Here is a 72,089-nt window from a genome sequence, read left to right as displayed (position 1 = left end):
CAGTTTAAATGCTTAAATATTGTAATGGTTAATTTCATGTGTCAACTTGACTGGGCTACAGTATGCCCAGATAGGTGATAAGTGCTATTTCTAGGTATGTCCAAAAATGTGTTTCCAGAAGGGGATTGGCAGTTGAAGCAGTAGACTAAGTAAGGTTTATCACCCTTAGCAATGCAGGCGGCCATCATCCCATCTATCCAGGGCCCAAGCAGAGCGAAAAGGCAGAGGAAGGATGCATTTGCTTTTTCTTCTACACCCGGGATGTCCATCTTCTCCTGCCATTAGATATCGGAACTCCTGGTTTTCAGGCCTTTGGAATTAGACTGAATTATACAGTTCTGAATTATACAACTGGCTTCCAGGTTCTTCAGTTTGCAGGGGGCAGATTGTGGGATCTCTTGGCCTTCATAACTGCAGGAGCCAATTCATATAAAAACTTAAACTGTATGACATATAATTATATCTATATTTATATAATATATAAATATTTAGGTTGGAGATATATGTGTGCATATATATATGTACATATGTATGTGTACATATATGTATGTATACATGTATGTATATATACACATATATACACATACACACATACATATATACATATATCTCCAATCTGTTTTTTCTGTTTCGCTGGAGAATTCTGACTAATGTATGACCTAGGGAAACACATCAGCCAAACTATACTATCAGACTGGCTAGTTTCCACATTTGACCTGAAGGGATGATACATACAATGTTTGCATTTGTGGGTACAACATGGATCAAAAGGGATTAAATGTAGGGAAGACAAGTTAGAATGCTACTATAAAAAGAACTGATGACAATCTAAATTGCTGCAGTTTAGAAGGGAAAGAATTCATAGGAGAAACATGACAAAAACTATGTAAGTATGTATAATTCTGAGTTGTCAGACTTCTCCATATGCTAAATTGAAGTATACATAATTACTGAAACAAAAAAAATCAAAGGTTTTCCTTTTTTTAAAAAGTAATTTCCTTGTGCTACCCAAACGTACTCAAAAGGCTAAATAAATAAAATCAAGTGTGACCTTATCATAAAGTTATTTACATCATTTATCTTAAAGATGGTCTCCATTGGGAGAAAAAAAAAGATTGAATCCATAATATTTTAATCTATTGCTGTTGGTGTGCATAAGTCACACATTTCTTTATCTAGTGTTTGCATATTGATTGCAGCTTGACCTTAACAATTTATCATTTAGTTTTGTACCATCACCCTCCATGATAGATGTTACAGCTGAGGGTCTAGCAGCAATTTCATTATGGACCACACATTTCAGGGTTTCATAAATAAGCAGTCAAAATCTATTGCAGAGTATGAGATGTTTTAGTTTGCATATCCATATTATCATTTTAGTTCCATATTGTGGCTTCCATCCATCATTTGTAGGATCATTTTTCATTTTCAGAGGGATTTCCTATAGGAATCCATTTTAATGACCATCAAGTGTGGAGGAAACTTACAACAAGAAGGGAGAGGTATTAAATCCATTCCTTTTCACCGATATAAATAAATAAATGAATTAATGAATAATACAAATTCTACTCTGATATACCTAAAGTTTACATGCGCTTATAGAATTAATGAGTATATAAGCTGCCTTTTTATTTTTTATTTATTTATTTATTTTTAAAGATTTTATTTATTTATTTGACAGAGAGAAATCACAAGTAGATGGAGAGGCAGGCAGAGAGAGAGAGAGAGGGAAGCAGGCTCTCCGCTGAGCAGAGAGCCCGATGCGGGACTCAATCCCAGGACTCTGAGATCATGACCTGAGCCGAAGGCAGTGGCTTAACCCACTGAGCCACCCAGGCGCCCCTAAGCTGACTTTTTAAAAGAGTCACACTGTAAATGTATGCTTAGTGAATAAATGACAAGTAGATTAAATATCATGGAAGGTATATATTTTAAGAATATGCCAATGTCCTCAATCAGCTTATCATCTAAGAGTGGAGATAAAGATAGAAAAAATAAATCTGGAATGGGATTTAATACTTTTTCCTTCTCTTTGTATATTAAATGTCAAATGAGTAGTACTGCAAGAGTTTTGAGAAAGAGAATATATTTGTTAGTGCCTATACAAATGTTTAGCTAGCCAAATGGTTAGTTCAGAGAGGGGTAGCTTGGTCTCAGGCAATCTTTAAGTGTTTATTTGTTTCCTTTGTTTAAGTAGTCTCCAGCCCAACGTGGGACTTGAACTCATGACCCTGAGATCAAGAGTCATATGCTCTACCAATTGAGCCAGCCAGGTGCCTTGGTCTTAGGCAATCTTTAGTCTTCAGAGAAAGCATGGCCTTGCCTGCATCTTAATTTTGCACTTCTAGCCTCCAGAATCATGAGATAATAATTTTCTGTTGTAAGCCAGCCAGTTGGATAATTTGATAGTAAAACCCTAGATAACTGGTACCATAGGTTTACTTAGTTTTGACAAATATACATTGTTCAGTGGATACAGAATTTCTTAGAATACATAACTTTTTGGAGCTTGTTGAATTATCTGAGGTCTGGGACTGGGTTCTGGTTTCAATTAGGCAGATTGTGCTGTTAATATTACCAACCATCCCCAGTCCCTTCCCACTTAATATAGTTGGTTGCTGAACTATGTGTACTTGGTAAAAAGTGCTGGATGCCTGCACTGGGTCTGGGGTTAGGTAGTGTTGGGGAGGAACGCTTTGCTCTACCCTTTAAGATTCTTCTAGCTACTCTAAGAATTAATTTGATGTGAGAGATTAAGGGGGGGCAAAGTTTAATTATATGTACTCGAAGGCCCAATAATAAACTTGAGACCCAAAGAAATGACCAAGGCAGGCACCTTTTATTCATTTTAGACAAAGAAACATAAATCTGTGAGGAATTGACACAACAGAGAAAACTTCTTTGGAAGCTTCATTTAGTAAGGAATTCTTTTTTCATATTTATTTTTTTTTAAATTTTTAAAAAGATTCTATTTATTTATTTGATAGAGAGAGATCACAAGTAGGCAGAGAGGCAGGCAGAGAGAGAGGGGGGAAGCAAGCTCACTGCTGAGCAGAGAGCCCAATGCGGGGCTTGATCCCTGGATCCTGGGATCATGACCTGAGCCGAAGGCAGAGGCTTTAACCCACTGAGCCATCCAGGTGCCCCTAGTAAGGAATTCTTTTTTTTTTTTTTTTTTTTAAGATTTTATTTATTTATTTGATAGAGAGCACAAGTAGACAGAGAGACAGGCAGAGAGAGAGAGAGAGGAAAGCAGGCTCTCCACTCAGCAGAGAGCCCGATGCGGGACTCGATCCCAGGACCCTGAGATCATGACCTGAGCCGAAGGCAGCGGCTTAACCCACTGAGCCACCCAGGCGCCCCCCTAGTAAGGAATTCTTAATAGAATTTAAGCTGGTGTAGTAAATCAGTAAAAGTAACAAAGGTTGGTTTACACAGCCTCCTTGGCCCTGAATTCCCTATCTCTAGTGATAAGGATGTCTCTTCACCTCCTCGTACAGGGAAGTTACTTTTCACATGGGAGATTTATTTTCTGTTTTCAGTGGGACAAAAGAGTGTCCTTTTTGCACCAGCTGTTTCTTAAGTAACTTTAATTCAAAATAATCAATATGCTATTGTGACATATTTTGGGGTAGCCTACCCTAGGCCCCCACAGTAGAACAGGGACAGCTATGATGTCATAAAAAAACCCCACTATATTCTGAGTTAGGGATTGAACATGCTGCCTGTTAAAAATGTGAACTCAGGTATTTCATATGTCATTTTGGCCATGTTCTCATCATTTGTAAAGCAAGAGTAATTAAATTTTTTTTATTAACATATAATGTATTATTAGCCCCAGGGGTACAGGTCTGTGAATCGCCAGGTTTATACACTTCATAGTATGTACATTCCCCAATGTCCATAACCCCATCACCCTTTTCCTAACCCCCTCCCCCCAGCAATCCTCAGTTTGTTTTGTGAGAATAAGAGTCTCTTATGGTTTGTCTCCCTTCCCATCCCATTTTGTTTCATTTATTTTTTTTCCTACCCCCCCCAAGCCCCCCACATTACCTCTCAACTTTCTCATATCAGGGAGATCATATGATAATTGTCTTTCTCTGATTGACTTATTTCACTCAGCATAATACCCTCTAGTTCCATCCACGTCCTTGCAAATAGCAAGATTTCATTTCTTTTGATGGCTGCATAGTATTCCATTGTATATATATATACCACTTCTTTTTTATCCATTCATCTGTTGTGCTCTCTTTTCAACTTTTTGAGGAACCTCCATGCTGTTTTCCAGAGTGGTTGCACCAGCTTGCATTCCCACCAACAGTGTGGGAGGGTTCCCCTTTCTCCGCATCCTCACCAGCATCTGTCATTTCCTGACTTGTTCATTTTAGCCATTCTGACTGGTATGAGGTGGTATCTCATTGTGGTTTTGATTTGTATTTGCCTGATGCCGAGTGATGTGGAGCACTTTCTCACGTGTCTGTTGGCCATCTGGATGTCTTTTTTAAAAAAATTAAATAAAAATTATAAACATATAATGTATTATTAGCCCCAGGGGTACAGGTCTGTAAATCACCAGGTTTACACACTTTACAGCAAGAGTAATTTTTGATTCACAAGATTGCTATGGGTAAAATGTGAAAGCACAGAACACAATTCCTGGCCTTGTGCACAGCTGGTAAATCTTCCCCTTACTCCCAGTAGGCCTCTCATTTCCTCCTCGTCTGGCTTCCTTTCACATACCCACTCTTTCACAGTGGAAATACTGCACGATTGTTTTTTTTTTTTTTTTTTAAGAAAGCTCTATGCCCAATGTAGGGCTTGAACGCACAATCTTGAGATCAAGAGTTGTATGCTCTACTATCTGAGCCAACCAGGTGCCCCCTAAACACAGAATTTTTAAAAGATGTAGTATTAATTCACTCAGTGACAATTATGGGGACTAAGTTTTGTCAAAAAGCAGTAAAATGAGTACAGCATTCAAAGGGCCATCATTTGTGAGATATAATTTTAAATTTCAAGTATATGCTAGAGAGATGTAATAAAACACAGCTTCCCCCCACCCCCACCCACCATATTTTAGGAAATGTCCTCCCAAAATGGATTCTAATATTAATTTGCAGTACCTAACGTGTTTACTAGGCATCTGAAAAATACTATGTATGGCTTGAGTCAAAAATGGATTGCTTTCAAAATCAGAAAATGAGCCATGAATCTCTACTGAGTAGATAACTAGAAGTAATTAAAGAACACTATAAGGCAGCATAAGCACTTTGGCCCACTGATCTTTTAAATATAATGCAGAAGATTTGTTAGAAATATTTGGTGTACTTTTCATTAGTTTAAAGTTTAAATCCCAGTTTTAGAAATGTGACTACCTTAGATTTTTCTTTTCTCTGTCTCATTGTGATTTCCTACAAGCATTCCCCTCTTGGCATATATAAAAGATAAATGATCGAAATAGAGGACTTTGAGGAAGGTATGAACTTATCCCAACAAGAGTAAAAATAAAGTAGACTCTCTCTGCTTTCTTTGCTTCCATATCTATATCTGTAAGTCACAATTAACTTCTGGAAACTGTAGACATTGGGCAGACTCACTTTCTTGAATTCTTAGTGATGATACAGACCCAAATCATTTTGGGGGGAAGGAGAATAAAAGGTAAAAAGCAGTTTGGAGTGTGCCTTTTCCTTTTTTATGTTTATTTTGCATGTTGTATAACACAAACTGATCTTATTGAAGTTGTCATTTCTGAAGAATAAGTTTGAGGAAGGTCTTACTCATTGTTTCCTAAAGATGTACATTAGGGAATCTGATAACCTGTATGCTGAAAAACACAGAGAAATAGAGATAACATCCTTTTAAAGGTACAGTGAGCTTGGAAAAAAATAAGGGACAATCCTAGAGGCCAAAGGCAAGAAGGGATGATGGCTAGTATCCTTAAACAAGAAGCTCAGGTTTTAGTGGTCTCACATGGGCCCACTTGAGTTTTTGACCTGGAATTTTAGCCTCTGTGTAAGTAAAATAGAGGAACAGCAAAAATCCACTGGTAGAGACACACGGAGAGGACGGGAGTTTGTTGGTCTCCTGAGCTTTGGTGGGTAGGGAGCTTCCTTGAATATGTGTAACCAGGGGCTTACCCTCAGTGACTTTTCAGGTTAAACTGACAATATATGCAAAGCATAGAAACTCTCAGGATGGGATATCCATATAAAAACTGTTACCAGATAGTATGTGGAGAAGCAAACATATGATCTCTTTGGAGAGAAATGCTATGAACTCCTGAACATCAACAACTGTCAAGCATAAAGCTGAAGATGAATTTGCAATCCAGATTTCCAAAACCACAGAAAAACAATCCAACATGAGAATAAAATGACATGAAAAACAGTAGGATTATATTTCTAAGAATTTCAGACAATGCTTCACATGAAAGTCCATAAACTGAGAATGTTTTAAAAAATAAAGATATCAACCTAAAATATGATAGAAGAATGAGATATTATTGGGGTGCCTGGCTGGCTCAGTCAGTGCAACTTTTGATATTGAGGTCGTGAGTTCCAGCCCCACATTGGGTACAGAGATTACTTAAATAAATAGAAACTTAAAAAAAAAAAAAGAGTGAAATATAAAAGGCGGGTCAACAGAACTTCTGGAAATGAAAAAAAAAACAATTGTTGCAACTAAATCTCAATGGCTGTCCTAGGAAAATATCAAAGAGAAACTTTTCACATGTGTGTTAACCTTTGTTTTATCAACATTTCTCTGAAGACACAAGGGATAAGTTCTAATCTCACACAGATTCCTCTGTTGTGGAAAAAAAAAAAAAAAACCTCATTTAACGAAACTAGCAAAACTTTAAAACCAAAAGTGAGTGAGGAGAGTATAATAAGGAAAATGATAGGACAACATTCTCATGAACATAGATGTAATCATCATTAATAAAATGGTAGTGAAACAAATCCAGCAGTATTTTAAAAGGACAAAGTTACTTTTACTTCAGGAGTGTAAAGATGGCCTTATATTTGAAAATCAATTAATCTGTCATGTTTACCTATTAAGGGGGAAACTAATAAGACTATCTTCATATATGCAGAAAGAAATGTTTGATAGAATTCAACATCCATCCTTCATTATAATAGAAAAAAGAAAATTTAGCAAAGCAAGAAGAAATGTTTATTAGTCTGATATAGGGTACCTATGAAAAATTCACAGAAAACATCATACTTAATAGTGAAGTGATGAAAACTTTCTATTTAAAATCTGGGATGAGAAAACTACTTTCCCAACTGTACTACTTCTTTTTTTTTTTAAATTTTTTATTTTTTATAAACATATATTTTTATCCCCAGGGGTACAGGTCTGTGAATCACCAGGTTTACACACTTCACAGCACTCACCAAAGCACATACTACTTCTATTCAACATTGTGCTTAATACCTGAGTCAGTGCAAAAATTCAAGAAAAGAGAAGATGTATTAGAAGAATGTTACTCATTATTTGCATATGATAATCATTTATGTAAAGAATCCAAAATATATACAGATAAATTATTTGAATTAATAATTTATTGTTAATGTTGGGATGCATGATACACATAAAAGGTGTTTCTATCCTCCAACTATGTGAGGTTACAAAATATAATAAAAATGTTACCAGTTGTAGAAGCATCAACAACTATAAATTATCCAGGAATAAATCTCACCCCAAAATATGTAAGACCTTTGAGAAGAAAACTGTATAATTTCAGTGAAAAGGTATTAAGGAAATCTAAGCAAATAAAGAGCAACAGCACATTTATGGATTAGAAGACTATGTTATAAAGATAGAAGTTATCCCCAAGTTGATTTATAAAGACAATAAAATTCCAGTCAAAATCCACACATTTTGTTGTGGAACTTGAGAAGCTAATTCTTAAAAATTTACTTGGAAAATCAGTAGTCCTAGAATACTCCTGGAATTGCCACCAAGGTGTGGGAAGGTGTTACCTTACCAGGTTTCAGGAATTTTTATGAAGCTATAGCAATTAAGACATTATGGGATATTGGCCGAGAAAGAGACAAACAGATGAACAGTATAGAAAAAGAAAGACTAGAGGTGGAATCCACATATTCAGAAACTTGAATTATGACAGAGATGGCATTGCAGTTTGCTTGGGAAAGGAAGATTCTTCAATAAATGCTGATGGGGCAAATGCTTATTCATATAAACAAAGATCAGTTCCAGATGAATTAAGGTTTTAAATGAAACTAGAAAAGCAGGTTATTAGAGTGGGGTCGAAAACTCTCTGAATACATAGAAAGCACAAACCACAAAGAAAATGTTTTAGATTCAGTCATATTAAGATGTTCTTAGAAAGGGGGTGCCTGGGTGGCTCAGTCGTTAAGTGTCGGTCTTCAGCTCAGGTCATGATCGCAGGGACCTGGGATAGAGCCCTGTGTTGTCGGGCTCCCTGTTCAGTGGCAAGCCTACTTCTCCCTCTCCCACTCCCCCTGCTTGTGTTCCCTCTCTCGCTCTCTCTCTCTCTCTCTCCCTCTGTCAAATAAATAAATAAAATGCCCCCCCCCAAAAAGGTGTTCTTAGAAAGACTTGTAAATACAACTAAAAGACAATACATAAAGCTAGGAAAAAAGCACTGCAACACACCTACCTTTGTGGCAACAAATCAGTAGCCACAATATGTGAAGAACACATTTTAAAAATGCACCCCAAAATGCACAAACAATCCAATAGAAAAACATGCCAAATAATTCATAGGTGCTTTACCCAAGCGGCACAAATGGCAAATAAGTATTTGAAAAGATGTGTAGCCTCACTCGTAATTAAGAAAATGCTCATTATAATAATTGAACATCATTTTGTACCCTTAAGCTTATCAACAGTATAAAAATCTAATAATATCAAATGTTAGGATATGGAGTAACCCAAATTAGTCATTACTGCACATGGGCGAGTAATTTTGTTCAAGAAGTTTGAGATAACTTGGCATTATCTAAAAAAACTGAAGGTACATATCCCCCATGACCAAGAAAGTTCTCCTTCAAATTCTTATCCCAATCTATTATGCCCAGTGACCCAGGAGATGTTAGAATTTTCATAATTTCATTGCTTATGATTACAGAAACCTAGGACAGCCCAAGTATCTATCAGTAGTAGAATAAATATATTTATAGTCATGGAAGACATTGCGAGATGGAGAGAAGTGAGTTGGGGGAGATCAGAGGGAGAGACAAACCATGAGAGACTGTGGACTCTGAGAAACAAACAGGGTTTCGGAGGGGGGCTTAGGGGATGGGGTGAGCCTGGTGGTGGGTATTAGGGAGGGCACGTCTTGCATGGAGCACTGGGTGTGGTGCATAAACAATGAATTTTGGAACACTGGAAAAAATGTAATAAAATTGAAAAAATAATATGGTCACAAAATTAAATGTTAAGTGGTAATGAAAATTAATAAATTATAGTCATGGAACTATATGGTCTCTACTACAAGAAACTGTAAGAAAATAACTCGGAGTTAAGGGGAAAAAAGAACACATGCAGTGTGTTTCCATTCATAAGACATTCAAACATAAACAAAAGTAATATAATGTTGAAAGATACAAATACATATAATAAAACCACATGAAGAAAAGTAAGGGACTAATAAATGCAAGACTCCTATTATTTGGATGGCTGAAGAGGCGTACATTATTGAGTCTCCTATTCCACACAGTTCATAAGTATCCCTTAGGAAAAATAAGCGACAAACAAAATCCAACTGAACAAAGCAAAAACTAAAAAACAAACAAACAAACAAAACCATGCTGGACCAGAACGTGACAGCATTCAAAGGTGTGCATCAGCCAGAATGCGATGATTTTTCTCTTAGACTCTTCAGAGAGTAAGGGGAATTGGTGGCCTGCACATCAGAGATAATTCCGGGTTCTTGTGCAGACAGGGGCTGGCAAGGGGAAGGGGAATATAAGGAGGGAGCTCGGCAAGCTAATGCTAAGAGAGCCTAAGATCAGACAACCATCAGACAAGCCATCAGAGACTCTTCATCTCACAAAACAAACTGAGGGGTGCTGGGGGGAGGGGGGAGGGAGAAGGGGGTGGGATTATGGACGTTGGGGACTGTATGTACTATGGTGATGCTGTGAAGTGTGTAAACCTGGCGATACACAGACCTGTACCCCTGGGGCTAATAATACATTATATGTTTATAAAAAAATAAAAATGTATATATTAAAAAAAGAGAGCCTAAGACTTTCAAATACAATATTTTAATAATGAGCTCACTATTCAGCATAAAATCTGTCCCTCAAAAAAAAGTCAATGGAGTGTATTTCTATGTTAGCAAAGGGCATGTTGGGGTGGGTTTGGGGAACCAGGACAAAGGTGGAATATTAAATTATTATTTCATTGTTGTATTTCAGAATGCTTTTTATTTGACTTATTTTATTTATTTTTACTTTTTTTAAAAAATTTCTTCTCAGTATTCTGGAATTCATTGTTTATGCACCACACCCAGTGCTCCATGCAAGACGTGCCCTCCATAATACCCACCACCTGGCTCCCCCAACCTCCCACTCGCCCTCCCGCCCCTTCAGAACTCTCAGGTTGTTTCTCAGAGTCCACAGTCTCTCATGGTCCATCTCCCCTTCCATTTTCCCCCAACTCTCTTCTCCTCTCCATCTCCCCATATCCTCCGTGTTATTCCTTATGTTCCACTAATAAGCAAAGCCGTATGATAACCGACTCTGCTTGACTTATTTCACTCAGCATAATCTCCTCCAGTCACATCCATGTTGCTACAAAAGTTGGGTATTCATCCTTTCTGATGGAGGCATAATACTCCATAGTGTATATGGACCACATCTTCCTTATCCATTCGTTCGTTGAAGGGCATCTTGGTTCTTTCCATAGTTTGGCAACCATGGCCATTGCTGGCTATAAACATGACCGTGGCTATAAACATTGGGGTACAGATGGCCCTTCTTTTCACTACATCTGTATCTTTGGGGTAAATACCCAGGAGTGCAATGGCAGGGTCATAGGGAAGCTCTATTTTTAATTTCTCAAGGAATCTCCACAGTTTTCCAGAGTGGCTTTACCAATTTGCATTCCCACCAACAGTGTAAGAGGGTTCTCCTTTCTCCACATCCCCTCCAACACATGCTGTTTACTGTCTTGTTAATTTTGGCCATTCTAACTGGTGTAAGGTGGTATCTCAATGTGGTTTTAATTTGAATCTCCCTGATGGCTAGTGATGATGAACATTTTTCATGTGTCTGATAGCCATTTGTATGTCTTCATTAGAGAAGTGTCTGTTCATATCTTCTGCCCATTTTTTAATATGATTGTCTGTTTTGTGTGTGTTGAGTTTGAGGAGTTCTTTATAGATATTGGATATCAGCCCTTTGTCTGTAGTGTCATTTGCGAATATTTTCTCTCATTCCATGACTTGCCTCTTTGTTTTGTTGACTGTTTCCTTTGCTGTGCAGAAGCTTTTGGTCTTGATGAAGTCCCAAAAGTTCATTTTTCACTTTTGTTTCCTTTGGAGACATATCTTGAAAGAAGTTGCTGTGGCTGATGTCGAAGAGGTTACTGCCTTTGTTCTCCTCCAGGATTCTGATGGATTCCTGCCTCACATTGAGGTCTTTTATCCATTTTGAGTTTATCTTTGTGTAGGGTATAAGAGAATGGTTGAGTTTCATTCTTCTACATATAGCTGTCCAATTTTCCCAGCACCGTTTATTGAAGAGACTGTCTTTTTTCCACTGAATATTTTTTCCTGCTTCATTGAAGATTATTTGACCATAAAGTTGAGGGTCTGTATCTGGGCTCTCTGCTCTGTTCCACTGCTCTATGTGTCTGTTTTTGTGCCAATACCATGCTGTCTTGGTGATCGCAGCTTTGTAGTAAAGCCTGAAATCAGGCAACATGATGCCCCCAGTTTTGTGTTTCCTTTTCATCATTTCCTTAAAAATTCGGGGTCTCTTCTGGTTCCATACAAATTTTAGGATTGTTTGCTCCAGCTCTTTGAAAAATGCTGGTGGAATTTTGATCAGAATGGCATTGAAAGTATAGATTGCTCTAGACAGTATAGACATTTTAACAATGTTTATTCTTCTAGTCTTTAAGCATGGAATGCTCTTCCATGTTTTTGTGTCTTCTTCCATTTCTTTCATAAGTGTTCTATAAATCCTCGAATACAGATCCTGTGCCTCTTTGGTTAGGTTTATTCCCAAGTATCTTATGGTTTTGGGTGCTATGGTAAATGGAATCGATTCTCTAATTTCCCTTTCTATATTTTCATTGTTAATGTATAAGAAAGCAACTGGTTTCTGTACATTGATTTTGTATCCTGCCACATTACTGAATTGCTGTATGAGTTCTAGTAGTTTGGGGTGGAGTCTTTTGGGTTTTCCATATAAAGTCTCATGTCATCTGCAAAGAGAGAGAGTTTGACTTCTTCATTGCCAATTTTAATAACTTTTGTTTCTCTTTTTTGTCTGATTGCTATTGCTAGGACTCATGATATTATGTTGAACAAAAGTGGTGAGAGTGGGCATCCTTGTCGTGTTCCTGATCTCAAAGGGAAGGCTGTCAGCTTCTCCCCACTGAGAATGATATTTGCTGTGGGTTTTTCATGGATAGATTTTATGAAGTTGAGGAATGTTCTTTCTATCCCTATACTTTGCAGCATTTTAATCAGGAACAGATGCTGTATCTTGTCAAATGTTTTTCTGCATCAATTGAGAGGACCATGTGGTTCTTCTCCCTTCTGTTACTGATTTGTTCTATCACATGGATTGATTTGCAAATGTTGACCCACCCTTGCATCCCATGGATAAATCCCACCTGGTCATGGTGGATAATCTTTTTAATGTACTGTTGGATCTTATCCGGTAGGGTCTTGTTGAGAATCTTAGCTTTCATATTCATCAGGGATATTGGTCTGAAATTCTCCTTTTTGGTGAGGTCTTTGCTTGGTTTGGGGATCAAGGTAATGCTGGCTTCATAAAGAGTCTGGAAGTTTTCCTTCTGCTTCAGGTTTTTTAAACAGTTTCAGGAGAATAGGTATTAATTTTTCTTTGAAAGTTTGGTAGAATTCCCTGGGGAATCCTTCAGGTCCTGGGCTCTTGTTTTCTGGGAGGTTTTTGATTACTGCTTCAATCTCATTACTAGATATTGGTCTATTCAGGTTGTCCATTTCTTCCTGATTCAGTTTTGGAAGTTTATAGTTTCCAGGAATGCATCCATTTCATCTAGGTTGCTTAACTTATTGGCATATAACTGTTGATAATAATTTCTGATGACTGTTTCTATTTCTTTGGTGTTATTTGTGATCTCTCCCTTTTCATTCATAATTTTATTAATTTGGGTCCTCTGTCTTTTGGATTAGTTTGGCCAATAGTTTTTATTTTTATTTCAATTTGATTAATAGATAGTGTATTATTAGTTTCAAAGGTAGAGTTCAGTGATTTATCTATTTTATATAATACCCAGTGTTCATTACATGGCATGCCTTCCTTAATGTCCATCACCCAGTTATCCCATTTCCACAACTCCCTCCTCTCCAGCAACCCTCAGTTTGTTTCCTATGATTAAGAGTCTCTTGGGGAGTCTAGGTGGCTCAGTCGGTTAAGTGTCTGCCTTCAGCTCAGGTTATAATCCCAGGATCCTGGGATCGAGCCCCACATCTAGCTCCCTGCTCAGTGGGGAGTCTGCTTCTCCCTCTCCCTCTGCCTGCTACTGCCTCTCCTTATGCTCTCCCCTCCATCAAATAAATAAATAAATAAAATTTTTAAGATAGTCTTTTATCCTTTATCTCCCTCTCTGATTTTGTCTTAATTTTTTTTGTCTCTTCCCCATGATGCTCAGTTTTGTTTCTTAAATTCCACATATGAGTGAGATCATATAATAATTATTTTTCTGACTGTCTTATTTCGCTTAGCATAATTCCCTCTAGTTCCATCCATATCATTGTTGAAATGTAATGATTTCATTTTTTTGGATGGCTGAGTAGTATTCCAGCACTCCACATCTTCTTAATCCATTCATCTGTTGATGGACATCTCAGCTCTTTCCATAGTTTGGCTGTTGTGGACATTGCTGTTATAAACATTGGGGCATAGATGCCCCTTCGGATCACTACATTTGTAGCTTTGGGGTAAAATCCCAGTAGTGCCATTGCTGGTTGTAGGGTAGTTCAATTTTCAACTTTTTGAGGACCTCCATACTGTTTTCCAGAGTGGCTCTACCAGCTTGCATACCCATCAACAGTGTTAATAGGGTTCCCCTTTCTCCACATCCTCACCAAGATCTGACTTGTTAATTTTAGCCATTCTGACTGTTATGAAGTGGTATCTTATTGTGGTTTTGATTTGTATTTCCCTGATGCCGAGTGATGTTGAGCAGTTTTTCACGTGTCTCTTGGCCATTTGGATGTCTTCTTCACAGAAGTGTCTGTTCATGTCTTCTTCCCATTTCTTGATTGGATTATTTGTTCTTTGGGTGTTGAGTTTGATAAGTTCTTTATAGATTTTGAATGCTAGCTCTTCATCTGATATGTCATTTGCAAATATCTTCTCCTATTCTGTTGGTTGTCTTTTTGTTTTGTTGACTGTTTCCTTGCTGTGCAGAGCTTTTTATCTTGATGGAGTCCCAATAGTTCATTTTTGCCTTTGTTTCCCTTGTCTTTGGAGTCATGTCTAGCAAGAAGTTGCTGTGGCCAAAATCAAAGAGGTTGCTGCTTATGTTCTCCTCTAGGATTTTGATGGATTCCTGTCTCACACTGAGGTCTTTCGTCCATTTTTGAGTTTATCTTTGTGTATGGTGTAAGGAAATGGTCCATTTTCATTCTTCTTCATGTGGCTGTCCAATTTTTTAAAAAAATTTTAAAATTTATTTTCAGCGTAACAGTATTCATTGTTTTTTGCAACACACCCAGTGCTCCATGCAATAGGTGCCCTCTCCAGTACCCACCACCTGGTTCCCCCAACCTCCCACCCCCTGCTGCTTCAAACCCCTGAGATTGTTTTTCAGAGTCCATAGTCTGTCATGGTTCACCTCCCCTTCCTATTTCCCCCAACTCCCTTCTCTATAACTGTGCCTGATTTTTAAAAGAATATAAATTTACAAAAATGAGAGCACTTTTTTAAAAAAGATTTTATTTATTTATTTGACAGACAGAGATCACAAGTAGGCAGAGAGGCAGGCAGAGACAGAGGAAGGGAAGCAGGCTCCCTGCTGAACAGAGAGCCCGACGCGGGGCTCGATCCCAGGACCCTGGGATCATGACCTGGGCTGAAGGCAGAGGCTTAACCCACTGAGCCACCCAGGTGCCCCCCAAATGAGAGCACTTTAAGCAGAGTTAATTACTGCCACTTACATAACTATCCCAACCCAGAGGAATTTCGCTTGGACACATTTTCCTCAGTCCTTGCTTGGGAGAAGTGTTGCTTCTGAGATTGGATCAGGAAGGATAGACTTGATTTCTGCAGGCCACCTGGAGAATCTGACATGACAAAAAGACTTGTATGTCGTCCTAGACCATGCCTGAAGCAACACTGATACTGCAACCAGAGTTGGGCCTCAGATCTGGCCGGGAGAGCAGTCAGAATGTTACTCCTTCTAGAGGACATCTTCAAACCATCAAAACTTAAGAGTTTTCCCATTGTCACAGCACTTACCTGGTTGTCAGGAGACAGGCTTTCTGGACTTATCTCTGACTTTAACACAACATGTGCCTTTGGGCACATTATTTTCAGGACCTCAGTTTCTCCATCGGTAGCATAAAAGATTTGGATCAGGTGATCTCTGAAGGCTCCTTGGAGGTCAGACATGCTAGGTTTGTGTGATTCTAGCTGATTTCATCTACTCTCATGGCACCTTTCTGAGGTACTTTTGTGAAGGGCCCATCCCCACGTCTATTAAATGAATGGATAAAGCAAGCAAACAAAAAATCCCAGAAGGCATATCGAGGCTGAGGCTTTCAAAAGTCTAAGAAAAAGCATGTACTCTAGATGTATAGCTGATCCTACTACTCTCCTCTGTCATTTATTGTTTTTCATTTTTACCAGTAGTATAGGGTAAACATTTTAGAATGGAATATTAAAGAGTTGGATGAACACTTTGAACTTAAGTTGCAGTGACACTGCAGCTTAAGAGTACTGATATTGATATTTCTGTCATTGTTAAAATCACGCTTCAGAACAATATTTCTAGGATGAGCGTGTCTGGGTGGCTTAGTAGGTTAAAGGTCTGCCTTTCAGTTCAGATCATGATCTCAGGGTCCCTGCATAAATTGGGCTCCCTGCTCAGTCATCTTCTCCCTCTCCCTCTGCCTGCTACCCTGCCTACTTAAAAAAAAATTATTAACATATAATGTATTATTAGCCCCAGGGGTACAGGTCTGTGAATGTCAGGTTCACACACTTCACAGCATTCACCATACACAGCACATACCCTCCCCAATGTCCATAACCCAACCACCTTCTCCCTACCCCCCCAACCCTCAGTTTGTTTTGTGAGATTAAGAGTCTCTTATGGTTTGTCTTCCTCCTGATTCCATCTTGTTTCATTTATTCTTTTCCTACCTCCCAAATCCCCCATGTTGCCTCTCAATTTCCTCATATCAGGGAGATCATATGATAGTTGCCTTTCTCCGATTTACTTATTTTGCTAAGCATGATACCCTCTAGTTCCATCCACGTCCTCGCAAATGGCAAGATTTCATTTCTTTTGATGTGCTCTGCCTACTTTTGTGCGCTGTCTCTTTCTCTCTGTCAAATAAATAACTTAAAAAAAAAAAAAAACAAACCAAAAAAACTATTGTTATCCTGCCCCCCTGTGGAACTTTTGGTGTACTACAGGAATCCCTCTTAAAACACGTTCACTCTGTCCTGAAGAGGTTAAAAGGTTTTCTCTGTAAGACCCCAAAGCTCATTCTTCCCTCTCCCCTGCACCAGGCCCCCAAAGTCCATTCTGTACATTTGCAGAATATTTTCTTATAATTTTAAATTTTGTTACTCTGTTTAAGACAAATGTTTTTCTGCACAACTTTGAGGATTCTTTAGAGATTTCTAAAATTTTTTTCTAAGAGAGATCCAGTCTGAAAGATTGGCTGCTATATATCCAAAATATTTATATTCCCCTACCTTACATAGGCTTATTTAGACTGTATAGTTTAAGAATCACTAGTTGAAAAACTGTTGATTATCATGTTTTTGAGGAAGTCTGTACATTTTGATTATAAAATACATGTTCATTAGAGAAAATTTTAAAAATATAGAAAAGTACAAAGAAGAAAAAACACTAATATTTTCAGTAATGACTACTGACTCTTTCAATTATTTTATTCCAGGTTATTCTCCTAAATACATTTATCAGTGTTGTACATTGTAGGCAGTAAGTAAACAATTGCTGAATATACATTTTTTAAAAGATTTTATTTACTTATTTGACAGACAGAGATCACAAAAGTAGGCAGGGAGGTAGGCAGAGAGAGATGGGGAAGCAGGCTCCCTGCTGAGCAGAGAGCCCAATGCAGGGCTCCATCCAAGGACCCTGATATCATGACCTGAGCTGAAGGCAGAGGCTTTAACCCATTGTGCCACCGAGGTGCTCCTAAATATGCATTTTTAAATAAAATGTCCTTTGTAAACATTTTAACTTTTTAAAATATTCATTGATGTTAATGTGTAGTTAATCACGTCTCATTATATTTTTATGACACATGCTACACCTTCAGGAGATAATTTCCAGAAGGTTTGTACTATTTTAAATTCCTACCAGTAGGGTATAAAGTTGTGCGTCTCACTGAACCCTCACCAAAACTGAATATTATTGTTTATGTTTCTATTAAATTAAAGGATGAAAATGTATCTCACCTAAATTTCCATACTTGCATTCATCTGTATGTGTTTATATGTACATATAAACATATGCATGTGACCTGTATATATATAATATATAGAGAGAAATGTGATGTGATTGGGATTTTTTTCATTTCTTTTGTTTTCAGTTGAAGTATAGTTGACATACAATATTAGTTTTAGACATACAACATAGTAATCCTATGTTTTTATATAATGCAAAATACTCACCGTGGTAAGTGTCACCATCTGTCACTATAGAAAGTTATTACAGTATTATTGAATATATTCCTCATGTTTTAGTTTTTGTCCCAATGACTTATTTTATAACTGGAAGCTGGTACCTCTTAATCCCCTTTACCTACTGTATATATCCCCCCAGACCTTCCCCTCAGGCAACCACCAGTTTGTTCCCTATGAGTCTATTTATTTATTTTGTTTTTTAGATTCCACATATAAATGAAATAATATTATTTGTCTTTTTCTAGCTGACTTATTCCACTTAGCATGATACCCTCTAGATCCATCTATGTTGTTGCGAATGCCCAGATTTCATTTTTTATGGCTAGTTTTCCAGTATGTGTGTGTGTATGTTTATGTGTGTGTATGCATATATATATATGTATATATATATATATCACATCTTTTTTTAATCCATTTATCAGTGGACACTTGGTTGCTTCCATATGTTGGCTATTTTAAATAATGCCGCAGTAAACATAAGAGTGCATATATCTCTTTGAATTGGTGATTCACTTTCTTTAGGATAACAAAATTGGTTTATTTTCATTATTCCTTACATTATTAAGAAGTGATTAGTTACTCATCATAGATTTTTCCTTTTTATCATCATAACAAGTCCCTGAAAGACTCTGGAAGATTCCCTGGAAGTATTTTCTTTTGCTGACAGTATTGCATCTAGTGTTACTTTGTTCTCTCATTCGTAAAACTTCAGTGTTGTTTTGGGGGGTAGGTTTTTTTTTGGTTAGCTTACTATATTGTTATTTTTCTTTTAATAGATAGGTTTCATCCATTTGCACTATTGTCTTGCTTCAGTTTTCTTGTTTTAAGCTTGCTAATTTTAATGTTTCTATTTTCTATTCCGAGTCCTTTTGTTTTCCTAATTGTTTTCTCTTCCTCACCCTCTTATTCTGCAGGTACTTCTTTCACTACTAAATAACCAGTAACCTAGTAGAGATCATCATAAAATTAAACAGTAATAATTTGTTTTAGGGAGACTGAAGTTTATTGATTATAGTGCAGGGGAGCAGTGGACAGTATAGCCAAGAGGGCGTGGTAGGGGCTGTAGTTAAGGGGAGGAGTGAGCAGATATGGGAACATGTGGAATTTTCTTATAATTTTAAATTTTGTTACTCTGTTTGAGACAAATGTTTTTCTGCACAACTTTGAGAATTCTTTAGAGATTTCTAAAATTTTTTTCTAAGAGAGATTCAGTCTGAAAGATTGGCTGCTATATATCCAAAATGTTTATATTCCCCTACCTTACATAGGCTTATTTAGACTGTATAGTTTAAGAATCACTAGTTGAAAAACTGTTGATTATCATGTTTTTGAGGAAGTCTGTACATTTTGACCCTGTTGGCATTCAGCCGATTGGTCACTGGGGGCCCTTTTACCTTACTCAGGTTTCCATTGCTCAAGCCTGTTGCCTAAAAGCAGCCTCTGCATTCTCCCATGACAGATGGACAATGACAGATTTTTAGCATTTGGGTGGGAATCTCATTTTCAGTAACTGCTTCCTGCTAGACGGGGGGGTGGGGGGGGGCTCTCCCTACTTAAACTTGTCTATCAGGGGTTCTGTGCTGTTATAGACCAGAGCATGGTATTAGATTAATGTGCTGATAGGTGATTTGAGTGAAATGATTTGGTGGCCTGGTCCATGAGATTTAGAGAGAAGGGATCCTCTGATGGTATGGGCTGGAATCCTTGTTGAGTCATCATTTGTATATGGAATTGTTGGATTCTAGAAGAGGCAAATTTAATAAACAGATTAAAAGAAGGGGACCAGTAATTAGGAGTATTGTATTAAGGCCAGGGGTCCTTAGAAAGGAATAAGCCAGGATAACCACGACCAGGTTTGTTTCCAAAAAAATCATCCTTGTGTTGCCCTGTCCTAGGAGGAGGAAGTACACTCAGATGTGTAGGAATGTATTTTACCTATAGATCAACATGATGGCTGGATCCACAGGAACAAAGGAAAAAGAGAGGTGGAAGAAGGGGGTAGAGAATCAGGGAAGGGTCCCAGCTCAGTCTCTAACGTGTGTAGATTCACCCTGGCCTAGCTTCCACTGCCAGTTGCCCCACACACTGGGAATGGAGACCTCACGGGGGAGGGAGTGGGACAGAAGGGGGGCTCCAACCTGTTTGCCTTTCGACCACATCAGGGCGTAACCCTGGCCTGGGATCTTCAGTTGTCTGAGGAGTACTAGGGTTAGACCACCTAAGGGCCTGAGAGGGAAAGGAGAGGGAGGAAAGGGGCAAGAGGAGAAATCCTTCACCCTTTTAGGGAAGCGCAGTCTGGCTGGTTTCCCTGGGACTTGGGATACTCACTGAGGAGTGAACTCTGTCAGTTCTCCAAGGAGTACTAGAGTTGGCCCGCTGAGGGAGCGTCCCAAGAAATTTCCAAAGAATCTGGGTAAGGTCCTGGTCTGGCAGAGGTTGCTCGTGAAGGCCACCAAATGTGGGGCGACCCAACTGGGTGGAGGCCCATGGCGTGAGTGGTGAAAGAATTCACCCGAGACAGAACAAATGAGATAGAAGTTTATTTTTTTTTTTTTAAAGATTATTTATTTATTTATTTATTTGACAGACTGATCACAAGTAGGCAGAGAGGCAGGCAGAGAGAGAGGAGGAAGCAGGCTCTCTGCTGAGCAGAGATCCCAATGTGGGGCTCGATCCCAGGACCCTGGGATCATGACCTGAGCCAAAGGCAGAGGCTTTAACCCACTGAGCCACCCAGGTGCCCCCCTAGAAGTGTATTTTTTTAAAAGATTGTATTTATTTACTCGACAAGATCACAAGTAGGCAGAGAGAGAGAGAGAGAAGCAGGCTCCCTGCTGAGCAAAGAGCCTGATATGGGGCTCCATCCCAGGACCCTGAGATCATGACCTGAGCTGAAGGCAGCAGCTTAACCCACTGAGCCACCCAGGCGCCCAGAAGTGTATTTTTAAGATAAACATAGAGCAAAAAACTTAGAGGATTTGAGTCAATAGAAATCCAAAGCAATAGATCTTTGTCAGAAATTGCCTTCACATTCAAAAGTCTAAATCAATGCAATATTTGTTAAATCAGTTTAATTGGAGGGAATAGTTTCCAAATATGTGAAAAACTATTTTAAATATATAAACAGGCAAAAATTATCACCTTGAATATTTTTCAAATGTAAGAACTGAACAACTGGCAAGTGCTAAGGAGTTCATAAGTATGAAAAATTTAAAAAAATTTATTTTACTTTTTCAGTGTGAAAATTATTTTTTAAAAACTTTGTAAGAATCTACACCCCATTGGTAGATTGGGGATGGGATAGGAGTCAAGAAATATGTTATCTCTTTTGTATGACACTTTTATATCATAACATACTATGAAATTTAAAAATTGTGAAATAAGAATACACAGGTGAAAGAAAAAAGAATACACAGGTTATACGAACCTATTTGAAAGAAGCTTTATCATTATCAGTGACTAGGTTATGGAAAAAAATTTATTTTAAAGATTTTATTTTTTTTTGTTTGACATACAGAGAGACGTCACAAGTAGGCAGAGAGGCAGGCAGAGAAAGAGAGGGAAGCAGGCTACCGGCCGAGCAGAGAGCCCGATGCACGGCTCGATCCCATGACCCTGAGGCAATGACTTGAGCGGAAGGCAGAGGCTTAACCCACTGAGCCACCTAGGCACCGGTTATGGAAAAATTTAACAATAATTTTTCATAAGAAAAACAAAGATCTCAAAGCATTTTGCAGTAGACATTAATTAGGTTGGGTTCTAATCCTCTGATTTTTTCTCGGAAGCAGCATGATAAAATTTGCTATGCATTTAACCATTATGTGACCAGAGAAAAGTAAAAGCAAAGCAAGATTAACACTTCCCAGTTTTTAGGATAGAAGAAGTGAGGAATTGGGGCACCTGAGTGGCTCAGTTGGTTGATCATCCAACTCTTGGTTTTGGCAAAGGTCATGATCTCAGAGTTGTGAGATCATGCCATGCGTTGGGCTCTGTGCTCAGTGGGGAATCTGCTTAGGATTCTCTCCCTCTTCCTCTATCCCTTTACCCACTTGTGTGCATATTCTCCCTCTCAAGTGAAAGAATAAATGAATCATTGAAAAAATATAAATGAGGAATGGTTAAAAACAACTTGCTTAGGACCATCATAGTGATAATAAGTAATTATGTAACTGAATCTTAGGATGGGGGATGCCTTAACCCTTAAGCATACAGAATTTACCAGTTTAGCCAAAGGCAAATGTGTCAGTTCTCTTCTCATAACATTTAGGTATTATTATTTTATTTTTTAAAAGATTTTATTTATTTATTTGACAGAGATGGAGAGAGAGATCACAAATAGGCAGGGAGGCAGGCAGAGGGGGAGGGGGAAGCAGGCTCCCTGCTGAGCAGAGAGTCCAATCTGGGGCTCAGTCCCAGGACCCTGAGATCATGACCTGAGCCAAGGGTAGAGGTTTAACCCACTGAGCCATCCAGGTGCCCCTGAGGTATTATTTTTATTGCTTAGATATTAAAGGCACAAACATTTGAATGTAATTTTTTGAGTGAAGTTAAAAAAAAGTCTTTATATATATTGAATTTCTGTAGGCCTGTGGAGAAAATGCAATTTTTTGAAAATGCAATATTTTAAGTAGTCCAGTTAAATGTTTTTTACTCAAAATAGAAAGGATTTAATTACAAAGAAAAGGAGAAAGTTTTCCAAAGCTATGACAACTTTAGGTAGTTACGGCATCATAACACAAATCCTTTGAAGGTTGTGTTTAAGAATGCAACCTGACAGGGGTGCCTGGGTGGCTCAGTGGGTTAAGCTGCTGCCTTCGGCTCAGGTCATGATCTCAGGGCCCTGGGTTCGAGTCCCGCATCAGGCTCTCTGCTTGGCGGGGAGCCTGCTTCCTCCTCTTTCTCTCTGCCTGCCTCTCTGCCTACTTGTGATCTCTGTCTGTCAAATAAATAAATAAAATCTTTAAAAAAAAAAAAAAAAAGAATGCAACCTGACAAGTCCCTGGACTTTTTTTTTTTTTTACTGTCCTATTTACCAAAAAGGAATAGAACTAAGAAATAATACAGTGGGCTCTCCAAGCAGCATTTCAAATACTATCTTTTGTGTCTGACATCATTAGACACGAGACACTTATACAAACTAAGTGAATACCAATGTAAAGTCATAGACTTCTGTGAGTTGTCACTTAAACTTTAGGGTTTGATATCCTAAAGCATATACTTTCTTTTTTTTTTCAAAAAGGTTTTTTTTTTTTATTAACATATAATGTATTATTTGTTTCAGGGGTACAGGTCTGTGAATCATCAGTCTTACACAATTCACAGTGCTCACCATAGCACATCCCCTCCCCAGTGTCCATCCCCCAGCCACCCCCTCCCTCCCACCCCCTTCCTTCCAGCAACCCTCAGTTCATTTCCTGAGATTAAGAGTCTCTTATGGTTGGTCTCCCTCTCTAGTTTTGTCTTGTTTCATTTTTCCCTCCCTTCCTCTATGATCCTCTGTTCTGTTTCTCAAATTCTTCATATCAGTGAGATTGTATGATAATTATCTTTCTCTGATTGACTTATTTCAGTTAGCATAGTACCCTCTAGTTCCATCCATGTCATTGTTGAAATGGGAAGATTTCATTTTTTTGGATGGCTGAGTAGTATTCCAGCACTCCACATCTTCTTGATCCATTCATCTGTTGATGGACATCTCAGCTCTTTCCATAGTTTGGCTGTTGTGGACATTGCTGCTATAAACATTGCGGCATAGATGCCCCTTCGGATCACTACATTTGTAGCTTTGGGGTAAAATCCCAGTAGTGCCATTGCTGGGTCATAGGGTAGCTCTATTTTCAACTTTTTGAGGAACCTCCATACTGTTTTCCAGAGTGGCTCTACCAGCTTGCATACCGGCCAGCAGTGTTGAGGGTTCCCCTTTCTCCACATCCTCACCAAGATCTGACTTGTTAATTTTAGCCATTCTGACTGTTATGAAGTGGTATCTTATTGTGGTTTTGATTTGTATTTCCCTGATGCCGAGTGATGTTGAGCAGTTTTCCATGTGTCTGTTGGACATTTGGATGTCTTCTTTCGCAGAAATGTCTGTTCATGTCTTCTTTCCATTTCTTGATTGGATTATTTGTTCTTTGGGTGTTGAGTTTGGTAAGTTCTTTATAGATTTTGGATATTAGCCCTTTATCTGATATGGCATTTGCACATATCTTTTCCCATTCTGTCAGTTGTCTTTTGGTTTTGTGGACTGTTTCCTTTGCTGTGCCAAAGCTTTTGATCTTGACAAAGTCCAGTAGTTCATTTTTGCCCTTGCTTTCCTTGCCTTTGGCCAACTTTCTAAGAAGAAGTTGCTGTAGCTGAGGTTGAAGAGGTTGTTGCCTGTGTTGTCCTCAAGATTTTGATGGATTCCTGTTTCACACTGAGGTCTTTCAACCATTTTGAGTCTATTTTTGTGCATGGTGTAAGGAAATGGTCCAGTTTCACTTTTTTGCACGTGGCTGTCCAATTTTCCCAACACCATTTGTTGAAGAGACTGTCTTTTTTCCACTGGACCTTCTTTCCTGCTTTGTCTAAGATTAGTTGACCATAGTGATGAGAGTCCATTTCTGGGTTCTCTGTTCTGTTCCATCGATTTATGTGTCTGTTTTCATGCCAGTACCTTACCAGCTTGATGACTACAGCTTTATAATAGAGCTTGAAGTCTGGAATTGTGATGCTGCCAGCTTTGCTTTTCTTTTGTAACATTCCTTTGGCTATTCCTCTGGCTTTTCTGTTTCCATATAAATTTTATGATTATTTGTTCCATTTCTTTAAAATAAGTTGGTGGCATTTTTATAGGGATTGCATTAAATGTGTAGATTGTTCTATGTAGCATAGACATTTTCACAATATTTGTTCTCCAGTCCATGAGCATGGAATATTTTTCCATTTCTTTGTGTCTTCCTCAGTTTCTTTTGTTAGTACTCTATAGTTTTCTTTTTTTTTTTTTTTAAGATTTTATGATTTTATTTATTTGGCAGACGGAGATCATAGTAGGCTGAGAGGCAGGGCAGAGAGAGGGGGGAAAGCAGGCTCCCAGCCGAGCAGAGAGACCGATGCGAGGCTCGATCCCAGGACCCTGAGATCATGACCCAAGCCGAAGGCAGAGGGTTAACACACTGAGCCACCCAGGTGCCCAGAGTACTCTTTCGTTTTCTGAGCACAGATTCTTTGCCTCTTTGGTTTGATTTATTCCTAGGTATCTTATTGTTTTGAGTACAATTATAAATGGAATTGACTCCTTAATTTCTCTTTCTTCTGTCTTGTGGTTGGTGTATAGAAATGCAACTGATATCTGTGCATTGATTTTATATCCTCACACTTTTTGGAATTCCTATATGAGTTCTAGTGGTTTTGGAGTGGAGTCTTTCAGGTTTTACACATAAAGTAAGCATATACTTTCTTATTCTGGAATCCCAACCATGTATTTATGACATTTTTTTGTTACTGAGACTGCTGGTGATTCCTTTTTGTCATCATGTTTCCTACAAAGTACCTGGAAAAGTAGCAATATGTGAAAAATTCCAGCCAGTGGAAGGAAGTCCTTCATTTTTGGGGAGGACCACTTTGTCTCCTGCCTCTTGAAAGGTCCTAGTAGACCCACTTGGTTCCATGTGCTCAAAGCAATCATCAGAGGAGGTAGATGCTTGGCTTGTAAGGTTCCTGGCTTCTGTGTTTACTTTTGCCTGAGAATATTTTCATATTTTCCCTGGTTTCTATGTAATTACTAGAATCATTAATTTATCTAATTCAAGGTTCTGCATACCTTTTCTGTAAGAGGGCAAATATCAGATATTTTAGGATTTCTGAGCTCTACAGTCCATTGCAGCCATAGACAGTAAGTAAATGAATAGCTATAGCTGTGTTCCAATAAATTTTTATTTATAGAAATAGGCAGGTTAGAGAACAATGACTAAGGATGGAATTTAAAACATCTGTGATGTCTCCTTTTCCTATTCTTAATCTTTAGTAGGTTGAGATCAAGAAAAAAAAGAAATAAAATAGATTTAAAAAGGAATTAGAGATGAACCACATCATCAGAAAGGAGGAATACCCAACTTTTGTAGCAACATGGACGGGACTGGAAGAGATGATGCTGAGTGAAATAAGTCAAGCAGAGAGAGTCCATTATCATATGGTTTCACTTATTTGTGGAGCATAACAAATAGCATGGAGGACATGGGGAGATAGAGAGGAGAAGGGAGTTGGGGGAAATTGGAAGGGGAGGTGCACCACGAGAAACTATGGACTCTGAAAAACAATCTGAGGGGTTTGAAGTGGCGGAGGGGTGGGAGTTTGGGGTACCAGGTGGTGGGTATCAGAGAGGGCACGGATTGCATGGAGCACTGGGTGTGGTGCAAAAATAACGATAGTGTTATGCTGAAAATAAATAAATGAAAAAAAAGGAATTAGAGATGAAGTCTGGGATTTACAAATTAGAGGCCACACTCACTGCTATTTGCAGGACTCTGTTTACTAGTATGATGCTCGATGATCTAAATGCAGAACACCAAGTCCTTGTCTCCAATAGCTCATCCTCATAACAATTTTATCTGCAGCTGTCACCTTTCTTCGGGTCTGTGTATTTCTCTTCCCGTTAAAGTATATGGTATACAAGGGAATCTTTCTTCACTAAGGAGTCTGTGTCATTTTTGTCTCTGCCAGATGACTTTTAACTTACTTATCTGGCTTTTGTGCCAAGTGCTAATGGAATTTGGGCACATGACCGTTGCCACATTAAACTTAGAGACATAAACTAATGCTTTTGCATGTTTATTGCTTCTCTTTGCCTACAGTTTCCCCTGTAGGAGGGTCCTTTCCCCACCACGTAATCCTTTCCCCTTTAATGGCCCATAAATTTGACTACCATTTGCCTTGTTCTTTATTTTTATAAAACAGTGTTCTCATTTTCAAAAATGTTATGAATAATTTAAAAGTTGTTTCAAAAGTGTAATACTTTCCAAGGGACATCCAAAAAATTTGGGTTGGTTTTATAACTTTTAACTCCAGTGCCTCAATTAGTCTTCATTAATAGGTATATTTTGAGCATTTACTTTGGGCACAGCATTGCATTAAACAGTGCAAAAAACTAGTATCTGTTGTCCAACTGTGAAACAAGTAGATAGAAATTTGAGACAAATATCAAAGGTACTTTTTCAGCTACCAATTAAATCAATTCAACAGAGGTTATTGTCCATGATTATCTGCATACCACAGTCTGTTTTCTGATTTACTTTGCTAATGGAGATTTCAATTTAGTATTCTTACCACCAAATATACTGGTATATTCTGAGGAAAACATCACCCAACCTACTTATTTGGGTAGTGAAGATAGAAAGATGAACTTTTCTGGTACAGCACGACATATTTGAAGCCTAATATTTCCTTAGCTGAGGATTTTTCCTATGTGTAAAATTAATTGTGTGGTTGAGATCACAGAGAATATGTAATTTTACATTCTTTATTGTCTTACATTAAAGATTTAATTAGTAATTTATTTTAGAGAGAGAGGGAGGGAGAGTGTGTACACATGCACGCGGGAGCCTGCAGGAGCACGGGAGAGGGGCGGAGGGAGAGGGAGAGGGAGAGAGAATCTCAAGCAGAATTGGTGCTGAACTCTGAGCCGGAGGTGGGGCTTGATCTCACAACACTGATATCACAATCTGAGCTGAAACTAAGAGAGGCCGCTTAATCAACTGAGCCATACGGACACCCCTTGATTGTTTTTACTTTAACACTATAAAATTACTTTCCCCATCTGATTATAAAATAACTTTGAATCATCTTTTTAATCACAAATATAATCAATGATAAATATCATTCCAATATTTTTTAAAGTTTTGTGTTTGTGTAATTATATATTAAAGTCTTAATTTTTTTAGAGCAGTTTTACATTCATAGCAAAATTGATAGGAAACGTAGAGAGTTCACTAATACCCTACCTCTACACATGCATAGTCTCTCCCATTATAAACATTATTCATCTGAGTGGTACATTTGTTATAGCTGATGACCCTGAATTGATACATCATTATCACCCAAAGTCCATAATTTGCATTTGGGTTTATTTTTGATGTACATTCTATGCGTTTGGACAAATGTGTAATGACATATATCCATCATTGTGGTGTATTGTATTTTCACTGCCTTAAAAATCCTCTGTGTTCAGTCTGTTCATCCCTCCCTCCCAACCTTGTCAATCACTGATCTTTTTATTGCCTCCATAATTTTGCCTTTTCCAGAATGTCTTATAGAATAATAAAGTATTGAATGTCTGTTTTCCACCATGTAAATTATGATATAATAAAATATCTACCTATATCAAGATTTTCCCAAACTCGTGATTATTTTCATGAGCTAGATTCATACACATGCATTATTCAATGTTTTATTTTCAAAAGTGGCTATTAGTAGGTATAAAGTAGAACCACATATTGTTACTTTGATGAGAAAAATTTGACTATTTTTTACATTTTTATTTCTTTGGTTTCTACTAATCTTGAACCTTTTTCCTCCAAACTTTTTAACAATTTGGTTTTCATCATTTGTGAATTCTCTCTGTTATGTCAGTTGCTCAATTGTACATAAAGGCTTTTAACATCTTTCTTAAACATTTATATTGAGTTTTTAGAATATGTTTTCATATTTATTACATTTATCAGTATATTGTTGACCATTTAGCTTTTCTAGTTATAATTTGAAATTTGGAAATTTTGAGATTTATTTCAGTCATTTATATCAACATTACTTGTGATTTCTTTCTGTTAAGAAATTGAGGAAGACCCCCTTCCCATACTTGAAAAAATATTGATCTCTGTGTTCTAGAATTTTGTTGATTAATTTTGCTTTTCTTTTTATTTCTTTTTTTTAGATCTTATTTATTTATTTGACATACAGAGATCACAAGCAGGCAGAGAGGCAGGCAGAGAGAGAGAGAGGGAAGCAGGCTCCCTGCTGAGCAGAGAGCCTGATGTGGGACTCGATCCCAGGACCCTGAGATCATGACCTGAGCCGAAGGCAGCGGCTTAACCCACTGAGCCACCCAGGTGCCCTGCTTTTATTTTTCTAATCCAGTTGGATTGTGTACCAACTGGATTAGAAAAATAAAAGCAAAATTAATATACAAAACTAAAAATTAAAAAAAGCAAAATTAATATACAAAATAAATATTTTGGTACATGATTTAAAATAAAATGAATATGTAAACTCATTTCCCTAAATTAAGAAATAGTATCAGCATCATTTATCCTTTCCTCACTGCTTTATGATATTGTTCATCATGTATTACATTTTACATATGGCAAGATCTTTTTCTGAATTATGGAGCAGAGAGGTCTCCAAACTTTTTTGATCACATGCCTACCAATGCAAAGTATTTGTGTATGTTCCATTGATATAAGTACATTAGTTAAAAAATATTTTATTTATTTATTTGACAGAGAGAGATCACAAGTAGGCAGAGAGGCAGGCAGAGAGGCAGGCAGAGAGAGAGGGGGAAGCAGGCTCCCCACTGAGCAGGGAACCTGATGCGGGGCTTGATCCCGGGACCCTGAGATGATGACCTTTGCCGAAGGCAGAGGCTTAACCCACTGAGCCACCCAGGTGCCCCTATATACATTAGTTTTATTATATACTTGTACTACTGTCAATTCATATGGTAACATTTATATTAATTTATATATTAAGATCAAGTAGAAATATACTTTTTAATATATTTTATCCCACCACTGGTAATTTTTTTGGGGAAATTATCATATGATTTCTATTATTTAAGCTTAATAACATGCTTTAATTTCCCTTATATTGAGTTTTCCCCTCAGGACTATTCTTTCTTCAGACATTTATTTGACATTCCCTTCTATGTAAACACATGTATCACTTTGTAAAGTTTCCTGAAAAATCCCATTTGGACTGTAATTGTGGTATCATTCAACTTATATATTTTTTTCTGTTGCCATCTTTAGGTAGTCTTCTAATTCTTATTGTATAACTTTTGTCATCTTTATGTCTCTAGGTAGAATTTTGAAAATGACTGCAAGAAATGATTTATGTTACTTCTAGGGACTGTGTATATGCATTTGCTACTATGGAGATTTGATATTTTCTTTTTTCCAAGTTATTTTTAATAGGCTACTGCATTTATAGGGTCACTGTATAATCTTACCATCCAAACCATTTCATTTATTTTTTTAAAAGATTTACTTATTTACTTAAGAGAGAGCACAGGTTGGGGGGGGGATCAGAGGGAGAGAATCTCAAGCAGACTCCCCGCCTGAGTGCAGAGCCTTGACCGAGCCACCCAAGTATCCCCCAAACCATTTCATCTATGAGAGTGAAAGGGGCCACTATTGATTATAACCCTGAGCAGCAGGCGTAAATGAGACTCTCCTAGGGATATGAGGCCATTTGTTAACCAGGAACCCAGAAAACCTTCCACACTGAAGAATGTAAGTGTAGACAGTTCGTACAATAGCTTTCTGTGGAGGGGAGGAATAAGAGAATTCTAGATGTAGGGCAACATAGAACCAAATAATGCTGTTTATTTTATTTTTAAAAAAGATTTTATTTGTTTGAGAGAGAGCACCCATAGTGGGGAAGCTGAGGGGGAGGAAGAGAAGGAGACTCCTCGCTCAGCTCAGAGCCTGATGCAAGGCTTAGGATCAGAACGCTGAGATGATGACTTGACCCAAACCAAAATCAAGAGTCAGTTGCTTAACTTACTGCACCACCAAGGTAGGCTGTTCAAATGTTGATAGGACATCAGTAAAAATAGAAATCTTCAAGTGATATTAGAAGATTGAGCAATTAATGATGAAAAGTATGTGATGAGGTCATGGGGGTAGGATTTTGACCACAGTAGGAATAAACCTTACATTTGGGAAAAGAGGAAAGGTAGCTTTGTATGCAAATAAATTTGAAGGTTGAGTCTAGGTAACTGATGTTTTCCAATCACCCTTCAAAGCATATAGCACTGTATAATACTGAAAATACTGAAAAAATTTATCAAAACCTCAGATAGCACCTGTATTGGAAAAGAGATTTAACATTTTTGTTTTTATTCCAGTCACAATGTCAGTGAAAATAATTGCTGATTAAAATAAACCTGCAATTGTATATGCATGTTTTTGTAATCTCCATCTATATACACTGTTATATTGTCATTTTACCTTTTTTTTGCCTTTAACTTTTAGGCCCCAAGTGTTCCAAAAATACACTCCTAACAGAAAGTTTACACATACATAAGAGACAGTGCACCCTGGCTTTTATTTCATTTCTCTCTTTTAAGCCTTCCTCACTCCTTTAATTCCATTACCTAAAACAGGTTTGCATAATTTTTGCTACATTAAGTTGTATTATTTGTGCATTCTCTGTAGCACTTCTGTTTGGCAGTGTACATTGTGTTTAGCCTAGGACTCAGACACATCTGAGCACATTTGAAGGGCCTATCAGGCAAAAACTCTGGTGATGCATTCTTCATGAGTGGCTGTGGAGTCTTCTTGGAAGGAATTCATCCAAAGGCAAGATACATTTTAGATACACAAATCACTTCAAGGACCTTGGGTCAGTAGACAATCTGAGTGATAAAAAATACACTGTACACAGCCTCATCCTCTCCAACCGGAGCTGGAAAATCCTGTCATGCAGAGCCTCTACCACTTCTAACAGCCCACTTCTTTCTCCCAGGAGCACTCATTCTTTGTTTGAAACCTTGAACTAGAGCCCTATGTTTCAGGCCTCCCTTTCTCTTCCCTCTCTTGTTCTTTCCTTTTTGCCAGCCCCACAGTTCTTATCCTGTGCAACTTCCTCTAGAAGTGACAGTAGATGCTAAAAGCTTTATGCTAGTCATCACCCTCATTATTTTAGAACTTAGGCTTACAAAGGGGACTACCACACTACATAGTTATGAATATATAGAGCTGGAATTTGCTCATTTTTATTATGTTAGAGAATATTCCAGTGAACATATACTGCCCCTGTTCTCTTATTTATGGACCTGTGGTAGATAGCATTCTTGTTCCCAGTTCTTTACCACTCCCTATGTCCACACATTTTCAATGTGATTTTTAAATTTTTTCCATTAGAGACAGAATGTATTTTCCTGCCCAATTAATGTTTCTCTTGGCCATATGACTTGCACTGATACATGGAATGTTAGCAGGCATGACACAAGATGGGGCTTGAGATGTGCTTTTACATTTGAGCCTGCCTTCTTGCACTCCACCAGCTTCGTGGCAGAAAAAAGCCTGGGCTAGTCCACTTGTCCAAGATAAAAAAGAGGCACATAGAGCAAATCTGTACCAAATCTGTGGCCTGGAACCAAAACCAGATCAGCCTAGCAGAGATCATTAAGATCTCCTTAGGCAGCCTGCATACAAGTGAGCAAGAATAAATGAGGATTGCTTTGAGCCCCTGAATTTGGGGGTGGGCATAGCTAATTGAGACAGATTTTACATTTGTTTTTACTACTAGAAACAATTCTACTATAAGTATTGTGCAGGTTTCCTTGTATATGTGTGTCAGTTTCTCTGAGCTACACATCTAGAAGTTGAATTGGTAGGTTAGAGAGTATGCACATTTTCAACTTTCCTAGGCACAGTGTTAGTTTCCTCTGCAAAGTAATTGTAACTAATGAACCATGTTTTGTTTGTTTCTTCACCACCTCACTAACAATTACTGTTTTCAGAATTTCATCTGTTTGCCATTCTTAGAGCTATTGAATGATAGCTCATTTTACTTCACATTTCTGTGATTACTAATGAGGTTTAACATATTTTTCATATTTATTGACTATTTGGATTTCATTCTGTTTATGTTCTCTCTTTGCCCATTTTTCTGTTTATTTTAGAAGATTTTAAATGTTTCGTTTTTCGCATTTATCTGCTCTTGATCCATTTATCCTATATCAGTAATTTCTTTTTTAATGCAGGTAATTGCTTTATTTATCTCTTTGAGCACCCTGAAGTCCTTTTTTTTTTTTTAAAAAAAAAAAAGAGATTTTATTTGTTTATGTATTTATTTGAGAGAGAGAAAGAGAGAGCACATGCATGAACAGGGCAGAGGCAGAAGCAGACTCCCCGCCGAGCAGGAAGCCTGACGCAGGACTGGATCCCAGGACCCTGGGATCATGACCTGAGCCAGAGGCAGAGACTTAACCAACTGAGCCACCCATATGTCCCTAAAGTACTTCCTTTAACATCTTTCTCTAATTCAATGATCAGGACCTTTTCTGTAAAAGGCCAGACATGAAATATTGTAGGATTTGTGGACCAGACTCTGGGACAACTATGGAACTCTGCTTAAGTACTGTGAAGGCAGCCAGAGACCACACATAAATGAATGGGCGTGGCCGTGTTCCATTAAAATTGACAAAAACGGGCATTGAGCTGCATTTAGCATGAGGACCACGGGACTGACGCTCTACAACTAATTTCATCTGGAGTCAATTCCTATTCATGATTGATTTTGTTGATTCTTCTTAGTAATATAGATCTCTATGTGCTTTATATTTTGGTTTTTAAGGGGAAGCTTTTTTATTTTTTTAAACAATTGCCTCTACCCAGTCACAGAGGCCTCCACTTCAGTCCAAAGTCAGGTAATTTTGGTGAAATCTCACTCTGACAAAAGAGGTGATACTTCTTTCCTCTAGGCAATTTATTTGTATTATACATAATTGTGCCTTTGAATATATCATGCTCTGTGTTTCTGGCAGGGAAGGAAGGTTGGGGAATGAGGTAAACACATTTTCTCTAGTATGCTTTTCATTCTTGGAAACAGGACCTGTGTTTTATTTCTGTATGCCTAGTGACTAGAAAAATATTTGCTGAATTTCTTGGTACATTTTCATTATGAGTTTTAGAGGAATATAGATTTGAAAAAATAATCAAGTTGAATTAAAATATTTGATTTAAAAAGTTTCTTATCTTTCAGTATTATACATTGTTAATAGTGAAGTAGAGAAGCTGAAAAGGTATTGACAGACTCTTACTTTCTTACTACTTGGTTAATAAGAATTGACCTGGAATGAGTTCTTACTATAGAATAGTTCTATAGTAAGAATTCTTACTCTGACAGACTCATTTAAAGAATGTTAATACAGACAAGATTCCTCCTTTAGTATAGTAACAATGATTGTAATTAATTGTACATACATTTTATTTAAACATAATTTGAATCTGTTTACAGGAGAACCTTTGTACACAGAAAAAAAACATTATGAAAAGTTAGAAGTCTCAGAAGAGTTTCAAATGAAGTGATTAACACTGAGGACATAATTGAGAGGCTGTTGAAGGGATTATTTCAAAGAAATATCTTTCAAATGAATTTCTTATTATATAGTAGTTAATTTTACTTTCTGACCTAAAAAGTCATTGAGGACTTGCTTATATGCCATTGATTATCAATTTGCTTAGTTTTTATTCTTTCTTAACTTAATGTCAGTATTACATAGTGGACCTTGCCTATTTTTAAGTGATTTTTACAGCATAATTTCTCTGTAAAGATATGCCACTTTTTCTTTCCCTGTATCTGTTAATATATTTTAAGTTAAATTCTGCACCATTATTTTACACCAGTGTGATCACAAGTTGGAGATAATGCAAAATTTTCAGAAACTATTTTACCAAAGAGTTTCAAATTGTCACTGTTCTGGAGTTTAGGATATCTCCTTGTTTTCCCATTTCCATTGAGGCTGACCTGTATTTATCGTAGCCAACAGATATAAGTTATATATGTGATCTATATGTATCTCTGACCAAAGGGTAAAAACAGATTATTCAATGTGCATTATTACCCGCCCCACCAAAATAATCCCCATGAAATTATTTCAGAGAAAAAGGCTAACTCACTGTTGTAGTCACTTTGACTCCAGGGGGCAGTATAAAATAAGAAATAATAAGGCCTTACCAACTCACAGTTTGTATTTAATGTAATTATTAAAGCCAGAGGGAAATGATGGATTTTATGAAGCCAACCAGAATTTCATTGCATAAGTTATATCCTTCTGAGATGGCTCTTTAAGTGTGGGAGCCAGGGTGTCCATTTGAATTCTCATGGGGAGGCTAATAACTGCTTTCCTGCCATGTTTCAGTGTTCTCATCTGCAATCCTTCTACGATTTTAAAAAGATAATATAGTTTCTCTAGAGGACTTGTTAAAAAGTCCCTATATTTCAGATGGACCTTTCTTTATATGTACATATGCACACATGAATAAGCAGGTTCCCACATACACATATCACATAGACAGCCAGAGATAAAAAGCTGTTAGCATACCATTATGGCGATATACTTAAGCAGGTGACATACTAAAATGGTGGTGACAAAAGCTAGTCATTAAGTATCTGTTTAATGGCAGGCTCCCTTCTAGGACCTTTATATGTTAAATCTCATTTGACCTTATAACAAAACCTCATTTTTACAGATAAGATAATTTAATCTTAGTAATTTACCCAAATACTGCCAGCTAGCAAATGGCTAATGAGGATTCAAAAACATACGTTCTTTTTATTATGGTAACCTATATGCCTATACCCTAGCACATATTTTTCGCAAGAATAAATAAGTACCATTTGGAGACAGATTTTATGATCCCATTCTGTGTGTCTGTTTTAGTGCCACAGCAGTTATTTTAAAAGACTCTCAATTTTTGTTTGGGAAGAACAATTTTACCACTTCAATATTTAGTCTTCACTTGCTAAAAATCACATCCCCAGACTAGTGAGTTATAAAAGCCTACCTTGCTCAACTCCTAAAGCAATTCTGGCCCCATAGCAGAGTCTCCTGTGTTCAACACATAGGTTCTGGTTGCACAGGCTAGACTTAGTTGAGTCATCGTATTAGCAAAATGTGTAAAGAGCATTTTTGGCTCAAGACCAAGGAATTAATGTCTGGCTGTTACTATCCTATGATCAGTTCATTATACATCCTGCCCTATATACTTCACAGAGCAGTGCTAAGGACATCTGAGAGGTTAAGTGCTTGACATTCTTTTTATTAAAAAAAAAAAAAAAAGCAAACAAACAGAGATCCACCTTTGTTTTAACCTTCACATTACCAAAGATCACTTACAGTGGTAATATGAGCGGAACAGTTAAATTAGAAATGAAGATTGAGAAATGATGGTTGTAAATTCCTGAGGAAGATGTGGGTTAAGCTACAAGGTAACCAGTGTTGATAAATATTGTAAAATATGTATTAATGCCTAGAATGATAGATTGCTACCTGTGATATGGACCATAAAGTTCACTTACTCAAACTCCCTCCTTTTCCAAATGTGGAGATTGACCCAGGAACAATCTTTAAATTGCTGATGTGTGTGCAATGTATAGAAAACCCATAAAAGAGTAATCATCATTATGATATCATTCCATAAGAGTCACTGCTTACATGAGTATGACAATCCAGTCCCCAAACCTGGGTTATTGCTAGTTACGTATAACTAGTCTGTGTGTGTGTGTGTGTGTGCGCGCGTGCATCATATTTAACAGGTATGTGCACGTATGTATGATACATACACATGCATGTATGTATGACACGCACGTGTGTATATGTGTGTGCATATATACGCACCTGTTAAACAGGATACATATTTAACAGGTAGGTGCATGTATGTATGACACACACATGTATGTATGTAGGACACACATGTGTATAGATGTGTGCACATATACACACAATACATACACATACCTGTTAAATATGTGTCATATATGACACACATTGTGTAAATATGAATATGTGTCATATATGACACATATTGTGTAAATATGTGTCATATATGACACATATTTAACATGTATGTGTATGCATGTATGGTACATACTGCTTACATGAGTATGACAATTCAGTCCCCAAACCTGGGTTATTGCTAGTTACATATAACTAGTCTGTGTGTGCGCGCGCGTGTGTGTCATATTTAACAGGCATGTGCACGTATGTATGATACATACACATGCATGTATGTATGACACACGTGTGTATATATGCGTGCATATATACACATCTGTTGAACAGGATACACATTTAACAGGCATGTGTATGTATGTATGATACACATGTATGTATGGCACACATGTGTATATATGTGTGTACACATACACATAATACATACACATGTATGTTATGTATGTATGATACACACACACATATATACACACACATATACATAGACATATATAACAGGAATTTTTGTTTTTGGAAGGGCTCCTTTGATTTGTAATTTATAATGATAATAAAATGATTGAGAATAAAGCAGTGTTCGGGTGTGAGTTTATAATTCCCATTCAACAAGAAATGCTGAAACCCTGAAGAAGATCTGACTCCCTGCTTTGCTCTTGAAACTTTTCTTAGACTCTTCATCCACGTACTGCTTAGTATGTTTTTAGATCTGCACTTCAGGGTCTCACTGGCGATCCTGAAATGATGTCTTTCTTATAGTAGGATCTTAATTACTAATTGCAGAAGAGTCTATGTGTCTTCTGCATCTGGAATTGTTTAAAGTTCAGATTTTTAAATAACAACTCTTCCTCAATTGATTCCAAAGAAGGCTGTTTCCCTCTAAATTGGATCTGCAAGATGACTTCTCATTACCCAGGAAATGGCTTATTTCTCTATTTGTACGGGTCTGCAGATTTCTGCTTCTCTGAACCTCTCCCTCTACAGCTAGCGATTTCCCTGCTGAGACAGTTGATGTAAGAGTGGGGGGATGGTTATATTTCTTTCATTTTTGTGGGTAGCCTAGCATCTAGATTGGTATCTGATTTACAAAAGTATCTTCCAGTGGAAAGAGGCATACACACTATAGTACTTCATAGAAATACAATTCCATGTCCTCTGGCTATAGCAGGCCTGAACTTCACTCTTATAACCTTTTCATTTCTAGTTTACCTAATAAACACTGTGATTTTGGCCATTGATAACTATTAGGTTCATGTTTAATATCAGCTGAATAAATAAAGGCATTCAGAAGGGAACTCCTGTGTCTTCTCATACACATAGTCTCCACCTTTTAAGTACAGTAGAAACAACATCATTCCTATTAAAGGTATTCTTCCCCACTTACACTCTGTATCCCATCCATTTCTGCACACTCAAGAAAGGTAGACCTTCAATCAACTACCGTCTGTCCTGTGTCATCAGTTTCTCATTCTCTGCTGGGTTGTTTGTAGGAGCAAAAAAGCATGCTCTAACATCTCCCGTTTTAAAGTTAAACTCTTTCTTCATGCCTTGCTTCTAAGTTCTGTCTTTCCATCACATCAAAACTTCCATGTTTGTATTCACCTCCATATTCAACATTATCTCTTTGAGCTTCCACATTTAGGTTTGTGTCCCTTCCACTCCACTAAAAGTGCTCCGGTCCAGATCAACAACTTCCATGGTGCCAAGTGCAGGGATTAATGCTCAGTTATTCCACAGACCTGGCCAAGCCCACTATAAAATTCATCTCCTTTTGCGTTCTGTGACATCATATTCTCTTTACTGACTGCTGTTTCTTGGTCTTCTTTATGTGCTCTTCTTCCTCTTTCTGAGGTTTACAGTTTGGAGTGTCTTACAATTTATACTTGGCAATCTCCCCCTTAACGACACTCACTTTTCAGTCTTATGATTGCATTCTATTTATATTACTATGATTTGCTGATTTATATTTTTAACTTGAATTCTTCATAAGTTCCAGACTTATATTCTCAACTGCCTACATGCCATCTCCACTTGGAGAGCCTTCTTAAACTTACCATGGCCAAAAGTAAAGTTTGGATCTTTAGTCTAAACTAGAAGCAATGGGAAAACTAAACATTTAAATAAATAAAGCTGTTAGAAAAATAACCACAGTTGATTTCATTCTTTTCTTGGTGGACATTGATGCCCATTGTCTCTTTTTCTTCTTTATTTAGTCTGTTTCATTGCTCAGTGATACTTGTAGTAGTGGATAGTGAGGGGGAAGCGGAGTATCCAAATTGATTCAAGTCATGTGATGAGATAATGAAGAATTTCGTTGCTAACAAATTCATAGGATAATAGAATATTGATTAATAGGCTCACTCACGGAATGTTGGATCTCGAAGGTCCCTTACGGATCTTCTAGTACTGTCTCATTTTACTGATTGGAAAATTGAGGCCTTGAAAAAAGAAAGCAGCTTCTTCAAGGTCACATCTTCCTGAGACATGCATAAGTGAAACACAAAACCAGTATGTCTAAAAGCTGCCTTTGTTCTCCACATGCAAAAAGCCATAAAGAAAGATTTCATTTTCCTGGCCTATGTTATCACTTGGGTTCTTCTAGTTTTGACATTTGTTCATTATCTGATTGGACTTCAATTGCAACCTGTCATGTTCTATATTTTTAAATTGCATTTATAGTATTTTAGATGACACTAGTACTTAGGGTTCAATTAGCAATAGACATTACTAATTTAACGGATAGTGAGTTTCTGTTTAGTTTGCATATTCTTTTGGTTTGTCCTACTAAAGATTTTTTCAGTTTTCCTGTGTTATCAAGGCTTGACCAAAGGAAAACAAAGCTTTAAATACCATCAGAGGCAGATCTAGGTTTTATGAGCCTGAAGCTAATACAACTGGGGCATCAAAATACAAAATGAAGGGTGAGAAAGAGTATTTTATAGGGCCAATATAAGTGAGAGGCCCTGAAGCTGAAGCTCCATTAATTTCACTGTAACCACCTCTGAAAGCCAGAACAAATAAATTAGCTAGGTAAATCAATATTTTTCATTGCACAGGGAATAGAAGGGATGAAAGAAAGCTAATATTTTCTAAGTACCTACTGTGCGACTGGCATTTTTCTAGGCACTTTACACATGGTGTCTTATTTAACCCTCACACAACTGTGAGGCTGATAATATGTGTGGGCTGTGTTACGTAAGTTAGGCATATCTAATACATGGCAAAAACGATTTGAACCTAGGTCTTTATGATTCCAAAACCTTCAAAACCATACTCTTCAATGAGAATAGTTGTTATCTCAAAGATCTTTTAATCACATTAAAAAATAGAAATATGATCAAATATAGGTATGGACAATAAGGGCTATAAGGGCTTCCACAGTCATAAAGGATAAGAGAAATACTCAAATAATGATAATTCAAGACCAAGCATTTTATTTGACGTGGCAAAGGTTTCCAGATAGAACCGTAAGTGTCTTGCCAATGTTCGGATGATTCTAAGAAATATAAAAATGAAGCAGATTTTTTTTTCTTCAAGTGCTGCTTTTTTTTTTTTTTAAGATTTCATTTATTTGCCAGAGAAGGAGAGAGAGCCAGCTCACAAGCAGGGGGAGTAGGAGGCAGAGGGAGAAGCAGTCTCCCCACTGAGCAGGGAGCCCGATGCAGGACTCCATCCCAGGACCCTGGGATCATGACCTGAGCTGAAGGAAGAGGCTTAACCCACTGAGCCACCCAGGTGCCCCTCAGGCCCTGCTTTTAACCATATTTTCTTAGTCCCCCAGCCTATCCTTTAGCAACATCTTTAGCAGATTCTATTAATTTGCATCCATTTACATTTCTTCAGATTTTGTTCAATTTACTGTTAAAGTCCAGAAGCCATTTCTGCCTTCTGCTGCACTTGCAGACGAGAGCCATGACCCTGGCTGGTAGTAGGGAGTGGTGTGGAGACTCAGTGTCACCTGGTTCTGAGATGCATTTTACCTCCTTCCTTTTCCCAAATCAATTCTTTTGGTGTTGGGGAAAGGGGCGGGAGGTGGTATAATGGACACAGAGCGACACAGAGCTCTTCTTACATGACTTATTGTTCACCTTCTGTGACTGGGGATCCATTTATCCAGTTTGGTAGCCTCTGCTTCTTTGTGGCCTTGTGTGTAGGCCACAGTGTGTGGCTTTCTTGAGGTGCTGTTTGAGTTCATCCTGGCTCCTTCTACCATTGAAGGTTACCTCAGAAAAGAGCAGTTTTGTCTTTCTTCAGTTCTTCAGGTAGAGAGACATCTTATTTCCTTTAGCTAGCCCTACAACTTCTATCCTTTGTGCTACTTTTCTCTTCTAAGTCCTCCCAGGTCCATGACTGAAAGAGTGTTTCTCATATTCTTCCAAGGCATACCTTGACATACTCTCTTTTGGCCCTGCTGTGGCAGGCAACTCCACATTTAGAAATATCTGTACCAAAAAGATATGTTTCTATAATTTCTTATGCTTCCCAAGAACTCTTACACCATTCTCCTGTCTCATGGCATTATTAGGATGAGATTGCTGCTCATGCAGGATGTGGGAGGCATCTCTTCTTCTTGCAAACACCCCTAGTTTCTCTGACTGATTTTCTTAAAGCTGTCCCTTGGCCTGACTTGGCCTTTGTTAATGACAGATAGTGTACCATCCACTCTCCCATAGGGAAAGGAAGAAGTAATTTTCCATTTGGAACACTGTACAACTCATTAAGTTAGTGATTCTACCCTTTATACTTCTTATATAGACCAAGGGAGGATTGAAGTACCTGCTACCAATTATTACCTAGTCAGTTAGAAAGGTGAGGTACCTAAAGGTTCATATCCAGCTTTGGGTTTTAGTTACTAATATTCTGTTCAAGGATTATTTAGACTAGTAGAGTTCATATCCATTTTTGATAAGGGAAAGAGCTGCCTAGCATGTCTGATAATTGTAATAGGTCTAGAGTTTCTAGAATTTAAAGAAATAATGATAGACCTATTGTGATTAAATCGAGATAACTGGAAGATGAAGTAGCAGTAGTTTGTTTATGCGTCTGTACATATGGATGCCAAAGCATGATGGGTAGGAGTTTGGGTTCTGGGGTTCAAAAGACCTAGGTGCCCATTTCCTCATAGACATTTATATTAACTGCACAGACCATAGAATGTGCTATAGACTCAACGTACTTTTCCAAAATTCATACGTTGACACTTAATCTCCAGTGCGATGATATTGGGGGTGGGGCCTTTGAGACATGATTAGGTCATGAGGTTGGGACCCTCATGAATGAGATTAGTGCCTTTATAGAGGCCCTAGAGAGCTCCCTTGCCCCTTCTGCCATTTGAGGACACAGCAAGGACTCTCACCGGACACTGAATCTGTTAGCACCTTGATCTTGACTTTCCAGCCTTCAGACCTGTGAGAAATAAATTTGTGCTGTTTATAAGCCACCCAATCTATGGTATTCTGTGACAGCAAGCCAAACAGACTAATACAGAATGTAATCACTTATATCTTGAAAATATTACATCAGTGGTTCTCAACCATGGCAGCATATTAAAGTCATCTAGGAAGTTAAAACAAAAACACTCCTGGGGCACCTGGGTGGTTCAGTCAGTTAAGCATCTGACTCTTGATTTTGGCTCAGATCATAATCTCAGGGTCATGAAATCAAGCCCTGTGTCAAGTTCCACACTAGGCATGGAGCCTGCTTAAGATTCTGTCTCTCCTCCCTGTGTCCCTCTCCCCTCACATGCATTCTCTTTCTATCTCTCTCTCTCTCTTTCCCTCCCTCAGAAAAATACTCATGCCAGGGCCCCACCCCAAAGCAATGAAGTCAGAATATCTGGAGATGTGACCTAGGCTTTGTTTCTAATGTGCAGCCACATTTATAAATCCACTAGATTAGATGAACCTATTTGTAATATTGTGTTCTTTGCAACAGAGAGAGCCTCTATAATAAGGCTACTGTGTTACACAACTCTGAGGAGCATAATTCCCAGCTTAGTCTATGTGATGACACCTACTGGAGTTGCACAATGCACAGCCTGTGTGACAATAAGTGATAATCCTGAAGAAAACTCTTTAGAAAATTACAAAGAAGTAAAACATCAGACTTCTTAAACACCCATTCATGTCCAATGGTTTTCTTTTCTTTTTTTTTTAAATTTTTTATTTTTTATAAACATATATTTTTCTCCCTGGGGGTACAGGTCTGTGAATTGCCAGGTTTACACACTTCACAGCACTCACCAAAGCACATTATTATGGGTATCCTCTATAAGAATTTGCCTGTGGAAGAAGGGATGCCTAGGTGGCTCAGTCACTTAGGCATGTAACTCTTGATTTTGGCTCAGGTCATGATCTCAGGGTCATGGGATTGAGCCCTATGTTGGGCTCCGCACTCAGTGGGGTGCCTGCTTGAGGATTCTCTCTCGTCCTCTCCCTTTGTCCCTCCCCCACACAATCTCTCTCTCAAATAAATAAGTACATCTTTTTTTTTAATTTATTTGACAGAGAAATATCACAAGTAGGCAGAGAGAGAGAGAGGGAAGCAGGCTCCCTGCTGAGCGGAGATTCCCAACACGGGACTCGATCCCAGGACCCCGAGATCATGACCCGAGCCAAAGGCAGTGGCCTAACCCTCTGAGCCACCCAGGTGCCCCAGTACATCTTTTTTTTAAAAGAATTTGTCTGTGGATGCCATAGCACTGTACTTAAAATGTTTGGTTCTGGAAAATTAAATAATACAGGAAAACGTACTTGAACTAGGGAATGAGCTGAATCATTTGGTTGACAGTTCACTGAGTTTAAGGTTGGGCTGGTGAGAAATACACACAGCTTAGCATTTTCTGTTAACATTCCTCTACTCCAGGGGTCAGTAAACATTTTCTTTTCTTTTCTTTTTTTTTTTGTGCAAAAAGGTGGTTTTATTCATTTTATTTTTTTAATTTAAATTCAGTTAATTAACACGTAACATATTATTAGTTTCAGAGATAGAGTTCAATAATTCATCAGTTGTATATAAAGTAAATTTCTTCTGTAAAGGATCAGAGAGTAAATGTGGCTTGGTAGTCCACAAAAGTTGTCAGTCACATATTCTTTATTTTTGGTAGCCCTTTAAAATACTGAAAGCCACTCATAGCTATAGACTACAAAAATAGGATGTGTGGGCTGTAGTTTGCTGAACGTCTGCAAGGATAAGGAGAAACTCTTAGAAACATTAATGCAGAAAGAATAAATTACCTAGAAGGGAAAAAATAATCGGATTGGAATTGGATTTCTCATTTGCAACACTGAAACTAGAAAGCTCTTGAAAAGCATCTACAGACTACTGATCAAAAAAATGCCACAACAAGTAGCACTCTTAGATCAAAGCAAAAGGACTCTTTGCCACAAACCTTGATCGTTAAAGGGAACACAGTGACCTTCCTCTGGGTATTACGTTCCTCACTGGGCAGTGAGTAGAATGAGTAAAGGGGCCATGTCCACTTGGAGCCAGTGTTCTAGGGTCAGCAACTGGCCCTCCTTGTGCCACTGTTTTCTGGTACAGAACTGGAATCAAGGGATTTTGGGGGAACTTGTCCTTTCAGGCCCTTACAAAGGTATGCTTATCAAGGTAGACTATTAGAACATGTTTCTATATCTAGTAACAAGATTGAAGCGGTGATCAAAAACCTCCCAAACAACAAGAGCCCAGGACCTGACGGATTCCCTGGGGAATTCTACCAAACTTTCAAAGAAGAAATAACACCTATTCTCCTGAAGCTGTTTCAAAAAATTGAAGCAGAAGGAAAACTTCCAGACTCTTTCTAGGAAGCCAGCATTACCCTGATCCCCAAACCAGGCAAAGACCCTACCAAAAAGGAGAATTTCAGACCAATATCACTGATGAATATGGATGCTAAGATTCTCAACAAGATCCTAGCCAACAGGATCCAACAGCACATTAAAAAGATTATCCACCATGACCAGGTGAGATTCATCCCTGGGCTACAAGGATGGTTCAACATTCGCAAATCAATCAATGTGATAGAACAAATTAATAAGAGAAGAGAGAAGAACCACATGGTCCTCTCAATAGATGCAGAAAAAGCATTTGACAATATCCAGCATCCATTCCTGATTAAAACGCTTCAAAGTATAGGGATAGAGGGAATATTCCTGAACTTCATCAAATCTATCTATGAAAGACCCACAGCAAATATCCTCAATGGGAAAAAGCTTGCATCCTTCCCGTTGAGATCAGGAACATGACAAGGATGCCCACTCTCACCACTCTTGTTCAACATAGTATTAGAAGTCCTAGCAACAGCAATCAGACAACAGAGAAATAAAAGGTATCCAAATTGGTAATGAAGAAGTCAAACTCTCTCTTTGCAGATGACATGATTCTTTATATGGAAAACCCAAAAGACTCCACCCCAAAACTACTAGAACTCATACAACAATTTAGCAACGTGGCAGGATACAAAGTCAATGTATAGAACATGTTTAATGATTTATTAGCTTGGTTTATACCTTTTAAATATTTAAATATATGGTATATAGACTTATGTTTTTATTCTTGCTCTGGGCCCCACAAATGTTGGAAGAAGGCTTGATCATAACCCAAGAATCATACTGTAGCCACGATATCAATGATATGTCAAAGACATGTGGAAATATATGAGAATTTAGAGATTATATCATCCATGAACCTCGTATGAGTAAAATACTTGAATAAAAATAGTAATAACCGAACACTAAAGGAACCAGAAAAGAAACCTCAAGATAGAAAAGGAGTTAAAACTATGGAAAGCAAGATTTTGTGAGACACTGGACTCTGAGAAACAAATTGAGGGTTTGGAGGGAAGTGGGTATGGGATTGGGTGAGCTGTTGGTGGGTATTAAGAAAGACATGTATTGCATGGAGCACTGGGTGTGGTGCATAAACAATGAATTTTGGAACACTTAAATGAAATAAAATAAAATAAAATAAATGGTATAGGTTAAAAAGGTTTGAGTATATGCCTTAATGGGCAAAATAAGGACTCTAGAAATAGGAAATTGATAATAATAATAATAATAATGTAAGGAAAATTTTTTTTCCAAGTTTTTACTTAAATTCAAGTTAGTTAACATATAGTGTAGAACTAGTTTTAGAAGTAGAAATTGCTGATTCGTCACTTACAGATAATACCCAGTGCTCATCATAAACAAGTGCCCTCCTTAGGGCCGCCACCCATTTAACTGCAAAGCTGTTTGAAACAGGAAGTGAGGAAAGGCCAAAACAAATGTCTTTTTGTAATTGCAGTAGTGGTATTGCTGTAGGAATAGCTAGAAAAAAAGAAGATACAAATATTCTAAAGAACCCAGCTTACCGAATAGAAAGAATTGGGAAGGATATAATGCATCTTGGCAGAGGATATAATGCTGTTTGGTATGGGAAATATGGCAGTGGCTTCAACAGCCTTGAGTCATAACATGATAGAATATTATTCAGTTATTTAAAAAAATCAATCAGATTTATACCAGTTGATGTGGAAGGGATTTCTATGAGTACTGGTGTTTGGTAAAAGGCCAATGCAGTAAGGTATATAGGAAATTATTTCACTGTTATAAAATAAGTAATCAAGGAGTGAAACATCTCCTTTATATGTTTGTTACATGTGTGGAATTATATGAGCCCCCCCCCAGTGTGGAATTATATATGAAGTTGTTAACAAAGGTTAACTGGAGTTTGGTGGATATTGGAAGGGAGGAAGAGAGAGGAATGTTAGAGTCAGGTAAAAAAAGAAATGACAGGGCTGCTCTTCTTCTCTTAAAATAGTATTCTCTCTCCTCTTAAAATAGTATTCCATTCATAAGACAGAGGCCTTCATAGAAACCCCAATATGTTAAATATACACTGGATTTTTAAGAGAAGGATACATTGTACAAAATACATTCTCATGACACACCTTGAAAGAGTATTTTGCAGGACATTTTGGGAAATGCTTTAATCAGTGAATATGAATATATTAATATTGTCCTCTGATAGATACATTATTATAACTTTCTGGTTCTGTATCTTTATTAAATATATAACTAAAGTATCATGTCACATTGCTTACCATTATTCATATAAAGTATCATGTCACATTGTTTACCATTATTCAGCACCCCCAAATTGTTTAGAAATGATTATGTAGACATTCCACATTCTTCTCATGTGTATTCTATTTATTTGGTGAATGCTGGATATTGCCATTTTGATAATGTTTCTGTCAAATATTCCTTATACATTTTTGGTGCTAATGGTTTCTGATGTTAAAGTTTATCTTTTCCTTCCTCCATACCACCACCTCCTGCATTTTTCAAGGGCCACCATAACTATATTAAACGGGCTATACTTTTTCAGACACTGAACGATACTTTTCCTTTTCTCAGCTCGAGCTTGTACAAGCTGACAGTGTAATCCAGATACTGTGTAATCCTTTGAATTCAAAGCTTGGACACTGTTGGAAGAAAGAGATACATGTTTTCTATCATCTCAGTCAAAAGACAGAATTGAAAAAGAGAATGTTGAACTATAAGTATTTTCAGTCTTTTGCTGCATACTGTCAGGTTAGGAAAGGTGCACAAGTATTTTGATAACTGACTTAGATGTTTTCAAGGACTCAGAAGATAGGATTGAGAGATTGTACATTTAATAGGCATTGATTGACATAGTTTTACCAGCTAGCTAGTAGTGACAGTTTTTGTGAGCAATGATTTCATTTTTACAGTATTTCAGACTCTGAAAACCTGCAAATAATGTGGAATCATAGAATCTCAAACAGCTGTTTCTTGAGAGACAGGATGAGCTAGAGAATGCTGCAGTAACAAATGGCCCCCAGATCTCAATGACTTAAAGCAACAAAGTTCATGCCTCATTCATACTACAAACCCTCTATGTGTTGACTCAAGGCTCTGCTCCTATGTGTTGTCTTCCCTGTAGAACCCAGGCTGTTGAAACAGACACCATATGGAATGTTGCCAAATGTTGTAGCAAAGGGAAAAAGTGAGTGGAAAGGCTCTTGAGGCTTCCATTCTGCCCAGTAGATTATTTATTTATTCATTCATTCATTCACTGGGGGGCACGCACAGAGGGAAAGGGAAGGAAAGAATCATAAGCAGATTCCATGCTGAGTGCAGGCCCAATGCAAGTCTCAGTCTCAGGACCCTGAGATCACAACCCTGAGATCATGACCTGAATCAAAACCAAGAGTTAGATGCTTAACTGACTGAGCCATTCAGACACCCTGGCTACACCTAACTTCTAAAGGGTAGAGAAGTGCAATTGTCCTATGCCCAGAGGATAGCCATAATCTTGTGATGGACACTACAACTTCCTTACCACATTGACCTCCAAAAGGCCATTTATTCTAAACCTGAACAAAATCTTATTCTTACAATGGCTAGTTTATATACTCATACTCATTCTCTGAAATAATATACTCCCAAAGTTACCTTATATCTGTATTATTACTCTCAGTATTATAATTCTTTTATCTATGAACAGGATCCTAAATTTGAGTATCCAGCCTAATGTATGATTCTAGTATTTCTTTGGGCTGAAAACTCTTCAGGTTCTTACTAGGATTTGTGTGTGTGTGTGATTTTCTGAATTAAATATGAATTTGAGAATATTTTTAAAATCCAAATGGTACTTAATGTAGAAGGGAATGAGGAAGACCTACTTTTCAAATACCCTATGAATATTTTTTAATGATATTCCCGGAGCTCTGATAATGACCAGATGTTTCAGGGTGGGGAGGTTAAGTAAAATAAAGGAGAAGGACAGAATAATTAGAACATGTTTCTCGTCTTTATAAATCAGGATTTGTGTGTGTGAAAGATAATTTGATTCAAGATGAATTTAGTTCTATTCTATTTTTATTGCATCAGATTGCATCATTAACTATTTATTTAATTTTATATTTGTAAATCATATTAGTAATATTAAAAAAATCTTAAATAGTACCATGCTCATATATGGAAATGAATAAACACCTTTTTAAAAATTAAAAGTTTACATACATATTGTATTAATTTCAGATGTACAACATAGTGATTTCATATTCTATACATTATGAAATGCTCAACACAATAAGCCTAGTTACCATCTGTTGCTATACAAAGTTATTACAAAATTGACTACATAACCTATGCTGTATATTATATCCCTATGACTTGTTTATTACTGGAAAATTGTATCTCTTAATCACCTTCACCTATTTCATCCATCTGCCAAACTCCTTCCTGCTGGCAATCATGTTTATTTTATGAGTGTTTTGTTGTGTTTGTTCATTTTGTTTTTTAGAGTCCACTCATAAGTGAAATCATATGGTATTTGTCTTTGTCTGTCTGACCTCTTTCCTTTAGCATAATATCCTGTAGGTCTATCTGTGTTGTCACAGATGGCAAGATCTCATTGTTTTTAATGGCTGAGTAATATTCCTGTGTGTGTGTGTATATGTGTGTGGGTATTCACATCACATCTTCTTTATCCATTTGTCTATTGATGGACACTTAGGTTGCTTCCATATCTTGGCTATTATAAATAATGCTGCAGTGAGCATCTCTCATAAACCAGTTTCATGTTGTTAAAAGAAGAAAGGTAAACTAAAAAAATATGTTAAGAGTAAAGCCTTTTAAAGTCTCATAATTTAAAGCCTAACTTTTCTTATACATTTTTGCAGAATCTCAAACATTACTACTAGAGACACTTAGGGAATAATCTTCCTTTGGGAAAGTCATATGGGCTGGATAAGTTTGCATAGCGGCAGAGGTCAGTTTTCCAGTATTTTCAGTTTTTTTTTTTTCTTTATAAAATTTACGGTAATTTCTTTCCAAGGCACTATTAGCAGTTAAAATGCTTACTTCAAGGCATCTCTGTCACCTTGGATTGGAAAATGAAAACGACTGTATTTTTTTTTAGATTTATTTATTTATTTATTTATGAGAGATGGAGAAAGAGAGAGAGAAAGAGAGAAGCTAACTCTGTGCTGAGTGCAGAGTGGACACAGGTACAATCTCACAACCCTGAGATCATGACCTGAGGGGAAATCAAGAGTCAGATGCTTCACTGACTGAGCCACCCAGGAACCCTGGGAGAGAAAGAATTTTAAGCAGGCTCCACACCCAGTGCACAGCCTGATACAGGGCTTAATCTCAGGACCCTGAGGTCACGACTTGAGCTGAAATCAAGAGTTGGACACTTAACCCACTGAGCCACTCACATGCCCCCCAAATGACTTTAATTAAATAAAAATATGTATCTGCAATATGGGAACATTTTTGAAGCTAAAGAGAATTTGAGGGTATTTTTTTAAAATTATAGTAATAGGAAAAAGCCACTACCAGTCACTTTGTAAATTTTAATACCCATTACAAAGAGGTTACGAAAGCTACTAGAGGCAGAAAAATGCTGCTTAATGTGGGGTACATGATTTTTTAAGTCCAAATTTGAAACTCTTTCCATTTTAGATCCCTGCTTCTAGGTAGTAGATTGTATCGGCTTCGTATCACCTATTGATGGGGATAAGGAATGGGATATTTGCTCTCTTTCTGTACCTTGAAGTTCCTTGGCCTGCTTTGATCCTAAGCTGATCTTGGTCCTTTATGTCCCTGAAATCTTACCCAGCTCTCATGGTCATTTTGAGACATTTCTGGTTTTGCCTTTTGTGGATATAAATCAAATTCTATGCACATTTGTTTTGCGACATGATGCCTAATATTTAAATCATCTCAAAATAAGCTTACTTTATGTAAAAATCATTCTAACAGAATGAGTATTTGTCTTCATTTTGAAAGGGAGGAAACTGAGGCTCAGATTTAATGACTTGTCCAAGGAGAGTTAATATTTTGTACCAAAGTCTCTTTACTTTCAAAACCTGTGGTTTTCTACTGCACTGAGATGCCTCCCTAAAGACAGAAAAACATTCCATATAGAGAAGATTATTGTTCCCAAGGCTCTAACCCCTTTATGAGAAATTTCTCATTAGTTCTCATAATACCTAACCTACCAAGAATTTTAACAATTTCACAGTTAGAAAAAGTAAGACTCAGAGATGGTACTATTATTATCATGTTAGCAAGAGAAGTCATTGTAATATACAAAAGAAGCAGATAAACCATCTTTTAAAAGTATGCTCTTGGGGCACCTTGTGGCTCAGCTGATTTAGGGTCCAATTCTTGGCTTTGGCTCAAGTCACAAATTCATGGTCCTGGGATTGAGCCCTGTGTTGGGCTCCATGCCAAGTGTGGAATCTGCTTGGGATTCTTTCTCTCCCTTTCCCTCTGCCCCTCCTCTCTCTCTAAAATAAAAGTCTTTTAAAAATAAAAAGTATACTCTTTCAACATTTCAGTAATTGTTAATACTATGATTTGGAACAAGTATTCACTAAAACTTACTAGTTTTTGTGGTCTAAATACCTATACTGATAATCCTCTAAGAAGATTTTTATTTCTCTCTTTGGTATTACTAAGCACACTTCCTTTCTAATAGCCCAGAATTGCACTGAAGAGTGTAATTAATAGAATGAAGAAAATGCACTCAATAATTCAAAATTTATTGATACTATTTCATTTGAAATGGTGGCATTGAATATAACCTTGATTATCTTTTTTTTTTAAAATTTTAGTTGAGCAGTAAAAAACACAAGACGTGCTTGTTATTCCACTTTTAAGCATTTTGGTGAAATATAGCAGTTCAGATAATTGAAAACACAGCACTTCATTACAGTGAGATGAGTTTTTCTGGTTTAACTCCTTTCTCTCTTATGTTGTAGAGTTAATAGAACTGAACTGTTAAATGAGTATGCTTAAAGTGCTCACACAGACCCTCCATCCCACCTAAATAACACAGAAGGTTCAGCCCTGCTCATAACCCTCATGCACTTCACCCTCTCACCTTAGTTGGTCATATCTGACTAACTGGCCAAAAACTCTTTGTGATCAATTTACCTGATGCAGAGAGCCGTTGGTACCTCTGATTCTAATTTCTGCAGCAAGTATTGTTTCAGAGGCAGAATTTCCAGGAAGTCGTTGAGTATGGCTTACACATAAGACAGCTGTGGAAATGTCAGCTGATTATTTTGCACTCCTTATTTTCACTTATCTCTCTTCTTACAGGATGTTAATTCTATGTGCTTTCTCTAGCGCTCAGGTATATTTTCCATGTGTGCCTGCTTTGTTTTTATCAGGCTACATTGGCTTTACTGGGAATAAGTCTGGGGATGGGATAGTACTGCCAGGTGTCACAAAGTCATAACCTCAATGGGAGACTGGAACGTAAGGCAGTAGTGGAGGATGTAGGTTATAAGACAAGAATTCATAAGGCTACAATTGCTAGAATCTATTGACAATAGTTTAAAGAAATAGTAGTTAGCTTTTCTCATAGAATAAGAAGCCTAGAAACAAGATGGGATTGGGAGGGAGACAAACCATAAGTGACTCTTAATCTCACAAAACAAACTGAGGGTTGCCGAGGGGAGGGGGTTTGGGAGAAGGGGTTGGGATTATGGACTTTGGGGAGGGCATGTGATTTGGTGAGTGCTGTGAAGTGTGTAAACCTGGTGATTCACAGACCTGTACCCCTGGGGATAAAAATATATGTTTATAAAAAATAAAAAAAGTATAAAAAAAAAAAAAAAGAATAAGAAGCCTAGAGATAGGCGATTTTTGGCATTGGTTCAACATTGCATCCAAGCAGGTATAATTTAGTAGAAAGAAAAAGCTGATCACTCCTTTAATGAACCTGCCTCCCATTCAGAATTAAGCTAAATTCATGAACATCTCATGCCATTTTGTGTCTTTCCCACACAACTGGTCTCATCTGCTGTCAGTCATATACCATCTAATCCCAAGTACATACGCTAGCACTTGAACCATAGCAAACTACTTAAAGGACCAGATTTGAAACATTTTCTCAGGTCCCTGTTCTTTTCTTCACATTCACTCTACTTGTAATACATTCTTCTCTCCCCATCCTTGATGGGCTTTCTCTTCTTTCAGCTTAGCCATCCATCTTTTCAAGGAAAAGTCTTCCTTGGCCTCATCATAGTCATTGGAACCTACATTTGCCTCAAGTCTAGCCTTTATTATGATGTATTAGAATTGATTTCTTATGTGTTCATCTCTTACATTAAACTGAGCACATCGAGAACACAGACTTAGCCTCCTTTGTCTTTGTATTTCAAGGGCCTACCATAACATTAGCATGTAGTAGGATCACAATAAATGTTAGATGGATAAAGGATCACTTTAAGAGGTTGATTTTTGCTACCAAGGAGTAGGGTCTTGCTCATAATGCTTAGTGTTTGTTATGTAGTATAGCTTCATATATGCCATTCCTTACTCCCTCTTTATAAGCTAAAGTCAGGGTATAGAGGTTGCTTCTGAAGCTGTGTCAGTGGCTGGCGGCACAGTTGTCTTTGCATCTGAGGGATCCACTACTTGTCCATAAGGAACAATATTTTTTCTTGGTGCCTAGAAGGCATTGGTTGTTTCTTTTTTTTTTTAAGATTTTATTTTTTTTATTTGAGAGAGAGAGAGCATGATCAAGGGGAGAGACAGGGGAAGAGGTAGAGGATGAGAAGCAGACCCCCTGCTGAGCAGGGAGCCCACATGGGGCTTGAATCCAGGACCCCGATCATGATCTGAGCTGAAGGCAGATGCTTAACTAACTGAGCTACCTACGTGCCCTAGTATGGGTTGTTTCTACCCTAATACATAAAAAGGGAAAAATTCAACTTGTTAATAGAAAAGTAAAGCATGATCTCAGGTATTCAAAGTGTAATGATTTTAGAAAGCCCTTGCTAAAAAGTTAACACATATTCTTTTAATAGAGGTATGCCCTGGATTGGATCCAGGAATAGAAAAAAAAAATTTAAATAAAAAAAAGCTGTTGAAATGTAAATTAAGTCTATAGTCAGTGTTGGTATCTCAGTTTTGACAAATATTACATCATATCATAGAATGTTAACAATATGGGAACTGAATAAGTAGTATGTGGGGAATCTGTACTACTTTGCATTTTTTTCTGTGAATCTGAAAGTATTCCAATAAAAAAATTTAAAAAGCAGGGAGGGATGGGGAACTTGGGTGGCTCAGTGGGTTAAAGCCTCTGCCATCGGAGTATTATGCCTCCATCAGAAAGGATGAATACTCAACTTTTGTAGCAACATGGACTGGACTGGAAGAGATTATGCTGAGTGAAATAAGTCAAGTAGAGAGAGTCAAGTATCATATGGTTTCACTTATTTGTGGAGCATAACAAATAGCATGGAGGACATGGGGAGATAGAGAGGAGAAGGGAGTTGGGGGAAATTGGAAGGGGAGATGAACCATGAGAGACTATGGACTCTGAAAAACAATCTGAGGGGTTTGAAGTGGCAGAGATTGGGAGGTTGGGGGAACCAGGTGGTGGGTATTAGAGAGGGCACGGATTGCATGGAGCACTGGGTGTGGTGCAAAAACAATGAATACTGTTATGCTGAAAATAAATAATTAAAAAAAAAAAAAAGGCCTCTGCCATCGGCTCGGGTCATGATCCCGGGGTCCTGGGATCGAGCCCTGAGTCAGGCTCTCTGCTCCGTGGGGAGCCTGCTTCCTCCTCTCTCTCTGCCTACCTCTCTGCCTACCTGTGATCTCTGTCTGTCAAATAAATAAATAAATAAATCTTAAAAATATAAAAATAAAAACCAGGGAGGGGTTCCACAACAGTATGGATATACTAATGCAACTGAATTGTATACTTAAAAATGGTTAAAGTGGTAAATTTTATGTTATGTGTATTTTGACACAATAAAAAATAGAGAAAGGAGTAGGTATGCTAGGGGAGAGGGATAAAAAGGGAAAAGAACTATTTTTGAACATTTTTTTCACTTCCACAGTATTCCAGGCACTGTACTAGAAATAAAAGTGTGTTTCAATCTCCTGTTACTGATGAGTCCCCCAAGGTTGCATGAATTTAGGTAACATCATATCTGAGCTCTGCCTTAATCTATACTTAAGAGAGAGACCCTGGGGTATATATTTTTTAATGAGTGATTGAGATGAGTCCAGTGATCAGCCAAGTTTGAGAACCACCTCTCTAAGTCTTTTATATCCACTGCCTTAAGAGATGATTTCTCTGATCTTGAGGATGAAAGCTGGCAGCGTAGGATCTTGTTTAATGTGGACCATAAGAACTAGAAAGACTTTTACAGCCCAAGGCCAAAGCCTTGAATACTGCAGTGAAGCTAGCAGAGCAGGGTAGAAGGAGACATATCACAGAACTGGATCAAATATGCTCCATGTTAAGTTCCAACTCAAGAAGTTAATTTCCCCTGAAACTTCTTGGTTGTGTATTACAGGCTGAAGTAGGCTCCACAATATCAATTGGAATTATTTGGCCACTTCTTGTCTTCTCTCTCCATAGATGTTATTGACTGCAGAAACCTCTGGTCACCAGGGAATTTTCAGATGGAATAAAAAGACAATTAGAGGCTGGCAGAGTGAATGGATTAAGGCAGTGTGCTCTGAAGTTCAAAAACTAAGCAAGCAAACACTTAAAGAAACAAACAACTGTGCTTCCTATTTCACTAGGAAGGTGGAAGCAATTAGAAGAGACATTACCAGCCTTCCAGTACTGTACCTCCTCACCTGCCTCTATCTGTCTCTCCGGCTCTCACTGGCCATGACCCATGCTCTCACAGAAAGACCAGTCTGCCTACTTCTTAGACCAGACCCTGAACTCCCTCACTTTCGAACATGTCAGTGCTTCTCCCGCAATCCTATGAGCTCCCTCCCACATCATGCCTTTTCTCCTGCCAGATATTTCACATCAGAAGACAACTATGCTATTACTTCTTCCATCCAAAAAAAAAAAAAAAATCTAACTAAACAAAACAAAATCACCAAAACCAAAAATTAGCTGTCTTGACCTCTTGATTACTCTTCTCCCTTAGCCAGTTGCTACCACATTTCTCTGTCCTACTTCAGACCAACACTCTTGAAGATAGTTGTCTATATAGCTTGTCTTAAATTCTTCTTAAAATCCAGATCTTTGCTTCTGCCTTCCATAAAGTGCTCTCGGTGAAGTGAAGGTCACCGATGACCTCTGCATTGCTTAATCTGGTGGCTAGTCCTCATTTCTCAGCCCACTGGATTTAGCAGCATTTGACATAGCTGATTCCTCCTTCCTCTCAGAAATATTTGCTTCACTCAGCTTCCAGGGCCTTGTTTTCCTAATCTCTCATTGGTCGCTCCTTCTCATGCTCCTGATTCCTCCTCACCCTCCTGTCTTCTAAATTCTGGAAAGTGCCAGGCTCAGTTTCAGACCTCCGTTGTTATTTATACTCATTCCACTGGAGATCTCTTTCAGTACCTTAATTTTACATTTTATCTGTTTGCTAGTGCTCCCCAGATTTATATTGCCAGCTTGGAGCGCTCCCCTGAACTCCATATTAATATATCCAACTGCTTCCTTGACATCTTCACTTAGATACCTAATATGTCCAACTGAACGGCTAATATTCTCCCCCAGACAAGCTCCTCCTGCAGTTTTCTCCATCTCAGTTCACTTCTAGTTTCTCAGGCCAAAAACCTATGGTGATTTTTGAATATACTTTTTCTCGCATCCCACATGCTCTCTTATACAAGTCTTCCTGACAAGCCTTACCCTCTCCAATTTAACATTCACATTGTTGCAGAGTAAAGTCTTAGAAAATGCAGATTTTAGCACAGTATTTTGCTGTTAAAACTACTAGAAAATTTAAATTTTAGCACGGTGTTTTGTTGTTTAAAATAATGTCAAAATTCTTAGGCATTCCGTTCAGTGGTCTATATTACCTGCCCTTTTCCTACCTCTCACTTCACTTTCCCCTACCCCCAAAAGCCTGTGCTCCAGCCCTGCTGCTGTGCTTGCAATCACATTAAACCACCAGCTGTTTCAGGACATTATACATTTTTCATACTTCCCCTTCTTTCTGAAATACCCTTGTGCCTACTGGTTCAGGAGTCTTGGTTCCCAGAGGGGAATACTTCGACCAGGGCACATAACAAGGCTCTCATCAAACGTTAATGGTGAGCCAGCACAGAAAGGAGTCACTAAATGGCAGGAATCACTGACCCTGACCATCAGGAGACAGGGGTGCTGAGAGGATATGTCTGGCCCCCAGGTGACCCGCTTGGAGAGCTGATAGTTGAGGGCAAGTTTTATCTAGAATGGATAGTGTAAAAGGGAGATGAGTGAGACTTAGATGGGCCTGGAGACCAGCTTCAGCATGGGGGCAGTGGCTCATTCTGGTAACTCTTTTCTTCGATGCTTTCCTCAGGAAAAGCCCACAAAATTCCTAAAGGACCTGCTTTCAGAAATAACATGAAGCACATAGATCTGAGTGAAACAAAGGTTGGGTGGTAACGGATGCTGTCTTGTGTTGCCCAATTCCCTTTCTCTCCAAAGCCTACACAACTGAAATACTCATCACCTCAGCTCTTGAGAGTATAGGTGGCTGGCAGTTCTCAGCTGAGTTCCTCTCCAGGGTTTCAGGGTTTATATTCTCTGAGTGGCTGGGGAAAGAGGGACCCCATATCCAGTGACTGGCTGATGCAATGATACATACACTCAGATTTCTTGCCTCAGTTTGAAAAAACTTTTAAAGGCCATTCTATCCCCAAAGCTCCCCATGAGATGAACTGAGGCTTTTGTCTTGACTATATCACAGACCAACTCCTTCCTCTTCCTAAACCTGCTTCATTTACTCCCTTCCGGGTGTTGCTTCTGAGAGCACTCTCAACACATTTGTTACATGCTGATTTCTGTCGTGAATCTGCTGCCCATGGACCCCAATACATGTCGGGTGCCTGTTCTATCCTCTCTTTCAATTTAGGATGCCCCTATAAATAACATTTGCACAATTTTATTTAGGTCTTCTCCCATTTAGACTCTATGCCCTTTGTAAGCAGGGAGCATCTGCTTATTTGATGTATCATCAACCCCTGGCCAACTGTTTATCAAGTGAAAAATGTGCCCCCATGACACCACCAAATATGGGATATTGCCCTGGGATATTGCATTTCAGTCCAGACAAGAAAGGAATGTAAGTGAATAGGATGTTTAATGGGAGTTAGTATGAGTGGCAGCATCATTTGTGTTTAATATTTTTTTATGTTTGCTCCATTTGGAGGATTTTTAAAAAACAGGTTCATTTTACTTTATTTTTTATCTAAGTTCAATTAACCCACGTATAGAACACAATTAGTTTTTGATATAATGTCCAATGATTCATTAGTTGCACGTAACACCCAGAACTTACCACATTACAACATTGTTCTAGCTGATTCTAATTCGGTATAGGTAAAGTAGAAGTCTTGGGAGCCATGAGGTTATGAATAGGATTTTCCCAAATTTCTGTGTTATCTCAGCAAATTTTCAGTTTTCTTCTGAAGATTTTTACTTTGGCTAGTCAGCTGCATGGATAAATTTGGGAATTTTGTGATGGGGAAAGGTAATTACTACTGTTGGTTTCTTAAGATTATTGAGATATTTTTATGAAATTTTAAAATTTAATGAAATTTGTGGATAATTTAATGAAATCTTACAAATAAATTTGTTTTTCAACTTTAATTTTTAAAAATTATAAAATCTTGATATGTATCTAAAAAAGAGCAATCTCAAACTAATTGGCAAGAGCCATGACTTTTTTTAGGGTAGGTAAAAAATTATTCATTCAATTATCATTCATTTCTATTTTTTCTCCATTGAGGCATTTTATTTACATGTATGTATTACATCTCTAGAGAAGAATTCCAGGATTTTTCCCTCCTATGTCTTTTCGTCTTGCTTCTTCATGGTGCATCGTGCCAGCTGAAGTTGTCATGACGATGAAACCAAACTGGTGGGACAGGAGCAGATTGTTCTGCCATTTTTCTAGATCTTTGAGTTGTATCTCAAATGTGGGGCTGATCACTCTGTATTTGTTTAAACTGCCTGTGAGGTTCACAACAGTTTTCCCAGCTCTGTGATTATCAAGAATTTCAAATTTCCCAATGTAACCAGGTTTCATCATCACAGTTAGAAACTGGATGATAACTTTAGAGCATGACTTAATAAGAACCTGCCATTTACCTCTCTTTTCAGCATTGTTAGTGCTCTTGAGAGCCTCTGCAAGGGCATTCGAGCATACCCTTATGGCGGTCCTCAAAGATGGTGGAAAGACTATTCATTTCGTTTTTAAGCAGACTGTTTTGCACATTGTACTTACTCTTTTCAAGTGTGTGATATACCAATTTACTCTTCAAATAGTAGTGGAAACAGTTTCCTTAGCTTTTTCTGATGTTTTATTAGAGAATATTTGCACAGTTAATATACTTTTGCATTTATAAATATATCCAGATTCTCGATTCTACTTTTAGTTTGTGATACTGTGTGTCCTGAGATGCTGTTAATATAGTTCCTTTAATGATACAGAATTTCTCTGTGTGCAGATCTTTCATGTGGGCAGTTCTCTTCTGTTGGCATCATATTTAATACTGTAACAGCAACTCCATAGCAAAAAATTCAGATTGATGCCATGAGAACAATGCCATACATTGATTGAATGTATCACTCTTACACTGATTGATTTGGTATTGTGTAAACATGGCATGTTTCTAAGAATTTGAACAAATGAAGAGAATTTAATAAATGCTTGTTGCCATAGGAAACCAGCAGAAACCTATTTTTTTTTTAAACCCAGTTTTTAAAAAAATAGATAAATAAAATAGGGATGCTTGGGTGATTTAGTTGGTTAACCGTCTGCCTTCAGCTCAGGTCACCATCCCAGGGTCCTGGGATGGAGCGAGGAGCCTGCTTATCCCTCTGCCTGCCTCTTCCCCTGCTTTTGTGTTCTCTGTCTCTCCCCTCTTTCTCTCTCTGACAAATAAATAAAATCCTTAAAAACAAATAAATAAATAAATAAGACCATTTTAAAAAATCTGGATTCTTTCTTTCTTTTTTTTTTATTAATTTTTTATTTTTTATAAACATATATTTTTATCCCCAGGGGTACAGGTCTGTGAATCACCAGGTTTACACACTTCACAGCACTCACCAAAGCACATACCCTCCCCAATGTCCATAATCCCACCCCCTTCTCCCAAACCCCCTCCCCCCAGCAACCCTCAGTTTGTTTTGTGAGATTAAGAGTCACTTATGATTTGTCTCCCTCCCAATCCCATCTTGTTTCATTGATTCTTCTCCTACCCACTTAAGCCCCCATGTTGCATCACCACTTCCTCATATCAGGGAAATCATATGATAGTTGTCTTTCTCTGCTTGACTTATTTCGATGAATGGATCAAGAAGATGTGGTATATATACACAATGGAATACTATGCAGCCATCAAAAGAAATGAAATCTTGCCATTTGCGACAACATGGATGGAACTAGAGCGTATCATGCTTAGCGAAATAAGTCTTTTTTTTTTTTAAAGATTTTATTTATTTATTTGACAGACAGAGGTCACAAGCAGGCAGAGAGGCAGACAGAGAGAGAGGGGGAAGCAGGCTCCCCGCTGAGCAGAGAGCCCGATGCAGGGCTTGATCCCAGGACCCTGGGACCATGATTGGAGCCGAAAGCAGAGGCTTTAACCCACTGAGCCACAGGTGCCCCTAAAATCTGGTTTCTTTTTAAAATATGAAATCCCAGCAATAGCTATTTCCAAAAGATCTTATAGGAGTGAGGCCTCCCAGATTCTAGACTAGGTCCTATTATTAAGAAGATAAACTCAGGGCACCTGGGTGGCTTAGTGGGTTAAGCGTCTGCCTTTAGCTCAGGTCATGGTCTCAGGGTTCTGGGATGGAGCACTGCACTGTGCTCTCTGCTCAGTGGGGAGCCTGATTTCCCCCCCCCCCCGCCTCTCTCTGCCTGCTGCTCTGCCTACTTGTGATCTCTCTCTCTCTCTGTCAAATAAATAAATACCCTCAAACAGCTGTTTGAGGGTAGGCAACATTATACCCATTTTACAGATTAGGAAAACCGAGGTTCAGATAGTTTAGGTAATTTGCTCTAGATTGCAGAGAGCCAGGATTTAAATCCAGGTCTGACTCTGAAGTCTAAGCTTTATTCTACTAAAATATTTTGCCTTCTCATTTTTCATCCAAAAGACAGAAACGATAATACTTGTCTGGCCTCATTTATAACTCTGTGTGTGTGTGTGTGTGTGTGTGTGTGTAACAGAGAAATTGTTGAATCACTATTGTTCATCTGAAACTAATACAGTATTTTGTGTCAACTATGCGTGTCAACTATACATAGATTTAAGAAAGGGAAAAAAAAAGTGCCCTGCATTTTATTTGGTCATAAATATCTTCACTAAGACCTTAATGGTTCTAGGGTAGGTCTGGCCTTCAGATGCCCTTTGAAGCTGGTATTATCATGTTATTTCATGGATGAGAAAAACTATGTTTGATGACAATAGGTGACTTGCCCCCAAACACATACTAGATCGCATTGCCAGGCTATGGACCCAGGTCTGTGTGATTTCCAAGCCTCCTTTCTAATCACTAAACTGCAGGACTTCATGCCATTATTGAGCAGTAGTGGGCCCGAGGGGAAGGAAGAAACTTATTGTGCAATTATTTGTTGAAACATTTAGATGTAGAACTGGGGTTTACTTTTGCTTCCTTGACATTCTCATGTCTTTCTCATGTGCATTTTGTCTTAGGAAACAACATTCCTCTTTTGTGGAACAAAATCAAGTTTAAAAGACTGATATTCTTCAGGCCCTCTGTTCAACAGATATGCATTAACTACCTATTACCTACCAGGTGCTGCAATATGTACTGGGATCACGAAGATAAGAAAATTATTGGAATAATATAATGACATTCCTATAATAAAGATAGGTACTAAGTGCTGTAAGAACACAGTCAACTGAGTGATTACTTTGAATGTATTTTGTCTAAATTTAAGTCTAATGCAATTTCTTTTCTGTGTTTAAAAACTAGTATTGCCATATAATTTATATATATATAATATATAACTTAACTAATTTAATATAATTTAACTAATATGTAATTATAGTTTAACTAAAAACTTATTTAACATCCTTATTTTTATATGTGTATAGAAATAAAAGAATAAGCATTTGTTTACACTATTTCAAATTTTAATGACTGTTGTGCATGTTCCCTGATGGGGGACTGAACAAGCTAACCAAAATGTCAAATATCTTTGCTTTTTGTCTGGTTTATATAAAATCAGTATCAGAGAAAGAACACCTGATTGGCTCTTGGTGACATCACAGGAATTTCTGGGTGGGTAGTCAGTGCAGTGGTCATGGAGAGCAGAGCCCCGTGTCAGTGTCATGATATTTAAACATGCCCAGTGGGTGACTGATCTTGGACTTGAGCACAGAGAGATGGCCACATCCAATGATTGGTATCAGTGAATAGTACATAAGTTTCTGTAGGCTTGCTTGACTTTATCACTTATCACAAACATTACAGTGATTTATGTGATTTATTATAAAACCATCTTAATTATGAATTGTTGGTTAAAATTTGAATCAGCAGTGAACCTGGAAAATAGTAATAATACAGATGGCATGAATTAATTATGACTTACTAAATGCAGTTTAATAGAAAAAATAATTTCAATTTAGGGCCCAGGGAAGAGACAAAAGGTGGTTTGAAGTTTGGAAACCAAGAGATTGGTTCATTTGCAGTCCCCAATTTTCCTTCTGTTTCTCCTACTTTTCTTACAACCTCTGGGCTTAATTTAAGACTCATCTGAAGGCTTCTGTGTAGTAGTGGAATTTAATTAGTTCCTTTTCTGAATCATTATTGTAGTATATGTTTCTGTGGAAAGATAGTTTAACTTGAAAAGTAATTGATATATTCTCAACAGAAGCCAATGAGAAAGTTCAATGTCAATTTAAAATCAAAAATTTCTTGTGCTACTGGAAAGTACTATAGTCCCACCAATTCTCATTGCTTCTTGTGTATCTGATTCCCACATATTTTCAATATATTCCCATATATTTTTGAAAGATCCTAGTCCTGCCAGAATTTTCTCGTGGATCGTGTCAAATATTTTTATGTGTAATGTGTTAACATTAACAACTTGTCTGCATATATTATTTGGTTTCTTTGAACAACTGCCAAATAGATGATCCTATCATAGTTACTTGTGTAAGTAGAGCTTGAATGGTCCTGATTTCTCACTATTCCATTACTTATGAAGTGTGTACATGTGTTATGTATGCTACCTGTTTTATGTGGTACCATGGATCAGAGCTAGGCAATAGTAGATGAAGTCAACATTTAGAAATTACTTGCTGAATTTAATTTGAATTGTTCAGATAGGAAAAGTTATGTTGGGAAATTGAAGAAAAGCAAATTTTTCAGACAAAATGTATAATCTTCCCATACTGTTTTGCTATATAACCTTTTAAAAAATTTATTGAGGGGGCTTCTTGCTAGCTTAGTAGAGCATGCAACTCTGGATCTTGGGGTTATAAGTTCAAGCCCCACTTTGGGTGTAGTGATTACTTAAAAATAAAATATTTAAAAAAATTTTAAAAAATGTTTTGTACTAAAAATTAAGAGAGCTTGTTGAATAAAAATCAAAGCGCATCATGACATAACTCTAAGAAAGCACTTTTGGTGGGAATGCAAGTTGGTGCAGCCACTTTGGAAAACAGTGTGTAGATTCCTTAAGAAATTAAAAATAGAGCTTCCCTATGACCCTGCAATTGCACTACTGGGTATTTACCCTGAAGATACAGATGTAGTGAAAAGAAGGGCTATCTGTATCCCAGTGTTCGTAGCAGCAATGGCCACAGTTGCCAAACTATGGAAAGAACCAAGATGCCCTTCAACGGACGAATGGATAAGGAAGATATGGTCCATATGTACAATGGAGTATTATGTCTCCTTCAGAAAGGGTGAATACCCAACTTTTGTATCAACATGGACAGGACTGGAGGAGATTATGCTGAGTGAAGTCAAGCAGAGAGAGTCAATTATCATATGGTTTCACTTACTTGTGGAGCTTCAGGAATAACATGGAAGACACTGGGAGATGGAGAGAAGTGAGTTGGGGGAAATTGAAGGGGGAGACAAACCATGAGAGACTGTGGACTCTGAGAATCAAACTGAGGGTTTTGGAGGCAGGGAGTAGGGGGTTGGGTGAACCTGGTGGTGGGTATTAAGGAGGACACATATTGCATGGAGCACTGGGTGTGGTGCATAAACAATGGATCTTGGAACACTGAAAAAATAAAATAGAAAAAAAAGGAAAGCAGTGAAAACAGCACAATTTTTTGTGGTAAAATTAGTGTAAGATTTACCATTTTAAATATTTTTAAAGTGTATGCATGCTTTGGTGGCTTTTAGAATATTCACATTTTTTTAAATTGAAGTACAACTAACATAGAGTGTTATATTAGTTTCAAGTATACAATATAATGATTTCACTATGTTATATTACTCAGTGTTCATTAAGGTAAGTGTCCTCATAATCCTTTCACCTGTTTCACCACTGCCCCCCTCCCCATCCACTTTCCTTCTGGCAACCACCAGTTTGTTCTCTATAGTTAAGAGTCTGGTTTTTTGGTCTCTTTTTTCTTTGTTCATTTGTTTTGTTTCTTTAATTCCACATATGAGTGAAATCATATGGTATTTGTCTCTCTCTGATGGACTTATTTCACTTAGCATTATATCTTCTAGGCCCATCCATGCTGTTGCCAGTGGCAAGATCTCATTCTTTTTTTTTTTTTAATGGCTGAGTAACATTCCTGAAACATTCACATTTTAAATGTCCATGAGTATTCACTGTAGTCCAAGTGCCATTTCAAAGGTGAACATAGAAACTAGTCTCTCAGACAACCACCAGACCTACCAAAACACACAATCCCAAATTTTTGTAGGATACTCTTACTCTCCACCTTGGTACTAACCAGCCACTCTTGATTAGCACGAATGGCAAGAATAATTTGGGAGGATCAAGGTGGGGGCAAAGGAAAAGGAGATTTTTAAGGATCAGATGGTATTGTAGAAGATAGGTCCTATGGTAGGGGTTTAGACACTGTTTCCATAGTCATACTATATGAAGGGGAAGCTATAGTAGAGGTGTAAAGCCCCTCTTACGATAGCCACCAGTCTTGGAAAACCCTGGAATTCTGTCTTTATTTTAGGTAAAGACTAATTGAGGAAAGTCTTAATGTGTTATGGGGACGAAGTTTTTTTTCCTTAAGGGAGATGTTATGTCTTACATAATGTACCTGAGGACAAAATTGTTGTATTTCGTCTCTGGAAACTTTATGTCTCTTTTGAATCTTATTATTTGTTACCTGTCAATGATCTACAGAATGTTCTGGAACAAAGAAAGGTATCATCTACATATTGAGTGAGGATTGAATTACAAGGGAAAATCAAATCCTTTAAATTTACATTTAAAGTCTGGAAAAAATATGTAGGTCTCCTGTAAATCCCTGAGGTATAATAATCCAAATGTCATGATTTTCCCAGGTTAAGGCAAGTAGGTGTTGGGAATCCAGGTGGAGGGGTATACGAAAGAAGACAGAACCCAAGTCAACAACAGTGAAGTAAGTAGTGTCAGGAAATATACAAGTGAGTAGTATAGTATTAGGAGTTCGGACTAATGGGAACCTAGATTTTACTATTTTATTTATGGCCTAGAGATCTTGAGTTAATTTATCTTTTCCTGTTAGACCTTTGCATAGACAGTGTAGGGGGATAGGGTTTTTTTTCAAGGAGCCCTTAAATTATAGGCCTGAGACTTTCAATTTCTTCAGGTATTGAAGGATATGTAGGTAGCTTAGGGAGGGGCGTATTGGAGTCTATTTGCCTTTTAAGGGCTTGGCTTCCCAGTAAATCCTACACCTGTTATCCTGGAGCTCAAAGAAACTCAGGAATGTGAGGACTGCCAAGGGCTTGTGGAAGTTTGTGTGTGTGTGTGTGTGTGTGTGTGTTGTGTGTGTGTGTTGTGTGCACACGCACACAACACACACACACACACACCCATAGGAAACTGGAATGATCTATCACAACATATAGAGGGCGAAGATGAGTGGAGGAGGTTATTTAGATGTCAAGTGTTAGTCCAGTGGTAAACATATTATTAACATAACATTCCAAGAAAGCCTCTGCATGATAGATTAATGGAGGTTGTGGAATGTAACAAAAAGACTATGTTGGTCATCTTGGGATCCAAGAAATAGGAAAAGGGATTTAGAAAGGAGAAAAGATTAAGGTAAATCATGTTCTTCCCCCACTGAGATTATTTGGCCATACTGAGGGATGATGGTGGGAAGATGTGAGGTGCTGAGGATGGAGTAGGTGCCTCCAATGTCTAGCAGAAAGGGGGGCATGATACCTATTGACCGAGAATATTATTTCACACAATGTGTTTGAAGTTATTTGAGGACAGACAAGAGCATATTCCTGGAGGGGAGTCATTAAGATTTTTCAGTTAGTTGACTTATTTTTTGGACAAACTTGAGCTCAACATCCCTTGCAACATCTACAGATATCCTGGTCAAGAGGAGATGCCTAATCTAAGGTGGCTCAAAGATCTTGGGATAATTTCCTTCAAGTTGTTTCAGTTGGAGAATCATCAGTTTATGTTGTATAGTCTTAGTTTTATCAGTTTTTGCATTTTCATGGTATTATACTGAAGTATAGCTTTCAGAGAGAGGGACATTTTGCCAATGAATACCATGTAGAGGAGCCAGGAAGAATCCCACTTGATAATTTTTTCATGAGATCTGCTGAGAGAACAGCAATTATTCAACTTGCTGCCCTTTTTCAAGGTGACCCAATCATTTTCCCAGGCTTAGAACATTCCCCTAGATGGAAGCTTGGTGCCAAGCTGTCCTCCAGAATGTTTTATTTAAGCCTCATGGTAACTATCAATCAAAAGCCTAGAGTAGATACACAAAAGACAGAGAATGAAAGCAGATCACTATGGAAAATCATCAATTCACAAATGAAGACAGCAAGAGAGAAAGAAAGGAACAATGGAACTATAAGATCGCCAGAAAACAATAAGATGGCATTAGTAGATCCTTATCTATCAATAATTACCTTAAATGTAGATATATTAAATTCTCTAATCTAAAGGCATTGAGTGGTTGAATTGACTAAAAAACAAGACCCAACTACATGGTACCTCCAGGAGACTGACTTGAACTTTAGAGGCACACATAAGTTCAGAATAAGGGGATAGAAAAAGTTATTCTGTGCAAATGGGAACAAAAAGAGAGCAATGGTATCTTAACTTATAATCATACAAATAGACTTTAACTTAAAAGCTGTAATAAGAGACAAAGGTTATTAAATAATGATAAAGGGGTCAATCCATCAAAAGAATATAACAATTATAAATATATACATGCATCTAACATTGGAATACTAACTAAGTATACTAATAATACTAATTAATAATATTATTTATTTATATTTATAATATATGTATTATATTTATAATAAATAAAACTAATTAATACTAATTAAGTAAATACTAACATATCTGAATGGAAAAATAGACAACAATACAATAATAGTGACTTTGATATCCCATTTTCCAGCAACAGATCATTTAGACAGAAAATCAGTAAGGAAGCATTGGAATTGAACTATATTTATTTTTTTAATATATTTTTAAAGAGTTGTTTTTTCCCTTAAGATTTTATTTATTTATTTGAGAGAGAGAGAACACAGAGGGAGAGGGACACGGACAAGTAGACTCCATGCTGAGCACCAAGCTGGATGTGGAGCTCAATCCCAGGACCCTGAGATAATGACCTACCCTGAAATCAAGAGTCAGATGCTAACCAAGTGAGCCACTCAGGCGCCCTGAATTGAACTATACTTTAGACCAAATGGAATGAATAGACATATATAAAACATTTCATCCCACAGCAACAGTGTGCACATTCTTCTCAAGTGGACATGGAACATTCTCCAGACTAGATGATATGTTAGGTCATAAAACAAGCCTTAGTATACTGAAGAACATTAAAATTATACAAAGTATCTTTTCTGAACACAGTGATATGAAACTAGAAATCAATAACAAGAGGAAATTTGGGAAATTTACAAGCATTTAGAAAGTAAACAACACACTACTGAATAATCAGTGGTTTAAAGAAGAAAATCAAAGGGAAATTTATAAGTATTTTAAAATGGGGTTGCCTGGCTGGTTCAGTCACCAGAGCATGCAATTTAATCTCAGGGTCCTGAGTTTGAGCTCCACATTTGGTGTAGAACCTACTTAAAATTTTTAAAAAATTTCAAAAAAGGAACCTAAAACAAATGAAAATGGAATGTCTGGGATGCTGCAAAATCAGTTCTTAGAAGGAATTTTATAGTGATAAATGCATATATTAGGGGTACAGAAAGATCTCAAAAAATCTAACTTTATACCTCTAAGAACTAGAAAAAGAACAAATTGAGTCCTAAGTTAGCAGAATGAAGGAAATAACAAATGTCAAAGCAGAGATTAATAAAGTAAAACCGGAGAAACATTAGGAAATATCATCAAAATCCAGAGTAGGTTTTTTGAAACAATAAACAAAATTGACAAACCTTTAGATAAAACTAAGAAAAAAGAGAAAATATTCAAATAAAAAAATCAGAAATGAAAAAGAAAGCAGTATATTTGATTCCACAGAAATACAAATGCTCATAATGACTAGTAGAACTATTATAGGATAACAAATTGGATAACCTAGAATAAATGGATAAATTCCTAGAAACATACAACCTACCAAGACTGCATCAGGAAGATGTGGAAAATGTGAACAGACCTTCAACTAAGGACATAGAAGCAGTAATCAAAAACTTCCCAACAAACAAAAGCCCAGAACCAAATGGTTTTAGTGAGAAATTCTATCAAACATTTAAACAAAAATTAATGCTGATTCTTCTCAAACTCTTCAAAAGCATTGAGGAGAGGAAAATATCCAAACTCATTTTTTAAACCTGGTATTACTGGGGCACCTGGATGGCTCAGTGGTTTAAGCCTCTGCCTTTGGCTCAGGTCATGATCTCAGGGTCCTGGGATTGAGCCCTGCATCAGGCTCTCTGCACAGTAGGGGTCCTGTTTTTCCTTCTCTCTCTGCCTGCCTCTCTGCCTACTTGTGATCTCTCTCTCTTTTCTCTCTCTGTGTGTCAAATAAATAAAAATAAAATCTTAAAAAAATAACCCCAGTATTACTTTGATAGCAAAGCCAGATGAAGATGCTACTAGAAAAGAAAACCAGAGGCCAAAGTCCTTAAAGAATATAGGGCATGGATTGCGTGGAGCACTGGGTGTGGTGCAAAAATAATGAATACTGTTATGCTGAAAATAAATAAAAAATAAATAAATTTTAAAAAGAATATAGATGCAGAAACTGTCAACAAAATACTAACAAACTGAATTTAGCAATATATTAAAAAGATCATACAACATGATCAAGTCGGATGTATCTCTGGAATTCAAGGATGATTCAACATATGGGTATCAATAAATGTGATGTATCACATCAATACAAAGAGAGATAAAAGCAATATGATCACTTCAGTAGAAGCAGGAAAAACATTTGGCAAAATTCAACAACCTTTTATGTAAAAACTCTCAACAAATTTGGTAAAGAAGGAAAATATCTCAACATAATAAATGTTTTATATGACAAACACACAGCTGACATCATACTCAATGGTCAAAGGTCAAAGGCTTTTCCTGTAAGATCAAGATCAAGAAAGGGTGTTCACTCACCACTCCTATTCAATATAGTATGTGAAGTACAGACCAGAGCACTTGGTCAAGGAAACAAAATAAAAGATAAACAAATAAGAAGGGAAGAAATAAAATTCTTTTTGGAGATAATATTTTCTTACATATAGAAAATTCTAAAGAGTCCTCCAAAAATTACCTACTAGAATAAACAAATTTAGTAAAGTTGTAGGATACAAAATTGACAGATATCACTTGTGTTTCCATATAGTATCAATGAAATATCTGAAAATAGATGAAATAAAAACCAGTCCCATTTACATTACATCAAAAACAATAAAATACTTAGGGATTTAAATTTAACCAAGGAGTTGAAAGATCTGTACACTGAAAACTCTGTAAGACTTTGATGAGAGTAATTGAAGGAGATAGAAATGAATAGAAAGATAGCCCATGTACATGGATTGGAAGCTTTAGTATTAGTCATCTATAGATTTGGTGTAATCCCTATCAAATTTCCAGGGGCATTTTCCAGTGAAATAGAAAAGAACAATTCTAAAATTTGTATGGAACCACAAACACCCAAATAGACAAAAACAGCTTGAAAAAGGATAAAGCTGGAGGCATCATACTTCCTGATTTCAAACTATAGTACAAAGCTCTAGTAATCAAAACAATATGGTACCAGCATAAAACTAGACACATGGATGAATGGAATAGAATTCAGTGCCCATAAATAAACCCACACATAGATGGCTAATATTTCACAAGGGAGCTGTGAATACTCAATGGAGAAAGTATAATTTCTTCAATAAATGTTTCCGGGGAAACTGGATAATCACATCCAAAAGAATGGAATCAGACCCCTGACACTACTTATAAATATTAACTTAAAGTGGATAAAAACTTAAGTGTAAGATCTGAAATTATAAAACTTGTAGAAGAAAACTTATGTGGAGAGCTATTTGATGTTGGTCATGGCAGTAATTTTTTGGATATGACACCAAAGCACAAAGAACAAAAGCAAAATAAAAAACTTGGACCACATCAAACTAAAAAGCTTCTGCACAGCAAAAAGAAACAGTCAATAAAATGAAAAGACAGTTATCTATCTGTTAAAGGGTCAATATCCAAAATATATGAGGAACTCATACAAATAAATAGCACAAAACTAATAATCCAATTAAAAATGAGCAGAGGACCTGCATAGACATTTTCCCAAAGAAGCATACAAATAGTCATTTTGTACACAAAAGGATGTTCAACCTCATTAATCATCATAAAAATGTAATTCAAAACTACAGTGAGCTATCACCTCACACCTGGAGCCTGGAAGATGGCTATTGTTAATTAAAAAAAAGAAGAAGAAGATAATAAGTGTTGGCAAGGATGTGGAGAAAAGGGAATCCCTGTGCACTATTAGTGGGAATGTTATTTGGCATAACCACTATGGAAAATGGTGTTGAAGTTCCTCAAAAATTAAAAGTATAACTACCATATGATCCAGAAATCCTACTTCTGGGTATATATCTTGAAGAAAATGAAGTCAGAATCTCCAAGAGATATCTGCGTTCCATGTTCATTGCAACAGTATTCACAATAGCCAAGACATGGAAGCAACCTAAGTGTCTGTCAATGGGTAAAGACAATGGGATGTACACACAGACATACACACATGGAGACACACACACACACACACACCTGTATACAATGGAATATTATTCAGCCACGAGAAGGAAGAAAATCCCAATATTTGCTATAACATGGATGAATATCGAGGGTATTATGGTAAGTGAAATAAGTCAGAGAAAGATACTGTATGATCTCACTTATGTGTGAAATCTGAAAGGCCCAACTCCTGAATGGAGAGTAGAATGGTGGTTACTAGGAACTGGAGGGGGCAGTGTAGGAGTGTAGGCAAGAGGTGCAAACTTCCAGTTATGATAGGAATAAGTTCTGAGGCACTAATATTGAACATGGTAACTAAAGTTAACGTCATTGTATACTTGAAAGTTGCTAAAAGAATAGTCTTCAATGTTATTACACAAAATAATAGTAATTATGAGGTGATATAGGTGTTTACTAAACCTTTTATGGTAAGTATATTACAATACAGATGTGTATTACAATACATATGTGTCATCATGTTTTACACCTTAAACTTAGGCAGTGTTAGATGTTAATTGTGTGTAAATAAAGCTGGAAAGAAATATACGACAATAAAAGTGACTTGGGAGTGAAAAAGTCTTGGGATAGATGGTGGTGATGGCTGCACAGCATCGGGAAGGCAGTGTGGGCTTCTCTGGCAGCTGTCCCTGATGCTTATGTTCTGCTGTCTTGGTGGTGATTGCAGTCAGGGCAGTCTGGAGGAGGGTCTGAAAGAGAGGGCCCCACTGTCTCTCATTGGTTTTAGTAAGGTTATCATGGAGGTGAACTAACCAAGTCTCTAAGGGCTCTTTAGGCTGCTGGGGAAAGTGATTCTTAGGGAAGATTTTTTTCCCACTGCGACACATGGCATTTATTGGCACCAGGGACCTACTTCAAGTTAACAGTAGTACTTGGGCACAAATCA

Source organism: Mustela lutreola, chromosome X, assembly GCF_030435805.1.
Source record: "Mustela lutreola isolate mMusLut2 chromosome X, mMusLut2.pri, whole genome shotgun sequence".
Classification (NCBI taxonomy): domain Eukaryota; kingdom Metazoa; phylum Chordata; class Mammalia; order Carnivora; family Mustelidae; genus Mustela; species Mustela lutreola.
The sequence above is the reverse complement of the archived record's forward strand: the minus strand, read 5'-3'. Positions refer to the sequence as shown.